The 70,045-nt window shown below is 37.7% G+C and overlaps 9 protein-coding genes across 12 annotated transcripts in view; 6 read left to right on the forward strand and 3 right to left on the reverse strand.

Annotated features, from left to right (window-relative positions):
* Positions 1-834: 834 nt before the first annotated feature.
* Positions 835-5,539, forward strand: LOC147854469 (LRR receptor-like serine/threonine-protein kinase FEI 1). 2 transcript variants are annotated; one of them, XM_087331437.1, is made up of 13 exons: positions 835-1,190; positions 1,468-1,600; positions 1,727-1,798; positions 1,886-1,957; positions 2,082-2,153; positions 2,266-2,337; positions 2,830-2,901; positions 3,105-3,220; positions 3,325-3,489; positions 3,600-3,938; positions 4,340-4,594; positions 4,733-4,861; positions 5,045-5,210. In XM_087331437.1, the coding sequence occupies exons 1-13, from the start codon at positions 1,010-1,012 to the stop codon at positions 5,065-5,067; spliced, it is 1,701 nt and encodes a 566-aa protein (XP_087187563.1). In that variant the 5' UTR covers positions 835-1,009; the 3' UTR covers positions 5,068-5,210. The 2 variants fall into 2 exon arrangements, with proteins under 2 accessions (XP_087187563.1, XP_087187562.1); XM_087331436.1 differs by having other exon boundaries at positions 837-1,190; positions 4,733-4,866; positions 5,045-5,539.
* Positions 5,540-6,273: 734 nt separating this feature from the next.
* Positions 6,274-7,632, reverse strand: LOC147854470 (uncharacterized). Of its 2 annotated transcripts, none has more exons than XM_087330897.1 (2): positions 7,354-7,632; positions 6,274-6,867 (listed from the first exon to the last, which is right to left on the reverse strand). In XM_087330897.1, exons 1-2 carry the CDS (start codon positions 7,630-7,632, stop codon positions 6,472-6,474), a joined length of 675 nt encoding a protein of 224 aa, XP_087187023.1. In that variant the 3' UTR covers positions 6,274-6,471. The 2 variants fall into 2 exon arrangements, with proteins under 2 accessions (XP_087187023.1, XP_087187024.1); XM_087330898.1 differs by having other exon boundaries at positions 6,274-6,856; positions 7,346-7,632.
* Positions 7,633-10,290: 2,658 nt separating this feature from the next.
* LOC147854471 (trafficking protein particle complex subunit-like protein) lies at positions 10,291-18,444 on the reverse strand. The gene is made up of 9 exons (XM_087331084.1): positions 17,954-18,444; positions 15,253-15,317; positions 14,658-14,772; positions 14,452-14,575; positions 14,116-14,196; positions 13,319-13,660; positions 13,024-13,208; positions 12,096-12,949; positions 10,291-11,914 (listed from the first exon to the last, which is right to left on the reverse strand). The coding sequence occupies exons 1-9, from the start codon at positions 18,310-18,312 to the stop codon at positions 10,410-10,412; spliced, it is 3,630 nt and encodes a 1,209-aa protein (XP_087187210.1). The 5' UTR covers positions 18,313-18,444; the 3' UTR covers positions 10,291-10,409.
* A 3,569-nt stretch (positions 18,445-22,013) lies between these two features.
* Positions 22,014-24,113, forward strand: LOC147854472 (homer protein). The gene is made up of 3 exons (XM_087331190.1): positions 22,014-22,568; positions 23,088-23,457; positions 23,711-24,113. Exons 1-3 carry the CDS (start codon positions 22,035-22,037, stop codon positions 23,890-23,892), a joined length of 1,086 nt encoding a protein of 361 aa, XP_087187316.1. The 5' UTR covers positions 22,014-22,034; the 3' UTR covers positions 23,893-24,113.
* Positions 24,114-24,257: 144 nt separating this feature from the next.
* Positions 24,258-27,301, reverse strand: LOC147854473 (uncharacterized). 2 transcript variants are annotated; one of them, XM_087331187.1, is made up of 6 exons: positions 27,073-27,301; positions 26,505-26,739; positions 25,429-26,413; positions 25,248-25,330; positions 25,060-25,170; positions 24,258-24,950 (listed from the first exon to the last, which is right to left on the reverse strand). In XM_087331187.1, exons 1-6 carry the CDS (start codon positions 27,262-27,264, stop codon positions 24,850-24,852), a joined length of 1,707 nt encoding a protein of 568 aa, XP_087187313.1. In that variant the 5' UTR covers positions 27,265-27,301; the 3' UTR covers positions 24,258-24,849. The 2 variants fall into 2 exon arrangements, with proteins under 2 accessions (XP_087187313.1, XP_087187314.1); XM_087331188.1 differs by having other exon boundaries at positions 25,429-26,404; positions 27,073-27,300.
* Positions 27,302-38,718: 11,417 nt separating this feature from the next.
* LOC147854474 (succinate--CoA ligase [ADP-forming] subunit alpha-1, mitochondrial) lies at positions 38,719-44,175 on the forward strand. The gene is made up of 7 exons (XM_087331250.1): positions 38,719-39,020; positions 40,315-40,524; positions 40,606-40,776; positions 40,875-40,998; positions 42,832-42,893; positions 43,267-43,348; positions 43,741-44,175. Exons 1-7 carry the CDS (start codon positions 38,838-38,840, stop codon positions 43,875-43,877), a joined length of 969 nt encoding a protein of 322 aa, XP_087187376.1. The 5' UTR covers positions 38,719-38,837; the 3' UTR covers positions 43,878-44,175.
* Positions 44,176-47,298: 3,123 nt separating this feature from the next.
* Positions 47,299-47,779, forward strand: LOC147854475 (Nucleotide excision repair, TFIIH, subunit TTDA). Its single transcript, XM_087330875.1, has 2 exons — positions 47,299-47,441; positions 47,519-47,779. Exons 1-2 carry the CDS (start codon positions 47,407-47,409, stop codon positions 47,694-47,696), a joined length of 213 nt encoding a protein of 70 aa, XP_087187001.1. The 5' UTR covers positions 47,299-47,406; the 3' UTR covers positions 47,697-47,779.
* A 10,468-nt stretch (positions 47,780-58,247) lies between these two features.
* On the forward strand, positions 58,248-60,519 carry LOC147854476 (uncharacterized). Its single transcript, XM_087331734.1, has 3 exons — positions 58,248-58,920; positions 59,554-59,709; positions 60,179-60,519. Exons 1-3 carry the CDS (start codon positions 58,357-58,359, stop codon positions 60,206-60,208), a joined length of 750 nt encoding a protein of 249 aa, XP_087187860.1. The 5' UTR covers positions 58,248-58,356; the 3' UTR covers positions 60,209-60,519.
* A 2,873-nt stretch (positions 60,520-63,392) lies between these two features.
* LOC147854477 (uncharacterized) overlaps positions 63,393-70,045 on the forward strand; it is a 17,054-nt gene continuing 10,401 nt past the window's right edge. Inside the window, exons 1-6 of the mRNA XM_087331377.1 lie at positions 63,393-63,687; positions 64,467-64,511; positions 64,799-64,899; positions 66,397-66,430; positions 66,716-66,794; positions 66,921-67,012. Of these exons, the coding sequence (XP_087187503.1) occupies positions 63,472-63,687; positions 64,467-64,511; positions 64,799-64,899; positions 66,397-66,430; positions 66,716-66,794; positions 66,921-67,012 (567 nt within the window). The 5' untranslated portion in view covers positions 63,393-63,471. The remainder of the gene's footprint in view (positions 63,688-64,466; positions 64,512-64,798; positions 64,900-66,396; positions 66,431-66,715; positions 66,795-66,920; positions 67,013-70,045) is intronic.

Below are 70,045 nucleotides of genomic sequence, written 5' to 3' on the forward strand. Positions count from 1 at the left end.
TGTGGGCTTTTTCTGCTCTGCTTCTTCTTTCTTTCTGTTCTGTTCTGTTCTTTTCTTTTTTAATCCGATCTCAAGAAAATCCTTTAATTAAATAAATAAATTACATACACATACATATATATATATATATATATATATATATTTCTTCAGATGGGGCAGGGCCTACCTACCGTCGGATCCTCCATTCCTGACCGTCGATTCCGCATTACTCTGTTTCCTATTCATTTATTACTCGGATAGATTCCTTCCCTCTCTCTCTCTCTCTCTCTCTCTCTCTCTCTCTCTCTCTAGTATCTACACACACAGAAGGCACAGAGAGAAAGAGACAGAGAAAGAGAGAGACAGAGAGAGACAGAACAAAAGAAATGATATAAGGGAGCAGAGTAGCTTTGTAGTACTACTGTATGTATTTTTAACCCTTTTTCTCTTCATTAATGATGTAGTAGCCATATCTCTCTCTCTCTCTCTCTCTCTCACTCTCTCTCTCTCTTTCTGTGTCTCTCTGTGTCTCTGCTTTTTTTCCTTCCTTGCAATTTACAACAGGGTCTTTTGCTACAGAGTCATGACTATTCTCTCTCTCTCTCTCTCTCTCTCTGTACACACAACTTTTTGGCCCACATAGTCACTGCATTTTTCTATAGTGGCAGCATTTTTCTGTATTGGTGTTGTTGGTGTTGCCCCCTCTAAAACCAGAAGCCGAAGAGAGCAAAAAGCCTAAACAAAAAGAAGAAGACACTACTACTACTACTATAAGATACATATAGATAGAAGAAGCTTCTTCTATATGTACATATACATATACATAGCTGGGCTAGCTAGCTAGATATGTCTTTATTTATGCCTGTTTTTATGTGCAGAATTTCCCCCAAATTGAGTGATTCCCATCTACTACAACCATGCCACTCCCAAAGAATAAGAAGGAACTAATTGTATCTGTATTATTCATTGCCCTAAAAGAGTAGAATTCTTTCTTCGTCTTCTATCTCCTCTCTGCAGGGCATCATTCCTTATGCTTTGTAATGCACTACTTGGCATGGAAGTCAAGAAGATTAATAGAAGCTCTGCCACGCATAAATTTTGCTTCATGTGCAGTGATATGCCCCATATACCACTTCTCTGTGTCTTCTTCTTCTTATCCATGCATATCCTCACAACATACAAATTGCCTGCTTCTGCCTTAACCCAAGAGGGTAATGAATGTACTTCCTTTGGTTGTGATTTTATGTATCAAAACATATATGTTTAGGACTGGACTCCATTATATATCTATTAGAATGTTATCACTATCATGTCTATATTTAAAGAACTGCAAAGTGTAAGAAAAACAGAGGACCCGATCCAACCAGTTCTGTTTTGCTGTCAATTCTCATGAGAATTGGGTTTTGTTGTGAGGATTTAGTTAGTTTTCCATCGAAAATCAATGAAACATGCACCTACGATTAAATGTGTTTTGTTTTAATCATGTAGGTGAAGCTCTACTTGCTTTTAAAGATGGATTACATGATTCACTTGGCATTCTCAACAATTGGAGGTTTTCTGATGAGGATCCATGTCATTGGAAGGGTGTTTCGTGCAACCCGAAGAAGCATGTCATTGGATTGTAAGGACAGCAGCATCACGTCTTTTCTTTTAAAAAAAGAACTCCTTTTCCCCCATAAACTTCAGCACCAGTAGGGATAAAGAGATGAACTAAAGACATGTGATGATAATTTTCTTTTAATGACAGGAATTTACCGTATAGTAGACTATGGGGCAAAATATCCCCTGTTGTTGGTGAGCTTCATTGGTTACGGCGATTGTAAGCATATCTTCTCTTGCTATAATACTTTTAAACATGTCTATAATGCATTCCTTTTCTTCTAACTCATTTATTTTCCTACCACAGGAGCTTGCATGATAACAATCTATATGGAGCCCTCCCAATTGAGATACACAATTGTAGCAAGTTGAAAGCATTGTAAGCATATGTTCATGACCTCCTTAATGGGGATTGTTGTGTTTCATTCCAATATAGCCCTGGAAACTCTTCTTTTATTTATTATTTTGTCTTAATTTTCTTCCTCCATTTTATCTGATGTCAGATATTTGCAATCTAACTTTCTAAGTGGCCCTATACCTGAAGAGCTTGGATACTTTCCAAATCTCATTATTTTGTAAGTTGCTTCTTCATTTCTGTCAAAACAGTGTGTTAACAGGTGTTATATTTCATGGCAAAAGCTACATGTTCCATATAACATTATATGTGTCGTGTTTATATATCTACAGGGATATCTCCGGAAATACCTTCAGTGGTACAATACCATCATCACTAGGTGGCCTCAACAAGCTAAAATACTTGTATGTTTTGGGGGAAATAAATGATATCTGCTTAAGGTTCTATATGTATGCATACACTTTGTAATTCTCAGGGCACATCTAATACAAGAATTGTGACTGTCAGGTTTATCTTGCAATATATAATGATTCTTCATATATGTATGTTTCAAAATTGCTAATTAAATTATGTCCTAGAGATTCTGAAGTGTATGAACCAATTCCAACTCTATGCATACAAATACAAAGGAATTTTGCTCTGGCTTCTTCTGTCACATTGGATTTTTCACTTTACATGCTCTACCACCCACATAACTCCATGTGAGAGCCCAGAGGTCCATTAAGTGCATACAAAATTGTTGCGGGAAATATCATATCAATTTCTACTACATTCTGATATCGATAATCTTATAGGAAATTGCATCTGAACTGAGGGATACTGAAACGTCATCAGTGTTTGTGTATCTTGACTTTCATGCTTCGACACTTTTCTCATTGAAAATCGACTGTGTGCAGAAATATTTCAACAAATTTGCTTGTTGGAAAGATACCACAGGATGGAGTCCTTAGAAACTTCTCAAGTGCTTCGTAAGTGACATGATAACTTTCATTCATGTTCTTTAATGTGTGTAGGTTTGTAAACCCAAGTGCCAAGTGTGTTTATGTATACAAATGCAAAGTGTATTTATGCTTATACAAGCTCTAAGTTTATGCGTATACGTGTACAAGTGTAGAATGTATACGTATGCATATCTCCATGTGGATGTATAAGACAATGGAAGTCCCTGCAGGTTCCTTGGCAATTTAGATCTATGTGGTGATCAATTAAACACAGTTTGTAAGAGTGAGTTGTCAGATTCTTCTAATTTGAAGGATACAAATACCTCTGTTTCCAAGATAAACTCTGGTAAATTTCTTGTTGCATGTCTCTCTATTATCTAACTTTATGCATTTGTAGATGTCTAACAAGAAAACTAGACTTATATGCAAATTCGAAATGGTATACCACAGATCATAAACAATCAGCGAGCTATGTCAACAGCCTTCTCATTGGTGCAGTAAGCACAATGGGGTTCTCTTTTGCCTTTGTTCTTGTATGTTTTGGGGGCTACTTCTTGTATAATAAGAGAGAGGTTAACAGAGAGGATATTTTAAAACCAGTGGTGGTCTCAACAGGTATATTGTCAAGCAAAAAAACTTTACCATCCTTTTCCAAATGAACAAACCATATGATTTGTCATCTTACATTACATTAATCTGCTCTGTTTGCTCTGTTTGTATTGCAGAATCCAAGCTCAAGTTAAATATTTTTCATGGGGACCTTCCTTTCTCATCCAAGGAAATTATGAGGAAGATTGAGATGCTAGATGACACTAACGTAATTGGTTGTGGAGGTTTTGGCACAGTTTATAAACTGGTCATGGATGACCACAATGTGTTTGCAGTAAAAAAGATAGAGAAGCAGGGGAAATTATGTGAACGCATTTTCGAAAGGGAGTTGGAAATTCTGGGAATACTTAGGCACAGAAATCTTGTTAATTTAAGAGGATATTGCAGTGCTTGTTCTATGAACTTGCTTATTTATGATTTCTTACCAAATGGCAATCTGGAGAACTTACTCCATGGTAAGTCTGGCTATGAAAGATTTTCCCTTGCATTACATTTGTGCTTTAATAATAGCTTAATATATATATTTTTTCTTATATATGGAATGAGATGAATTTGAACATACACAATAGCTTAATACGACATGTATATGAATGAGCACATCAAAGAATGCAATGATCCTTCATTGGCTTAGGCTTACATTCCATGGCTATGAGGATCTATATGCTGTAAAAGCCGTCTCTTGCATTATATTTGCTTATAGAAAGCAATGAATTGAGTAGGCTTAAAACTACAATGTAGATGAACATGACAAAAAGAAAGTGATGATCTTAATACTTTTAAGCATATTGTGGTTAGAAGATGGCCCCCATACCTTCTCATATGGCGTTCTGATTGCATGTGAATGATGGATATATAGATCGAAGGCCAGACATACGTCCTCTCACTTGGGCAGAGCGAGTGGTAATTGCAATTGGGGCAGCTCGTGGGATTTCTTATTTACACCATGACTGCTGCCCAAGAGTAGTCCATAGGGACATAAAATCAAGCAACATTCTTCTTGATGAGCATCTTGAACCACATGTTTCTGACTTTGGACTCGCAAAACTATTGGAAGAGGCTGAAACCCCTGCCACAACAGTCCTCGCTGGTACTTTTGGATACCTCGCTCCTGGTAACCTTCATCATTCCTCTTTCTAAGTAAATTTTCATGTTATGTGATATCTTATTCTTATCCTCTGTCTTGCATTCTGTTAGTTATGATGCATCCCAGAGAGTAACTAACCAACTGACTAACTATGCCATGTTTCAGAGTACATGCAAAGTGGTATAGCAACTGAAAAGACAGATGTATACAGCTATGGTGTACTATTGATTGAGTTGATCTCAGGGAAGAGACCGACAGAATTACCGTATGCAGAGTTAGGCATGAGTTTGGCTGGTTGGGTAAGACCTTTTCTCAGCCAACTTTTACTCTAAATTCTCAACCACATACGTACTCATATCTTGATGCCCCATCTAGCATTAATTTTTAATAACTAATCATATGTAGTTACATCATTGGTATGATGATTTGTGTATGAATGATTCTGATCAACTTCAAGTGGACTACATACATGTGCAGATGGAAAGGCTCATCAGGGCTAACTCTTATGCCGATGTTCTTGACCCTGCATGTGAGGAAGCACCAATGGAGAGCTTGGAAACCTTACTTCTACTTGCAACCTCATGCGTCTCATCATCTCCTGAAGGGAGACCCTCCATGAACAAAGTTGTACAGATTCTTGAAGCTGATTCAATGTCTCCCTACCCTAGTGATTTCTATGACACTAACTCAGATTAAAACCACACAATCTAGTAAAACAATTCTTTTATCCCTCTTAAGTAGATCCTTTTTGCTGTCATTCCATTCATTGCATTGTCAGCTCCCGAGGGAACAGAACACCATAATAGGATAGGAAAAAAACTATTCTTCATAGCTATCTCTCACTTTAAAAATATGGATTAGAAGAGTGTGGACCGTCAAAGAGAGTCCAACTCATGTATGTCTCAAGTATCCTTAAACCCATTTGTCATATATGCCACCCATTATTCCAATAATAATTCATTATTATTCTTTTATTGTGTGTAAACGTTTGCTATTTTTTCATTCATCAATGCTCAACTCCATGTTGCCTAGTGTAGTAATGCATATTAAAGAGACTTGTTCTGTTCACATGATGCATAGATGATGAATATTCACAATGCAGTAATGCAGAATATAGTGTAGTATATAAACCATTAACAGAAAGAATAGAGCTAAACCACACTATGCAGCGTTTCATTTACCACTTTGATAAGCACAGTATTGCTATGTCTGCAAGTCAAATTGCAAGTCCTAAACATAAAGTAACCAGCAATTCTGTCTACGACACATAAGACTCACTATGCAGCATTGAATTACCACTTTGACAAGCATGGTATTGCCATGGCTGCAAGCTAAATTGCAAGCCCTAAATGTTATATAGTAAGCATTTTGTTGGTCTTCATAACTCAAGGTAGAACAAGCATTTATACCTTAATTTCGTAAATTAATACATAATATATCTCTAGCTGATTGCTGCTGGCATGTTTTTTTCTTGTTCCCTCCAATTATTTCTTTCATTGATGCCTCTCAAAAAGTTCAAACAGTATTATCCTGAATAAAGCAGTAGCCATTTTTTTACTGTTTTGGGGCAGATTAAATTATATATTTTGCTTTCACGAAAAGAATAGTCTATATAAGAAAGAGCTTGTATGGTAGCTGTATTATCCTTTTCCATCGATAACACATAGATTGTCTGCATTAATGCAGAATCACAACCAAAACAGACATTTAGCTTACTTACCTTTATATTTTTTGCGTAATATCTGGTTGGAACACATTTTGGAATCTAGGAAAGAAACAAAGAATTACATGCAAAGGCCATTTCTCAATGGGAATCTCCGTAAGTTTCAATAGAAATTTTGGCTATGTAGATTTTTTGAATCTGAGTTTTGAATTTAGGCTTAATTTAAAGACTTTAAGAAAGACTATACAAGTGTTATTTCATTTTCAAGGATGGTATCAAGGATGAGGGCTAGCTTTCCTTCTAGTTTCTCATTCTTGCGAGGTTCGTATGTAACAGCAAAGACATCCGATGCCTTTGCACGTTCGGCAAGGAGCTTCCCAACAACTCTGCATGCATTCGAATCGTTCAAGATCGGCAAAGAATCTCGAAGATCCTTGGAATTGGTGGAGACAACAGAGACGACTTTCGATGTCACGCGGTGCATAACTTTAGCAGAGATATATCTCCTAGAGACGTTGATATCCAACATGAATGGCCGCATATATTTGTCCACCCTCTGTCCCCATGATTTCTTTGTCTTCTTGGGCTGGTTGCTTGATCGTCTCGTCCAGGCAGCTTGGATTCTTGTCTCAATTCGCTGTTACGCATCAGATTCCTTGAAGAAGATTAGGGTTATTGAAATGGAGGAGTTTTAGGTTTACATTCGAAATAAAACACACCCCGAATAAAAACTAGGGCTAAAGAAAGAGAAGAAATGGAAATGTTTAGGGTTAAAAGCAAAGGAAAATGTGCCTTTAGTTAGAGATAGTATATTACTTGATATTTTAGGGGTTTAATACTGCTGGGGAAGCACAAGTCAATACCACTCTTCCACATGAAAGCTAACAAATTTTTCCCAACAAATACACAGGGAAGCATGGAAATAAATTTGGGGACTGTAGCAGGAGCCAGTGATAGGTTTTTAAATACAGGACTGTGAAAATGAGGGTTAGGCACAGCAATAAAATTGGAAATCTAGTGTTAAAAAGGATGGAAAAGGCCAAAATTGTTGGGGGTTAGACAACCAAAAGACCTCGAAAACTTAGGGTTTAAAGGAGAGAGAGAGAGAGAGAGAGGGAATTACCTGATGATGCGAACGCAGAGGATGGATATGGAAGATGGAGGACGGGGAGGAGAGGCTGTGAGGGAGCGGAGGAGGAGCGGCGGTGGTGATGGTGAGGCCACGGGAAGAACTGAACCTTGGCTTACAACACGCAGTAGAATCTCTGCTGCCCAGGGAGGAGGCGATGGAAGCTCGATTCCGGTGCCTCTTCATCTGCAGGCAACCTGTCGAAGAAGAAGAAGAAGAGAGTGGGAGCAGGGGAAGTGAAGCAGCCGCCATAGCCTGAGAAAAGGCCATCATCCTTCACACCTAAAAATGTATATAATATCTTCACACAAAGTTCTTATGAGCTTTTTAATCCTCTTCTTCATATTTTTCTTCTTCTTCTTCATATTTCTCTTCTTCTTCATACTTGTGGGAACTCCTAGGGGCACACATTTTTCCCCTGTAGGCCTCACTTTGACATCTTCTCCTACCCGACCCGCTCGAAAACACGAGCTTCGGACACGCGGGCCTCAGTACGCCCCTATGTATGCCCGCTCCGCTGCCCATTCTCCAATGGTTGGTTTCCAAGCCACGACCCGCCCAACAGGATTGTCATTTGTTTGCTTGCTGCCATTTGATCTGGGTCCTGCTCGTTTGCACTGACATCCGCCCTACATGTTGTGCATATATATCCTTCAAAGTAGCTCCATTGTCGTAAACCAGCTCGGAGGATTTTTCTAGAAGCAACATCCGGGTTTAAATGTCGTTCTCTACCATTGTGTGTGTTCAATCACGACGATTATGTCCTGATCAAGCCCACATCTCTAGAGGATGCCATCTGCTCCTCTCATATGTTAGTTCCATCACATTACTATAAAAGGTTCACATTGTTTTGTGTGTGTGTGTGTGTGTGTGTGTGTGTGTGTGTGTGTGTGTGTGTGTGTGTGTGTGTGTGTTTATGCAAGTGCGCATGTGTTCATTCTTTACTTAATGGAGGAATGTGAGTCCTTCTGTGAAGGCTCAAACCAACATTTGCCCGTTCTGGAACAACATCTATTGCGAACAATGCAGAATTAGGGGCTTCATTGTCTATTCCCATGGGTTCTTCCCCAGAGTTCAACAATGAGAAATGGTTAGCTAGGGCATTGTCTTTCTCTTTCTATATTATATGATTACTGAAAGTCAAACTCAAGTAAAGCTACAATCCATCTAGACATTTGCAAGATTGAACAGACCTTGTGTACAAACGGGCTCCATGATCAACATAGAAGTGAAATAAGACACTAGAAAGTATGCCTAAATTTCTTAACTATGAAGACTATTGTTAGGGCTTTCTTTGTTCTAGTGTAATTCATTCTACCAAGTTGAGTTGGTGACTACAAACATGATGGGGAAATCCATTTTTTTTCATTTCCAGATGCAAAAAGTAAACATGTATGAAGAAGAACCCACTATAGTGACCTAATAATGGAAACTCTAGCAAAGCCACCAAATTGATGTGTATGTGTGCCTATCTAATCTCAATCTGGCAACTTCAGAATGTGAGCCTGACAACAAACTTAGAATGGGAGCTCTAGCAAGACATTGCTTGAATGATTCAAAGTAATATTATGTTCCTCAATCCATTTGAACCCCTTAAGGAGTCCTTTTGGTTACCAAGATTTTTCTACAAACATTTCAATGAGCTAACGAGTCAACGACTTTAGTCCATGTAGCTCATGAACCCTTAAAGTTGATTTCCAAATTTGGGGGGCTGACATGCGTAGTATTGACTTTACTTTAGCCACACCGATTGATAAACCGTCCTTGGACACTGAGTATCCAAGTATAGGGCATTGTTTAAACCAATTTTGGCATTTCATAGGATTCAACTAAAATCGATACTATTTGGCTTCTTTCAAACATATTCCTTAACAAAGTTGATTTGAGTTAGAGTCAGGAAAATATACCTTGAGGGTGATGATGAGTTGGTTGTACCCGGAGAATCCATCCATGAAACAACAAATTACTTTCCTTGAAACTCTTTCCAAAATATGTTAGATATATGGCTCTACATAACTAGACATTGTCTTCATCAACATTACAAATATTAATGCATATAAAATCAGTCCTTCTTCTTTTGGTTTTAGACATTATAGTGATGCAAACTAGTTTGCGATTTTCATTGTAATTTGTCACCTAGGCTAATCTCTTTATCTTGTGCAAAACCATTGAAAGGTGCTTCACTCACATCAAAGACTACTCCATCTTGGATCAGCCCATTGTTGAGATCTTTTGAAGGCCAAAAATTTAATCTTGTCTAAGGTTTAGAATGTTTCAATGCATTAATGACAAGATTCACTAGCACCTTAGGCATTTCCACTATTAAAGACTATTGTTCTCAAAGATGACACATTTTGAGCAATCTCATATGCTTTCTAACATCTTAAAAGACATTAACGTGTCTTTCTTCTATTACTTCTGCATAAAAACGAGATTTTCATGAAAATGTTGTATACTCCATATAAAGGCAAACCACTTCGAATGACCTTGTCTGATTACATCAAATACATTTGTCAAGGCTTACTATTGAACGCTTGATTTGATACATTTCTGCTAAGTAAATGGGACTTTCTTGCGTGCTCTGACACACAATGCAATCTTCTATGTGGTGGTTCAGATCCATGGACCATAACATACATCGTCATGCTACTGTATCTCAGATTATCTCATCTTATTTGCTCTATTAACTCAACTTTGGTGTAAATACAACATGCCTTTTTCCTTGCTTTGATTTGCTTGTATTATTCCACAGCAATCAACTTGTTACATTGGTTTCAATAATGCCCTGAATCCTTACACATATATACAATCCACTCAGTAAAATGCCTTCAAGGTTTGCTATTAACAAAGTACATCTGTTGCACAGCAAAAATTCACATGATGACATGAAAGTGACGAGATACAAAGAATCGGAGCATACTAACGAGAATCTGAATGAAATAAAAATAAAAAATGCTCCCTAACAAAATCAAAATTTTAGTTCTACGTCAGAAATGGAATTCATCATCATTATTCTCAAAATCTTTTAAAGGCCTACTATTACATCAGCACTATTTGACCTCTCTCCCAGGTGGGAAAACGAATATTTGGATGCTTGACAAAGGCTGCTGGAAACCTGCATTATAATGTGTTGCAGTGAGGTTAAATTGAGGAAGCTGCTGCATCCCAGAAGTTATAGAGATAAGTCGGTAGGAAATAACATCCTTTGCATATGGGAGAATATGTACAGTGTCACTGTGAGCTCCTGAGAGTATAAAGGCTGGAGAGTCTAACACTGAAAAACTCACTTCTTGGACTAGTGCCGTGCGATTCTCAATGCATAAAGACACATCAAATGGTACACCAACAGTAGCAGCAGGAGGGCAGTTGAACGTGGTTAATAATGAAGGTTGCTCCACAAGAACTTCAGGTAAGGAAACCGTCTTCATAACGATTGTTTTCAGCTCCTTTGAGTCTTCTACCTCTGTATATAACCTTCTCCACTTCACATTCACAGTACCTATGGATAGAGATGGACTTGCTTCAAATGGCTGTATGTGGAACAGGCTTGCCATGGATTCTCCAGGAGAAATGACCAGATTCTTCTGATGGTGGTCTTGTCCTTCCATACAAGTCGAATCATCATTTTTATGAAGATTCCTTGTAAACGAGTGAACAATTCCTGCACTGGAAGTATTTGCAGGTCTAATGGAACAAACCTTGCCATTAGCCTCATCTACGGTTATGCCTATCAATTCCAGCTTCACAGCACTAGAGTTTTTTAAGGTGACCATGAGAGTACTAGTCTCATTTGCAGCAATGCAGGCTTTCCCGGATGGTTTTCCACATGTCTGTTTCAATCCTCGAAGCAAAGCATCTCTTCGAAATGGAGGCATAAACTGATGTGAAAGTGTAAATGGTTCCTCACATTGCAAAGGTAAAGTTCTTCGTACAAAAAATTGAGGGGCTGTCATTGGATGATCAATAGGTGCCACTACTGTTTCCGACTGATAGCTGAATGACACATACAAATTCACTGATTTGGCCTCTTTCCACCTCATGTATATTTTTGTTGAAAAGCTACTCTCCGATGAGATGGCAGGTATCATTAATACACCTGCCAACATTTTTAATCCGTCATCCTCCCTTTTCAAAGGCACCATCCCAGTAGTGAAAAGCTCCACAAATGATATCTCAACTGGAGAAGGGGTCCGTGGTGAGCTAATAATGGGCAATGGAGAAGACTCTACAATGCTGAATTTCAGCTCCCCTGCATATATAGCATGTCCTTTGGACTTAACATGGAGATCAACGGGATACAACTCGCCCATGAGGGCTGGGCCAACCATTGGTTCCAATGTCAATTCAACTAAAGGATCAGGCTCCTCGACTTGGATTATTTTCTGTCCAAAATATGCAAGGGAGCCATCTTTCATGGGAAACATCTCCAATTGAGATTCAAATTTCCAGAATAAAACATCGACACGGGATGCAGGACTTTCAACTTGACAAAATATAGTGGCAAACCTCCCCAGATGGGCAGTGACAGTCAAACATTCCAGCTTGCCACTTTCACCTGCAAATATTTAATGGAAGCATTAGAGTGTTGATGTAGCTGAAAATAGTTTTAGCTAACGAAAGTGTGAGAGAGTTCCAGGCTTGGTTCAACTCCCCTTCATCTCTGAATCACCATTCAATTTTTCTAAATAAGACATTTACCAAGAATTCCCAAAGAGCCTAGTACACAAAAAGTGTACCTGGAATTATATCAACGGTGAACCTCTTCCATTTATTTGGTTCAAGATGTAAATCATAGTCTTTCTTTGTTTGTGCATTCTCTTGTGTCAGATCATCCAAATTATCTACATCCTTGTTACAGGTCAATACAAAATTGCATGATGATTGATTGAAATGTACCTCCAACTCTTTTAAATCAAGTACTACTGGTAAATGAGTCAGTAATGACAATGTCAATGAGGTTACCGCCCCTGGTTTAATTGTTGTGTCATGGAAAGATGCACAAACTGCAAGCACAGCCCTAAGTGGGCTAGCAAGGTCTATGTTCAAGACCACTGGAGTAGATTCCTTGACTTCTAGACCCATCTCTCCTTCTCTGGGAGGAAGAACCGATTGTGTTCCATGCAATAACTTAAGAAGATCAATAAAGACTTCCTTTCTCTGTGCATGGGATAATGGACCAGCAGGACCAACTTCCCGAGTAAAACCAAGCTTCTTCTCCTGCTCAGTTTCATCATAGTCACCTGTGGTTGGCAAAGAAGCCATCTCTAGTGAATACTCAATGTACTCCTGTAGAAGCCCTAATTGTCTTGCACATTCCCTTAAAAAACCCAGAGTTGCCCAAAGTAATGCCACCCAAGATTCTTGACGATACATCCCTGCAACAGTTTCAAATAGCTGCTTTGCGTTTTTGTATTCTCTTGCATGGAAGTATTCACGGCCCATCTCAGAAGCTATATAATATCCCATTCGGCTAGCTTGTATGCGTTTGTACTGCTCATATGCTCTTTTAAAGTGGGTAATGGCCGTTGCTGAGTGGGGGAATATCCGTTCTTGCCTAATGGCATGATACAAGTATTCTGAGTCAGTAGGACTGCAAAATAGAAAGCATGTTTGAGTCTCCAAACACCATTGAATATTGAGTGATTTAAATTGAAATTTGATTACCACAGTGCCTCAGTCATGTTCCCATGGCCACGGAGCCGAGATGATTGCCCAATATAAAGGGGTGGAATAAGTGCTTCAGGCGGACCTTCGAGCACATCTTCCTGATCTTCATCTTGTTGCCCATCAAAAAAGCTGGAGCTTGACAGGAAAGCGGAACGCCTTTCAATTACGTAATGAGCGGCTACCTGTGACCTTCACAAATACTACATTCAGGCTTGCAGCCAGCATATTGAAACTTTTCCAAAAGGATGCATACTTTTATACCCTTAGCAAGTAACAGAACAAAACGCAACACCTGGTAATAATATCCAGGTTGGAGTTCGTGTTCAGTAACTGGCAAGTCAAGTAAAGCAGATGACGTTGGTTTTATTTGGATAGGAGATGTTGGACTATTCTGTAAAAGATCACCAAAAACAAGAAACTGCTTCTCAATCCATGACCAATGCAAAAAAATGCTCTCTGATGGTCCAACTAGGAGCTTGTAAAAATCGATGTGCTGCCTAAACCACTTCACAGCCTCTGTTACTTTCCCACCATGTAAAAGTAAGGTCGAAATTTTAAAATGCAAGAGCTCTGCAACAGACTTTAATTCAACAAGCCGTTGTATGGATTGCAACTCTGATGGCACTGACACAACCTGAAAGTGATGAAAGTTCATCAAAATGACTAAATTAACTCATTGTTATCTCTCTCAGGTCCATGGAATTCTGGGATTCATTGTTTTTTCCTTGCAGGGAAAAAGATATATAGCAAACTATTAAGGTTAACCTTTGAAATCTTAAATAGGCTGATAAACAACATTGAAGTATATTAAGGTTATATTATGCTTCTCTAGAATTTCCATTGAAGTTGTCTCAAAAGTAAGGATTTGTCACTCTTAAACTTGGCTATAGCTGAACAAATTTGTTTCAGAACTAGATGGGATTCCATTGTAAAGAACATTTAGTTCATAGTAATATTGATGATGAGTTGCGTCCAATGATGCTCAGAGCTTGAAGAAGAATACTCAAACATTTAACATTACAAGGTAGTTGAAATCACCATTCTGCACACGATCATATCCAAGATGAGCAATGGTACACAAAACGTTACCTCTTGCAAAAGTGAATAAGCTGATTCATAGAACTTGAGTACTTCCACCCAATCTCTCCTGAATTCTGCATAAACTGCGACCTGAAAGACAATATCTGCTTTTAGCAAATAATCACTATTCTCACACTGCCCCAGCAGGTAATAACAGGGTAACTCATCATGTTTGTAAATCCTTGAATTTATCAAGGAATGTTTCTAGCGCTAGTTAGTTTCGCTTCATCCATTCTGTAATCCATGGTAATTATTTGGCAAATGCACAACAAAGGAAACAAATTCAAGATGCTCTCATATACATCTTCACTAAATTGCAACATAAGCTGAGAAAAAATCACATGCCTTGAAGTTGTATCGAACACCTAATTCGTTGAAGGTAAATGTCCTCTTCTCAAGACGAGCTTTGATCCTGCGACCTTCTTCTTTGTAAAACACCATGACAAGCTCAGATAAGATGTTACCGAGTCTGCAATACATAGTTCAACAAAAAGAATATGAGGATTTCCCTGATGAGGCTTTACGGAAAAACTTTTCGAACTTAAATCAACCTTGCAAGGGATCGCTTTTGTTCTGTTTGGTCTTGATTGGTAAATGTGATAAAATGTTTGCCATCAACATCAGCACGCTTTCTTAAAGTGATCAAACGATCCTCTGATAAGTCCCCTGTATAATCAGTATTCATAAGACACAAACTAGGACGTGTTCATTAATGACTCAAGGTGTAGCTCTACCTAAAACAAAAATAGACCAATTCTTGGACTAGGGGAGTCACCCCTGTTGATGTGGGTGGAGTAATAATAAAATAACAATACTAATAAGAAGTCAACAAACCCCTCATCAATTTATCAATACAACGATTTCTTCCCAAAACCCACATTTAAAGATAAATTCTTAGCACAGCTACTGACAAATATTACTTCTACACATTTTACGTGCACAGGAACACATGTAACACGCCCAATTCATTAATTCAGCCACATAAAATCAAGTCTTTATATGCAAAAAGTTAGAATTCAAATGTACAGACCCAGAAATTCTGAAATTCTTTATGTAGTTAACGCAATTTTTTAATAACAAAATGGGATGTGTCTAACCATTGTTCCCATTTTTATAGATTAGAGGTAATGAAAAAATGAAGCTCACCACTCAGAAAAGTTGGTTGAACAATAGCAACAATTAGTTTTGTGTTCCGTCCACGTATTACATTCCTAACATATCAAACAGAGAAAATTAGTTATTGATATAAAAATGTGAGAGGTTAATAAAAATCTATATACATCTAAGCTTGTATGAAAATCATTATGCAGTAAGAAATGAAACAACAGTGTCTATAAGCCATGTTATTTTTGAAATGATGTCTCTAATAAAATATTAGAGTACATAGGACAGAAGAATCAAGATAGTCAGAGCAATATTATATCATTTGAGATAAGAAAACACACGTCAAAGACCAACGTACTAATCTGATAAACTATACCTCCTCATATCATAGTAATGTATCTCAATATGCTTAGCAGGCAGATAAAATGAAAAGGGTGTAATTATCACCTAGGAATATCAACATATGCATCAGCTGTTGGAATGCAAAAGACAGATTCCTCATCTAGGAGGAAACAAAATTAGAATAAATGAGAATCATGCGATAGTACTTATGTATCACACCTACCCATGCGGCCAAACCACACACTGTCATGACATTTTTTCAGATGATAACACATCATGCATACTAAATGTGCCCAAACAGCCAGTACCTGTGTTTAAAATAGGAGAGTCAACTTTATTGAATTTGCATTGATCAAGCATTGTACAAGATGATGTAATGCATTTCAGGGATGAGAAAATGCAAAAAAAACTGAAGAGCCATTCCCTGTCATAATCTCAAACAAGAGAACAGGATAGGGAATGCAAAACCAAATGGGTCAGGGATAGGAAGCTGAAATTTTATCATACTTTGTGGCCTAGTGCTGCATGAAAAGATAAGTCCAAGAGAACCAGTAGACTAAAAAATAGCTGTTGCATTGAAAGATTTGTCTACAAGACTGCCCCAGAAGTAACATCTTGCAACTAGGTCTTACGGCCTCTATTATAAACTTGGACTGTAGCCCATTGGACCATCGACCACAGCCAAGTTAGAACCTACAAACTCCATGAGAGCAACATCTTTCAAAAAATAAAGACATTGGCCCATGACAAACAAAGACTCTCTGAGGACTGGAGACCCTGATTATTATAGACCACATTTGGAGTCTTCGGATCACAATTTCTCTGCCTTCCTATTGTGATATTAATAAGGCAGGATCCCACCCCAATTACGCAGAAGTGTTGGAGGGTACCATACCAAGGTATGGCATCATTATCACCACTGTTGACACCATTTCCTGAATTGGTAGAGGATGGGTTGATCAGACAACTTAGATACATGCTGCATATCTGTAGAATATGAAGAAAATCATTGATAAGATGTGGGTATCATCCAACATTCTACGTGAGCTTGACAAGCTAGTGTTTATCAGGGAATGAATCAACCGGAGATACCTTGGATACTATAACGAAATTACATCACCATGTCGTGAAAGGTTATTAAAAAAGAGATACTAATAATGATAATAATCGTGAAGTTCTTCAAAGAAGCCACACAACCCTTCATTTCAAGAAGACTGGTCCCATTGCCAAGATCACTAAAATGTCGCCAGGAGACCATTAATATCTATGAAGTAAGAAATCTAGAGCAGATCAAGGAGACATCAAAGATATATGGAGGGTAACTTCAGATGGAAACTTCCCAATAGAATGCCTAGCTTTCTCTTGAGAGAGTTCCTTACCCCACCTCAGTTCTCCATGTTCTAGATACTATACAATCAATCTACACCTATTGGATTCCAATGGAAATCACGGTGGTACACATATAGGATGATTGTCAACTGCATAAGTAGAATGAGAATGATACAATTTAAGTCACTTTTATCTTTTTTATAATCGTCTGCACATTTACCAGATTATGCATCAAATGCATACCATATCTTAAGTGAGATTCTAGTAGGAAACTCCATCTTATTTGTTGCATATATATGATGAGATGCAACGAAAACCAGTATTGCATTATCAACGGAATTCATCGACTAAATTTTGCTAGAAACTCTCTTTCAACAATGCATTGACAAGCTAAAATTTAGACTAGCTGATATATGAAGAAATAGACGAAGAATAACTCCCTATTCTTGGATTTCTTCCAATTTTCGCATGCAAATCAACATAAAATATTTGGGACTTAATTTTCCCACGTACATAACACCAATGATTACAAAACATAGCCAACGTTTCTACCGGCATGCTTTTTTGTCCGACTAATCGAATAATCATTTGTAATAAACTGGAAAAGGGATTTCAGCTAAATAATTGAACAGTCCTAACCGTGTGCAAAACTTGTGATATCCAGAAAATCCAACATGGCATTTCAATAGTGATATTCTTGAGATGAACCCATTAAACAAAAAACTAGGGACACACAGTAAAACCAATCAATTTCTCTGTGAATCAATAGCCATAAGATGGCCTACCTTTGCTAATACAGCAGGGTTAATTGTAATGGTGTTTTATTGAAGAAATAATCACTGTTTTTCGGATTTTCAGATGGAAAAACTATGAACAAGCATATACATTGTATAGCCTGAAGTCTTCGAATTCTAAAGTTTTTCGATTCAAGACATAACAATTAATCAATCAGAAAATAGTCAGTTAATGTGATAAAGGTGATAACTTGGTGTTTTTATATTTTTTATTTGTAAGAATTATGCTACTCAATGAGAAAATGATTTGATAATGACAACCAAATCAATATGCTTACTTAATAGTATCGAGATTGTTGCAGACTTGCAACCATTGAGAAGGATCTCCGTAGATTTCCTCCCGTGTGAGCAAAACAACAACCACAGCTGGCACTTTGGTTCGATGCTTCCGTAGCCAGTCGATCTTCAGAATACCGAATGGAGGAAGAAGAGGTGGCGGTGCCTTCATATCCACGGACTTCCTCTCTTTCCCACCAATAACGGAGGCTTTCGAGAAGTCAGGGAGAGCAAGAGTATTGATAGGAACGGGCTCCGCGTGCAAGTAAGAGGAGATAACAGAGTGAAGCTCTGTGACACCCACGAGGGCGACTAAAGGGAGAGGAGGTGTGCGGAGCTCCTGGGAGTAGAGCTCTTCCATGGCCTTCTCTTCCTGTGGTCCTTTCAGAGGAGTAGGCGGAACCCTAGATTGCAGGGGCTTGGGAACAGGGGAGATTGAGATCTCTCTGCTTTAACACAGAGAGAGGGTTCCTTGAAGAAGAAGAAGAAGAAGAAGAAGAAGATCCATGGCTAATGAAAGTAAATATGCAGGCAGATCTATGACAGCAAAGTGCCAAGGACTGGCCATCTCTGGGATTGGGATTAACAATCGGTTTAAATGGTTTTATAGTTCGGTTCAGTTTTAAGTTTCAATTTATTTAAACGGTTTGAGTTTGACACTCTCGAACCCAATCGAATTGTTGCTCGATTGCTAATTGGGATGGTGAGGGATACATGCATACATAGATGGGTGGGTTTGGCCATTGGGATCGGCAATAAGCATATCTGTGTTGCACCTCCCTTGTCCATCAGATATGTCCACCACTACGTGTTTCCTCTAGCTAATAACATCGCCCAAAACTTAAAGAGGGCATTTCGTGTTCAAGATCGGGGAAGGTCATCTCGCTCACATCTCTATTCTACAGTCGAGAAGACAACCGAAGGTAATATAATGGCAATCACCAGATGCGACAAGAGAAGATGGTTGGGTCTAAAGCTATGATAACATATATGTGCTTGAGTTTGTGTCCCTCTTGGCGACGTATTATGATGGGTGTCTCTCTTTGCCGTCAAAAATATTTGATCTAACTAAAGAAAGAGAAGTCATACCAATGCGCTCTCACAAAAAATGTTTAAGTGTTCTATCGGAAGATGTATATTTACATAGCATTCATCCCTTGTGACATCCAACGGTTCTATAATTCCATCCATTGAGCATATCATCATATATTTATAAAAACATTCGATCTAACTAAAGAAAGATAAGTCATACCAATGCGCTCTCACAAAAAATGTTATCAAAAGATGTATATTTACATAGCATTCACCCCTCGCGACATCCAACGGTTCTATAATTCCATCCATTGAGCATATCATCATATATTTACAAGCAAACAAATATCAAATTGCTAGCTTTAAAATATGATTAGATGACTTTACGAGTTCAAGACCCACTCAACAACATTTGATGATGTGTCTACCTTCAAAAGTTTTGGTCTTTTATAGTACATTTGAAAGATTTGGTACCGTATGTTGCTTTTTGAGACAAATGGATGTTATATGACAATATATAATACTTCTACCACCTCCAACACATATTATTGCAACATAAAATACGTCCTACCATCTCTCATGAACAACATGTTTTTTAGACCAATAGATATTCCTATATTGACCACATGATATTCCTATATCAACCGCACGATATTCCTTGCCACATTTAGTGAACTCGCCATACTAATGTGCTTTGTGAGATGGGAAGCAAGTTTATGTTATTGATGTGAAGGGAACACAATTTTTATCGTTTAAGTACCCTTACAACCCTTGGCTATACACTTTTATTTTTAGGAGTAGATGTTACCAGTCAAAACCATAATGTAACTGAACTATTACAAATCAAAATACTAATGATAAACAATACTATTTAGATTAATAATTTTATGGTTTAAGGGTGCTTAACTACATGAACCATCCCCAAGCGAAAGACAAGAGATGAGCATAAAAAAATAACATATCATGGAAGTTTAGATGAACAAATATAGTTTTAAGAAAGAGAGTTTTTGTTATAGACATAATCTTATGTGCCAATTCTATAGCTAATTTTAATAGGTTAAGTGTGGTAGTCAAGAATTTGATTATCCTAGGAACTAGCACAAGCCCATAAGGACCGATGAAACGCGAGAACATGTGGTGCTTAGATGTCGAGCTATATAAAGGGGACTAACTAGCCCCTTCATTACAATATATTGCAACTAAAACTACATGGATGAAGTTGGAGGGAATACAGAATATGTCAATGGTAGCTTCAAGAAGCCAATGCACGTCAAAACACCTTTGTTGACTTCAACGAATATAGATTTAGTTATACAAAAATGTAAATTAGTCTTACAATAAGTAGGAAAGGTGGACACTATGTATAATTTCATCCTATATTATACAAGTAGGCAATATAATATTAGAATTAGGAGATGGTTGACACTCAAGTATAAACTTCTTGGCATATCACATATCCAAGGCTTGTATCAACCATTTATAAGATTAACAAGTGCTACATAGATATACGATATATAGTGTCCAAACCCCAAAACGTTACAATGCTAGGGACCTCCAATCAACCTAACTTGAACCAATATCACAACTTGGCACCACCTTACGATGTTCACCTACTTGGTGTTGATCTCATCCTCTTACATTGCAGAGACGATACCTTATGCTTGCCGGAAATGCTAAAGAACTGTTTGTTTGATTGGAGGCATATGCACATTTACTATTTAACCTTGATCTCGTTATTGGACTAGTATGGTGGCTCTCAATAAAAAATGGAAGGATGTATGGACATTATTGGAAAATGATGTGGGATATTGGAAATGTTTAAGGAATATGTAAAGACGAGCAAGTTGCAAGCACTATGAGATCACATAATGTGATATCAAACCTTGGTAAGTCCAATGAACGTCCATAACCTTTTCGATTACACGCAAATGTAATTTGAATCTATCATACCATTTGAAACCAAATGTTTTATCACGTTCCTCACAAGTTGACTCTAGCATACCCAAAGATGTGGTACAATAACAATCTCTTGATTGGCCATTCCCATAGGAATGATATTGCCGAGAATAACATTTTACTTTAGCCCTTTTAACCAATCAATTTGACCCCGAAGAGCAACTTTAGCCGGTAGTCTCTAGAAGACATTGCCTCTAATGAAAAACCTATTATGTTAACACATGGCTATTTGCACTTAATTGTAAAATGAAACATTTTGGGCTAATCACTTATCGAGCTTATATGATATGGTTATTGGAATGATATTGATCAAGGCAAAGTTTGAGGTAGAATGGAAACAACATAGAAACAATCAATTCCATGTTATATCATAATGTACGACCATTATGTTTATACATCATGGTAGATTTATAAAATGTACAAACATTATGGTGTAGCTTTCAGCTATAATGGTTTATGTTGCAAAAGCACAAGTTAGGGTTAAAACCATAACAAGACGGAAACAACTCATGACATTCCCACAACAAAAGCAAGGAGAGTCGAAGTATTTATAATAATGAAATGATGAATGAACTCTTAACTCTTTATATAGCAAACTTTCCCAAGAATGAAAGGAGCAAGAATCAACCTCAGTTAACTTTACTTTACAACGAAATCGTTGGCAACCAAACGACCGAGAAACGAACGAAGAGCAGCTTCGCAGCTTCTTCAATCAAATGGATTATGTGAAAAAGTGAAAGAAGCTCTCGATGAGCTCTCAACGAAATTAAGACCCCAATCATAATTTATAAATGAGCAGGAAGGGATTGGCCAAATGCAGATATGCATAGAGAAGGCCAACCTTCGATAAACAAGCAGGCATGCCTACATGCTTTCGGATAAATTAGAGGTAGTATTCGGATCCAAGCATACTCTTCTTCGGCTGCATTTCCTGAAGAAACAATGCGGCAGATCTCCCGATAGACTTAGACTTAACGCGGCAAATGTCCGGGCAGATTTTTCACGGTAAATTACCATATGTTTTTTTACATTTCACAAGGGAGTGAAAAAAACACACACACAAAGAAAAATAAATTTAACTCTTCTTATCTCTTGATGCAGCAGATCAATGGAACCAAACTCTCTACAGAGTGCAGAGGTACAGAAACAGAGACACAGAGAAAGAGAACTCTAGAGAGAGAGACAGAGAGAGAGAGAGAGATGCTCTCGGTGTCTTCTTCTCCACTCTCACGATGCTCTCCTCCTAGCCCCTGGGCTAACAGATCACCATCTCCTTCATGGTCTCCGCTTAAATCGGAATGTAAACCCTCGTTGAGTCGTGTATGGCTGCGATGTAGTGCCTCTACTACTAGCGATGGCGGCAGCAGCAGAGACGAAGGAAAGAACGATTCTGGAAGTGATCGTGAGAGTGACAAAGAGAAAGAGAGAGAAATTATTAGCCTTGGAGATGGATTGGACCTCGAAGCAGAGGTATCGAGAATGCTAGAGGATATGGAGTCTCAATCTCTTATGCAAGACCTTAATGCTGCTGTGGAACGTGTGGCTAAAGCGAAGAAAGAGCTCGATGCACTGGAGGAGCTAAGGAGGCTTGCCGAAATGAAGGAGAGCAATGAGGCTGCAGATACAATGGTATGAATCCAGATCCTTTTATATTTGTACCATTTAATCTCTCAGTGTTTGTATGTGCATGAGCCTGTGCCTGAACATGCAAACATATTCAAATACATACATTCGTCCACTTTCATAGGTATACACATACAATAAACCCTATACATGCAAGGATTTGTGCACAGCGTAAGTATATTAATGCATGTGTATATGAATGTGGTGGGTTTTTTGCATATGTATATGTATATTCTGAATGCTAGATGGATGTGTTTGGGAGTACTTAATACATTTAAATGTATATGAAGGTGGATGAATGTGTGTGTATATTGTTATGATGGTGGATGATTATGTATGTATAAGAAGGCAGAGCGATATATGCAGATGTTTAATAAATGTAGATGAATGCTAGAGGGATGTGTTCGATGGTTGAGGAATGTATATACATATGTATGGAGCTAGGGGAATGCAAGAGGGATGTGCTCATAGTCAATATTGATGTGTGTATATGTATGTATGTCTGTATGTATGTGTTCGACGAAGGTGGAGAATTGTCAGAGGGATGTTTTTGCTGCTGAAATTGCGATGCGGGATGCCGAGATAGCACTCATTAAAGCACGTGCAGGTGATAGCATCTGGGGGTTAACTTGGGAAAAGCAAGATGGAATGGATGAAGATGCAGAAAGGATCGAATCGGTGAAAGTGGCATCTGTTTCTGCAGTAATAGGTACCATAGCCGGGCTGCCTTTCTTTGCCGCGGCATCCTTAGAAGGTTTTCAGCTCGGTGTCAGTGCAGGTGTTGTGTTTGCTAGTAGTGCTCTTTTTGGTCTTACTTATCGGTATGCGGTAAGGAGAGATTTGAGCAACACACAACTCAAAGCAGGATGCGTCGCAGCTTTTTCTCTCGTGAGAGGTATTATTATGCAACCTGAATCTGCTGTTTTTGCCCCTTTTCTTGTATTGCAACTTGGGGCACGGGGGATTGGAAAGAATTGAAAAAAAACTTCCTTTCTAGTTTGCAAGATTGTGGAACTGTGGATGTATCATAATTCAAAGGGAACTCCACCAGGCTATTAATCTTCAGTTATATATTTATGGATCTTATTTCAGTCGAATAGTGCTTCAATTTTGTTGAATAACTTCTTGATTTGTTTGTGTGGCAACAGGTCTTGGGCAAATCGATGCGTCAGGAGTCCTCTTAGGCCTGCCTGATATCGAAAAGTTAAATTTCTTGAAGGGTGGATTGTTAACAGCTGAGAGTATCTCTATTTTTGGTTTTGCAGCAGTAGCTTTAGAGTACTGTTTTAAGGAAGGGCTTCTTAGACCTTTCCCTCTAAGGGAACAATGATATGGCTGCATAGCTCTCACTTAACAATGTATTCTAAGATGCTTCATATGTATAAATACTCCACACTGTGGCATAACAAATTACATTTGAGTATCCTACCAGCTTCTCTGCTTACATAGATCATTCGAGGAGATAGATACTTTATATGTTGTATGAATTCGGGCAATGTATATGATCACAGGGGATAGTATAATCAATCCGACTCTTGATTAGTATGATAATTATTACATGCATGCTCATAATAACAAATATGATGACAAATTCTTAAGTGCACAAAACTGAAACTGGCTAATGTAGAAAGACCATGGAGTTGAAGCAATAAAGCATTCACCAAATCCCTGATTGGTAGAAGATGCAGAGATCAATTGTAAAAGATTGTTAACCATACCAACTTCTCCACAACATGATGTAAATATACAACATTCTGAATTTAATCAGCATAGTACTTTAACGCATTCAAATGATATATGAAAATTTGTCTACTGGAATGGAGTAACCTTCTTGGCTCAAAATAACTCATTAAGAATCGCAACCTTTGCGTTTAAGCAAAATGCAGATACTACACAAGCTTTTCTAATGTAGTCCAAAATCCCCCAACGCTTCACCAAATTCAGAGATTGAGTAATCATGTGGTTAGGTCTATTCTGATTGGAATATACCACTACTATAAATGGAACATTTGGACTCTGCACAGTTTTATAGCAAAAAGCCCAAGAATTTACTGAATTCTGACAGTAATTAAACAGTTTGTATTCCATGCAGTCCAGAGATTTAACATCCCAGTTAGTCCACATGAAAAATGATGGTAGAAATCATTTAATCAGGAAACCATTCAGAGGTGAACTAACACAATTGTGTGAGAATAGCAGGCAGATTACCCAGGAGACTCCTTCCAATCAAATCAGATTAAAGATCTTCCAAGTAGTTTCTCTGTGACTTTCTGATCAATTAAGCATGTTAAGCACTCATTCGCACCTCTGTTGAGGTATTCTTTGATGCCTGAATACTAGATAACGGTGCTAGCAATGGCATGTTCTCTTTATCTCTTAACTGAGAAGCTGCATAAAAAAAGAAATCCATAGTGGACCTCAGGAACCAGATATAGAGAGATAAAACTAAATTAAGATGTCATAAGACACTTCATGCATCAATGGTATATATTCTTACCAGAGGATCCATGTTTGTGGGAGGTCTTGGAATGGTTTTGCGATGAAGTGGAGTAACTTCTAATTCCCGTTTCCTGCACTCCAATACCTTCAAGCTGAACCTTACAAGTTCCTGTACACAATAATCCTGCCCAATGTTATAAATGAAATTCATAAATATGTGCTTTGATAGGAGTGTTTCGTTCTTACCTAAAAGGTTGCTTTTCTCTGTTAGAACTGATCCCTGAGAAGGGTGCAGTTTAGCAGAACATAACTTCATAGAATTCTCGTCACTGCAAAGCAATGAGAATTAGGGGGTTGACCTCAAATTAATATTTATGACGGAGAAGATATTTGACATAGAAAGTGATAGAAAAAGAATCGTATTTACCCGACTATTAGCTGGGTTGAAGATTCAGATACATCAATGAGACCCCTCATATCTCTGATGGCTTGCAAATCCTCTAGTTGTGAGAGAAGATCTGTATCAAGCTCGACATCGAAAAGATCATCCAAAGAGAGACCATCACAAGAAAATAGATCCGAAGTAGAGGATGGTGTTATATCATGTACTGTGGTGGAGGCGTCCACATCCATTTGTGTTTGGACATCACAGGACTGTGAGCATGATTCTGAAGACATTTGCGGTGGTGATAATGATGAAGAAGACGTTTCTCCGTAAGTAGCTGGAGAGTCTGTCTGGATAGGGTGTTTAAGAGCAATAGAATTGCTCTGATGGAGATTTGGCATTCCTGATTTATCTACAGCACTTCTATTGGAGTTAGGACTGGAAGAGAAATCAAGCAGCCTACATTTCCTGTTATATCCCCCCTTATTGACTTTCCTGTTTGAAGTAGGCTTTGAATCAGGCCCTACAGAAGTTTGACTTTTCAAGTTTAATGAATGAACTTTGTCATTATTGCAGGACGTGACAAAGAACTGATTTTGTGAGTGTGCAGGATCTGGAGGAGGCGATTCAGAAGCATCTTTTAAATTTGAAGGTGTTGTCGGCATCATTGGAGATTGCCGATGAATATGCATGTGCTCAGTTTTTGTTGGAGGTGTCGCGGGCTGAATTACTGTCGCTCTCACAGGGAGATCAGATCTCAAGTTTGGATTGTTCTTAGAAAATGGCACCACTTGCGTGAAAGATGGATTATGAGATGAGGCTTTCGTTGCAGAATTAGAACGACGTGGTTTCTTGGCTGTATCTACAGTAACATAACCATCACCATTCCTCATCTCGTAATAGTTAGGAACTTCTATGCTAGCAATACTGGTCTCATTACTCCTGGCCCGTTTACAGAGAGTGGATGATGATCTTTGATCTTTACTCGCAGGTCCAACAGGTGCAGAAGCCGTGTTAGCTGCATACTCTAATTGTTAGAGGAAATTGTGATATTATGATGCAGATGAAAACAACTTTTCTGTAATAACTTGATTTAAATATTAGATATTTTAACATACCGGTCTGTTCTGATTTAGCAGAAGAATGTGGAATGGCTTCCGGTGAGATAGGAGGAAGAGGAAGAGCTCGATTATGAACAGTCTGGTTTCCTGAGTGATATGCACATAAGACCTCTTGCAATCCCTTGAAAAGAACATCTGCACGAGCTTTCTCTTGATTCAAAGCTATCTGTTGCTCCTTGAGGACGACATATTCATTCAAAACTGCACTTAAACTTCGAGCACCTTTCGGAACCTGCATTATTTTGTGACAGAATTAGAAAAAAGGAAGAAAGAAGGCAGATGACGATGATGATAATGAAATATGGCGAATTGGAGGAACCAATCAAAGAAAGAAAGAACGAAATAAAAGATAGAAGCATAAGTGCCGAAGAAAACAAAGGAGCGAATTGGCGAATTCAACGAAAAAAAGAAAATAGAAGAAGGTCCACCATGGCGAATTCAAAGAAAGGAAGAAAGCAGAAAAACATATGGCAAATTGAAAATGAAAGACACAAAGAAAAAACTGAAAAATAATTAATGAAGAAATTGCCGAGAAAAACCGATGCGCAAGATTAGAATAACATACCGACTTGAGAGACTGCAGAACGGTTTCAGCTTCAGATCGAAACTGGTCAAGCGTCTTAATGAAATTGCTATCTCTGAGGTAACATTCCACCATGAAAGCGACCTGTGTGTCTGTGACCCTGCAAGAACCCTGCTGCACGAATGGGGAAGGAGAAGGCGCCGCCATTGGAGGGAGAGCTTGCTCTGTTGCCATCTTGAACAATTCTGGTGGATGAAACGCAAAAAAAATACCGATTTACAGAGGATCGAAGCGCTCAATGCTGTGTCAGCATCAATGTCGATGCCGTGGAAGGCAAGAAGAATCAGAAATAGACGAAGCGGAGAGGAAGCGAGAAGGGGCAGGGGATCACAAGAAGCAAGAAGAGGATCGAGAAGAAACAGACGAGATCAGTGAAGAATGGAGAAGGGATGAGGGGGGGCTGCTACTTCTGATGAAAACGGGGGATGGAAATTGTGAAGCGAAGGAGAGAAGTAATGGAAGCTCGAGAAATCGGCGATGGCGGGAAGCAGAGATAGAGAGAAGGTTTACGAAAGAAAAGAAAAAACGAGCGAAACAGAAGGCGGGAAGAAAACAAAAACAAAAAGACAGAAGAGAAAGTTCGATAAAGAAAGTTAATTAAAAGTAAGGGCGCGAGAGCTAACAAACTAATTAAGCGATAATGGCCCCCATATTCCATGAATTCACAAAACTAGTCTCCATGAATTAAGCTAACAAACTAAATTAAGCGATAATGGGGCCCTTATTCCATGAATTCACAAAACTAGTCTCCACTCCATTCCAAACCTGGACACAACTTGGTTTGGAGGGTTCTTCTCTGCCTCCTCTGTTCAGGTGGGGTTCCATTAGGGGGGGGGTTCTTCTCATCTCTTCTCTGCCTCCTTTGTTTGGATGGTGTTCCTGCGCATACACGGAATAGCTCGAAACCTACGAGACGTAGTCGCCCGTGTTTTGCATGTGTTGCAATGTTATCACAAATAATGCAAAGCCTACAGTCCAATCAATCAGAACATCGCCCAATGGGTGACCTCTCTCTCTCTCTCTACTTGTCCTAATTATCTTACCCTAGTAGTAAGTTGTTACACTACTAGCATTACAACTTGGGTTTGAAACCTAATTACCTCATCTCTATACATATTTTCTTAATTTACCATATGTCACTATGGAATGTAGGGGTTGAACCCACGACCTCGAGATCTCCGTTGGGCAACAGGGTGCTTCTCTGTTCAGATGGGGTTCCATTAAGGAGGGTTCTTCTCATCTCTTCTCTGCCTCCTTTGTTTGGATGGTGTTCCTGCGCATACACGGAATAGCTCAAAACCTAGGAGACGTAGTCGCCCGTGTTTTGCATGTGTTGCAATGTTATCACAAATAATACAAAGCCTACAGTCCAATCAATCATAACATCGCCCAATGGGTGACCTCTCTCTCTCTCTCTCTACTTGTCCTAATTATCTTACCCTAGTAGTAAGTTGTTACACTACTAGCATTACAACTTGGGTTTGAAACCTAATTACCTCATCTCTATACATATTTTCTTAATTTACCATGTGTCGCTATGGAATGTAGGGGTTGAACCCACAACCTCGAGATCTCCGTTGGGCAACAGGGTGCTTCTCCTCTGTTCAGATGGGGTTCCATTAGGGAGGGTTCTTCTCATCTCTTCTCTGCCTCCTTTGTTTGGATGGTGTTCCTGCGCATACACGGAATAGCTCGAAACCTAGGAGATGTAGTCGCCTGTGTTTTGCATGTGTTGCAATGTTATCACAAATAATACAAAGCCTAGAGTCCAATCAATCATAACATCGCCCAATGGGTGACCTCTCTCTCTCTCTCTCTCTCTCTCTCTCTCTCTCTCTCTCTCTACTTGTCCTAATTATCTTACCCTAGTAGTAAGTTGTTACACTACTAGCATTACAACTTGGGTTTGAAACCTAATTACCTCATCTCTATACATATTTTCTTAATTTACCATGTGTCACTATGGAATGTAGGGGTTGAACCCACGACCTCAAGATCTCCGTTGGGCAACATTACTATTAGAATCTAACTAATTAATTGAGAAAAACATAAGGAATTATAGACCAAAGAAAGGAAAGAGAGGTACCAAAGCACTCAACCACCCCCTACCAACTACATGAGACGAATCTAAACCTCCTCGATGTCTCATACCATCAAAGGTTGATGCGATGACGGCACATGCTTAGTTAACAAGAGCCATAACCCACACTATTATAGTCCCAACATAAGTCAAGCCTCCCCAATAAGAAGGTCGTTAGTCTTTTTATATATGTAGACACCCTATGTCGTAGTGTGTTCACACTTTACTTTACGTGAAGTAGTTATCCCACGTCATAGAATTGAATATTACAATTCATACCCTCATTCCTTTCACAAATTAGGGACTGTCAACTATGAAAAACCTATCTCGTGATCAGTTATGATTATGCACGTAATACTTACCAACTAAGCTATATCCATCTAGGCTCTCTCTACCTCTATCTCCCCCCTCCCCTCTAGAAGTCACTTCTTTTGCTACACACTCATGTCATCCTTGCTTCTCCTTGGCTCAAATAAGTAGTATTTTCCTCGATTGATCCATTTGTTAAAAATAACTTACTTGTCACGACCATATATGCAAAATATTATAATTATCATAAAGATTTAAAACCCATAACTTTGTTGAAGGACACTCCTAACCTTAACCACACAATATTATATTATTTTCATATATAGTTTAGTACAATACACATAATATTACAATATATTGTCACCTTGCACTAGGTAAGGCATGATCACCACATGGCATCCATGATGAGGAGCATACATGTGTCCAAACATGTTATAAAATAAGGTCATCTAGTCATTGATGAACCATTCTAGATGAATATTAGTCTTCGGCATTTCCTTGTAAATATTGTCCCTCTTGTTCATAATATAAAATCATTTTCTTCTTCTTTCTTCTTTCTTCTCTCTTAATCATTTTTCCAATTCAATCTAGTTTAGGCTTTATGGCACTAAGGAGTTCGTTAACAAGCACATGTGCATTCTCTCATAACTCTATTGTCAAGGTTGTATCCAATTACAAGATAGAATGAAAGAAGAAAATGAGGAAATAAAAGAGAAATGAGAGGATAATGTAATTATATTAACAAAAACAAGATTATAAGAATATGCCAAAGAATAATGTTGAATCGAAATGATTCATCAATTACTAAGGTATCTTCTTATATGCATTGTTGGACCCATGCATCCATGCATAAACGCCACTTGGAAGTTGGCATTCATATAAGCATGCCATTTGGTGATCACATGTTATGTTGTATGAGGTGGTGTTATCTCATAATATTATAGCATAGGCTAGATTATCTATGATAAGTTGTAATACTATCTGAGTCTATATCTAAGATGATAATCTTTTGATTAAAGCTTAGATATAATCATATATGTAATGAAGGTTAGAGGTTCAAATGCATCTATGACATCATGGTATGACTTATATTTAAATGTATTTTGTATAGATGCTTGTGGTATTATTCCCTTCCCAATGCATTATTCCCTTCCCTAAGGATCTTGATGATTAAATTCAACAACAAACATTACAATTCTGTATACATTATGACAACATGTTGGTTAAAGCTTAGATATATGTAATAAGGGCAAATAAATGTTTGAATCTTTCTATGGCATGATGATCATGATATTATATCTAAGTTCTTTTTGTATCGATTGCTTATTACACTATCCCTTTCCTTCGATGATGAGTTCCATGAATCATAATGCCCGAACTAAGACTTGGTTTACTAGGATATCTGCAAGCAAGCAGGGAAAGTGCAAATATGCCTAGTACTTAGCCTTCAACCACTACCAACCTCACAAGAATGTCATCAATTCGCAAGGTGAACCGCACATCCGGATATATGTCTAGGACTGAGGGCTCATATTACTTGATTCATCATCCACACTTTTAACAAATATAGGAAACCACAACATAAGGCTAAAGACGGCAATCTAAGCTAGGATATGGAGACACATATGATGAAATTCAACTACAACGTCGAGTTTGATTTTCAATATGCTCTCAAGTTTGATCACTAGGTGTATAATATAATGCGGCACTAGTGAGATTTTCAATAGGTTCTCAAGTTTGACCTCTAGGTGTATAATCTAACAAGTCTACCAAGTATAATATACTTTGTTGCACACAACATTTGAGTCCAAAATGGTTTTCACTTCGTATTCTTGACCATTAACAACTCAATTAGAGGTGGAGGAGAAATAACATGATATGGAATGGAGCTTGAAGCATAAGGATGGTGGTGTAAGGAAGATTGTATGAAGACACGTATAGGGGAGGAGATCAAGATGAAACACAACTTTATCAAATTGGTCAATGATAACATATGGACCAAGGCATTGATAATCCAACTGGTTGCATGATTGAGTGTTCTTTATGTTAATTTTTAAGAGTTATACACAATACCATACTTAAAAACTTAGGTCCTTAAAAGTAACGATGATTAGTGAACTTCGTATGTGTGCCTTGAGCAATATCTTAATTGAGAGAGAGAGAGAGAGAGCAATCTGAACCTCTTGGATTTGAAGTAGATGATTTTCAATAATGGAATTAGTTTTGTAGATATTTGAATGTTCAAGCATTGTCCAACGAGGATGATTAGAAGGTGGGGGATCAATAATGAATTATAAAGTGGTTGTTTTCCATGGACTATCTGAAACTAGGATGGGTTGCAGTAAATCATATGGTTAATGTCGAGGAGTTATTGACTAACAACATGCATCACAACAACGAATGTAGTCCTCAACAAAGATACAAAGTTACGACCACAAATATCTTTAAGAAACTAAATCCAAAGTCTTTATAGTCTCAAAAATGTCCAGCCATTGACAAGTCATATGAGTGTTGTGTGATTTGGAGTTGAGAAAGACCATCATAAACATATAGTAAACTTTTGTGAGAAAGAAAATTCAAGCCAACTAAATTGATTATAGTATTTATAAGAACACTTCCACCTTGAACAAGAAACACAATCATACATAAAATGATTAAAGTTGTATCGTATGAAATAATCTACAATAAGATCATTACAACTTGAGTAAAAAATAATTGAATTTGTTGATGCTCTTACATCAACAGTAGTTACCATCAACCATATGCAATTAGGACCTAATAGGACATGCTTTTGATGGTCAAACGTTAACTCTTCTTGACACAATGCCAAATATGAATGTCAAGATAAAGCGTACGCCCTTCCTTGTTTGCTTCCTTGGCAATACCATGGTCATAAAATTGAAATGTGTAAGAAATTGTGCCCAACAAGTTTGTCCTCGACGCAAGACTCAAACATTTTGGAAATATGTTAGGTCCTTGCCCAAAGAATTGGTGCCAATACTTATAAGAGTTCATGATAGCCAAAAGCTCGTTGTTGTATTCATAATTAATTTCCATAACTTCAAATTTCCATGAATGGAAAGTGAGTGAATATGCCTATTGTATTTGGTTTGTGATGTGACACTTTCGAGTGCAAAATTAGATGCATCACCTTATAGAATAGGGGCTTGCCTAGGTCAACATGGATCAATATAGGGACAAATGTAAATGCACGTTTTAAGCAGCCTTTCAAATGCCACAACTTAGACAAGTAATTATTCACTCCCCATTTTATTTGCATTCTTGAAATTTAGAAGGTCCACTCCGACCCTCCCACGAAGGTTTGAGCAATAAAGGTTGGCTCTCCTTGTGTATATACAATTCCCCCTCCCCCTATCCACGAAGGTCGACTCCACCTTTCCATGCGAACTTGTGAAGGTAAGCTGCACCCTCCCACAAAAGGTTCGAGCAACCCAAAGTAGGCAACATTTTAGTTTGTTTTCAGGCCTTTATTTTTAACTTTGACATAGATGATATGCATGCACATAATGATATAATAGCATATAATGAATTGTATTTCAATCATAGCATGCATTCTTCAATCTTGGAAGGTTGACTCTACCCTTCCCAACAAACTTGTGAAGGTTGATTTCACCCCCCCCCCCCCCCAAACATGTAAATGTTGGTGTGATAATAATAATTAACATTAAGCAATATTAAGAAGGAAGAGGTAGAGGTCTTCACCTCTTTTGGAGAGAGAATAAAGTGGAGATATGCTCCACCAAGATGGTTTTTTCCGCTCCCCATCTTGGAACAACCCTACATGAGGGCTTTTGATACTCAACATGTTGGTTGATGTGGGTATGAGGGTGTCACGGACACACCAACCATGAACTACAACGGAGCATGGATGACCAAGCTACGACCAATAAGTGGTACCGGAAGTGATGAGGCTAGGAACTCTAGAAGTTGTGAGCGATAAGACTATCAACATAGGAAGCTACGATTAACTGGAGAGCACGAAGACAAATATGAAGAGCAAGGAGACAATATGGCATGAAATGAGAATACTAGATTGATGTGTCAATGTTTAGTTTTGAATCCCTTGAAAGGGACCAACGAGGTTACAAGTATTTATATTGTGAGCTGAAGAACATGCATTAGAATATTTTGGAGAATATTGTAGAACCCAAACCTTCTAGTTCTAGAACTTTCTAGATGTATGTGACTAAAGAGTATTTCTAGATCAAGTACATTCTATATAAGTAAATGCTCATATTGAAATGGTTGAGCATGATATCTTCTTGAGTAAGGTTCTAGGTTTAATCCTCATGAACTATGTATTTTATGTCATTGTGTCGTGACATTATCCTCCCCTTTACGACTGCCTTTTCGAAAGCGTGGTGTTGGGGTGAGCAAGAATTGGAGCAATGACGGGCGTGAGCAACCATGTGTAGTCCTCACCGGAGACACGAACACCAACGGACGTGAGCGACCATGTTCGGTCCTCATCGGGAATGGGAACACCGACGGACGTGAGCGACCATGTGCGGTCCTCACCGGAGACTGGAACACCGGCGAGCGTGAGCGACCATGTGCGGTCCTCACCGGAGACTTGAACACAGGCAGGTGTGAGTGACCATGTGCGGTCCTCACCGGTTTGTATACAATCTAGATATGAATGGACACGCGTAAGATTAAAACATAAAGGTGCAAAAGGCAAATACACAAGATAAAACAACAAAGACTTATATTACTCGCCCTTAATCCATACAATTCGGACCTCTTATATGGGCATCCGGTTCTGATACAAAAAGGCATTTATCCAGATTGGTACATATTTCCATATCCGGCACCTCGTAAAATCCATTCTTAATCTATTTCATTAAAACATTTACTAATTACTTTTGATCTATAATGCTATTCGGTTCCTATTTAATTCAGTTCACACTTCATCTTGACTCCGACTCTCCGCCCTTTCATTCCTCTGACTTCGGTTACAGCCCTATTGGAAAATAATAGTACATTTTAGAATTAGAATATTCTAGAAATATTGTACGATATATTCTACACGGGTATATTCAAGAGATATTCAATCTCATAACTTGTATAAATACTTGTAACCTCCTTGGTCCCTTTCAAGGGATTCAACACCTAGTCCAGTCATTGACACGTCAATCTAGTATTCTCATTTCGTCCTATCTTGTCTCTTTGATTTTTATCTCTATCTTCATGCTCTTGTGTCGTTCCCAGCTTCTTAAGTTCCATGCTCTTAGCCCCATCATCCATGCTTCGTCCGAGTCCGCGGTTGGTGTGTCCATGATAGAGGGCTATAATCTACTGTATGAATTCATTGTAGCCTTTGGGCATCTTTCCATTAATACCAAGGTGAATCTTCAAAAAAAAATTTAAGAATAAGAAATAAGAGGCACACGTGTATGAAGCTAGAGATTTGCCACACTATCTTAGTCTCTATCCAATATCTTACAAGTTGTTTGCTACTAGCACCAATCATTTTAGCATTCAATTACCATTATCTTAACTAATATGGTTTATATGACCAACTTATTTCACACATTCACTATTTTATAATCATTCATTTGATTTCCGTAAAAGACACTATGCGAAGATTGGTGTTATTATTGACAAAGTAGTTGTCTTCTCAATTGCTCATACACGAGCTTCAGTTCAAATTTCACTCTTCTTTAGGAAGTAAATAATCATTTACAAATAATCTAAGTGGGTTGTTTAAAAACTTTGATTAACTAAAATTATGCTCTAGATAAAACGTTGCAACATGCATTTAGCCTCTTCATTCTTTATCCATAGTGGTAAACGATATTAAAATTGTAGACATTGTGAGAATGATGTGTAGCAAGTGAGAAGGATTGTTGTAATGATGCCATTGGTGATTAAAATTAGAGAAACAAGGTCACTAGCAATAGAAAAGACGAGCATGAGGAGTGTCCCTCTACGAGGAAATAGACATTACACAATAAGTATAGAACCTTGTATGGGTATTTGTACATTCTACTATAGAAATTTCATGCAACACACACTTGGTTAGTCATTACACTTTATCACTATCCACAACGACAATGCGGTGCCAAAGTTATGCCCTTTATGAAAAGAGTTTGTAACAAGAGACAATGAGTGTAACATCACCATGAGTAATTTGAGTTAAAAATAAATACATAAGGCATTGTAAATTATTGATAGGGGAAGAAGTGTGCTCGTTTTTTATTTACAAGTGAAAGGAAGAAGAGGTTGAGAAGAAAACAAAGGGAAAAAAACTATTTGCAATTGTTGCTATAATAATCAATAATTATTGTTTCTCCTTTTTTTCCAAAAAAAAAAATCTCCCTCAATTAGTTATAAAATATTACAATTGTGAATGTTATATATAAACCCCAAAAGGGACTCAATAGTTCCATCTTATATGGAGGCCCACTGATTCAAGAAAGGGAGAGGAAAACCATTGATAGATGAAGGTTAATCGTTGTCTTTCAGCTCCACCAGATCCACCCATGATGCCATCATATTGGTTGTTTAGCATGGCTACAACTTCACTCCATATCTCTTGCAAAACGTCAACTGGTGCACAATTTGATTTGAGAAGACCCACCTACAACGTTGTTTCTAGAGAGTCCTTAGTGTTATTAGGCTAACCAGTTCCAGAATTACGTGATCTTTGGCATTAATGATGGTGGAAAACGTGTTCTATTGTGCCTTTATCACCAACGTCATTCCCTCCTCTCAATGTTCGTATTTGTCGCACAAAAGATCTCTTGAGGCTTGCATAATTGCAATAGTCCCCCCCCCCCCCCCCCATATTTGATGAGTCTCTAGGTAGTCCCACAATGCTTGTTAGATTGATTCTATTTCATTGGGGCACGTTGCACAATTAGGAGAGTAAAGGATCTCACGTTGCCACACTCCAATCGGCAATGTTCTATATATTAATAACTATTGAAATGTGGTAATTTATGTATTTTGTTGTTGTTTCCATCATTGCAATTGGTTTTGTGTTGGTTTGAGCAAGTAGGATGTGGTGACCCAATTTGGTCATAGATTGGAAGAAAGGGATTGCTTTGCTTCCTTATCCCACATAAGGATCACTTCACATCCATTGCAAAGGGTTCCAATTGACCTTACATAGCCATGTGTTTTCATGAACATATATGTTCCATTTTGGATGTACTTTGATTAGGTCAGAATCTACAAACCACTTACTACCTGTATACGTGAGCATTCAAATCGCCGTGTTCACTATTGTTGGTTCCTGATTGCCTCGTAACTCGTCGCCTCGGATCCTACCCGGTGTTTCCCTACCTCTTGGAATCAAGGAAGCTCCTCCTCGTTGCCTATCCACTTCTCCATTACAAATCAAGTATTGTTTCTCTTTTGAGCAACCAATTATTACTGCAATTTTTTGGGGGGGTTAGTAACATGCAATGATAATCAAATGGATTACTACACTTTGAAGTTAGCTCACGATTATGAATATTATAGGTCTAAATATAGCATTTATTTATATAGTTTACTATGATTAAATATTTTGTGCATTCATCTTCCTGCTAGAATGTTGTTGTCACCAAGAAATGGTCTAGTAGAAAGTGGATGGAAAAATATTTCATGTATCTAAAACATTGAACATCAAAGCAATGATGTGATGGACAAGGAAGTGCCATGGCAACAACTAGAGGAGTGTGAACGAGCTGAATTAGTTTCATCCATTGACAAAAGGTGTTTGTGTCAAAGTTGAAAAACAAGGAAACTTCTAAATAGTCACGAAGAAAATGGCTTGTACTTTCCTGTATTTGTAACTTTCTTTACGAGTTAGTCAACAAGTAGAGATTACAACTTGCAAATACCATAACCCCTTTTCCTATTCATCATTCCTTAATCTTTGTAATATCTCACATTGTTTAGATCTATAATTTGTTGTTTTCATGAGGAGCATGACTTTAACAATGCATGTATAGGTAAGGTGATTTACCCAATTTCACCTAGAAACATATACACAAAGTAGGAGTTTCAAAAGTTTGATGCGAAAGTTTTGAGTCTCAATCTAACTCAAAGTTCTAAATTTGATGCAGAACAAGTGGATAGATATCATGGATCAAACAAATGATGAGTAGAAGAACAAGATACCAAGGAGAATAATAAGCTAAGATTTCTTAACCACATTGACCACCCCAAAGCGAAGATGTAAGACAAACATAAATATATATTTGGTCTCCCATATCACCCAATATTACCTTATAGACCTTGAATGTTGAATAACGGATCCAAAGAAGAGAGCTTAGCCCCTCTAATAGAGTCTCGACAACATCTCAATATGTCATAATGAAGGGGTAGGTAGTCCTCATTATGTAGCTTAATAACTAAGGGTTCTAGATTACCAAATGTTCTCACATGTCAAATGTCCAAATGGTTTTGTCCTACTGTTAGGATAACTAGTTTCATGACTATCCCACCGTAACTTATTAAAATTAGTTATAGAATTTATTCATAATGTTATGCCTACATGCTACAACAATAGATAAAAAGGCCCTTGTCACACACTCTGAAAAAGAAGATAAGACAAAACAAAACCCCATGTTCTGTTCATGCTCCTTAGGATGCTGGGATCAATTCACCACATCCAACAAGAGAAGCTACATCAAAGCGAGGCTACGAAATTTCCGTGGAGCATGATGTATTGATCTCTGTAAGGTGAGTTCATTTATTTATCTTGAGAGCCTACGTGGTTGAAACAAAAGGGGTATTTTGGGAATTAAAGAAAAAAGCAGCAACAAGCTTCATGTTAACTACAACACAAGGGGTATTCTAGGAACTATGGAAAAAAGCAGCAGCTAGCATTATGTTAATTACCACATGAGGGGTATTTTGGGAATTATGGGAAAAACGCAGCAAGTTAGCATTATGTTAATTACCACAAGAGGGGTATTCTTGGAATTATGGAAAGTTAGCAACATTATGTTAAATTACACACGAGGGGTAGTCTGGGAAATATGGAAAAAAGCAGCAGCTAGCATTATGTTAATTACCACACGAGGGGTATTCTGGGAATTATGAAAAATGCAGCAAGCTGGTATAATGTTAATTACCACACGAGGGGTATTCTGGGAATTATGGAAAGTTAGCAGCATTATGTTAAATTACACACGACTCAAGAGGGGCATTTTGGGAATTACCAGAAAAAACAGTACTGTGTTAATTACCTAATAAAATAGACGAAGGAATACTTCATTCCTTTCCTTCCTCTTCGCGAACTGTCTGTCGATCTGCCCTAATCGATCTCTGTCATTTGTCTGAGGAAAAGAAGAATCGATCGATCGATCCATCCGTGCTTCCATCCTACGGGGAAGGAATCATGCGGCGGTTCTCGAGGACCGTGTCAAACTTGAAGAGCTCCATTTCCACAGCTCGTTTCGGCACCTCCGCTTCCCCCCCTGCCGTTTTTGTTGACAAGAATACTCGCGTTATCTGTCAAGGAATCACTGGCAAGAATGGTACCTTCCACACTGAGCAGGCTATCGAATATGGAACAAAAATGGTCAGTCCTTTCATTCCTTTTATTGTCCTTTTTTTATTTGCTCGATACCTTGTTACACTTTGTTGATCTATTGCATATTGTCTTTCGAGATGTTTTTCATTCTATGTTTGATTCGTTTGTGAAGATACACGCGCAGGAGGTCAGTCTTCGGTAGTATCATTTTAGGATATGAAGTTAGAAAGATTTGAAATCGTAATGTGAAAAATTCAGCTTCCAGAAAGAAACGATCACAGGATAGATTCAGCTGTAATAAAAGAATCATACTGGGAAAGGTTCAACATTAGAGTTCAAATTATAATGCTAAAGATTCAGATTTATACTGTATTGTAGAGAAGAATATATCTTTGGACTTTTAGCTTTACCTATACATGCAATGTGCCATCTAGTTTTGTGTTCTCATGTGATTTATTTAATTCTTTCCATTCATTCTAATGACGTGGATGATTTCCTGGGCTGTGTGCTCTCTGGAATGTGAATTAACATTTTAAATTGGCCATAGCTAGAAAATATTTGTGGAGGCAGTATATGTAGGTTCGAGTTGCATTTTCATGTACTGCATTTTGAGTGTAATCTATTTGTAGAGGGTTAACAATTTTCAGTTTTATTTGCACTTTTGAAGTGTCAAGTTTGAACTTGCTTGCAATTTCTAATTTTATTTGCACTTTTTGAAGGGTCAAGTTGAACTTGCCTGCTTACCTAGTATTGATTCTTTAAAAATTTACCAAGACACATCCCATACCTTTATTCATGTAATGTATGTTAAAGTTTAAATATCCTTTGTCCATTGTGTCTGTCCTACGTTAAAATTTGTATTGCGATTCTTTAGAATTCTGGACAAGACCCAAATTTATGCTTTATAGTAATGTTAGAGATCACATCTATAAGCTTCCACAGGCATATGTGAGAAATGTCAATGATACATGTCTTATGCTTACTATACAATGCTTCTGTATGTAGATTTACTGGCATGTTGCGAGTCTGCTGTCTTGATATCTTCAGCTGATTAGATAGAGATATAGAGAGTACGAGTATGAGAGAGATAATAAGTTTCCACAGGCATATGTGAGAAATCTCATTGACACATGTCTTATGCTTAATCTGCAATGCTGCCATGTGTAGAATTATTGGCATCTTGCGAGTCTGCTGTCTTGATATCTTCAGCTGACTAGATAGAGATAGAGAGAGTAAGAGTATGAGAGAGATAATGCATGAATGTTTCAATAGAGGCCAAAGTGGCTAATGAGATCTAAAGTGACGTTTATAATGGACGAGAGAGATGCTATACTTTTTGTAGGTTGGAGGAGTAACCCCTAAGAAAGGTGGATCAGAACACCTGGGGCTGCCTGTGTTTAACACAGTCGCAGAAGCAAAAGCTGAGACAAAGGCTAATGCATCAGTTATTTACGTTCCTCCAAAATTTGCAGCTGCCGCAATATTAGAAGGTGTTGAAGCTGAACTCGATCTGGTTGTATGTATCACAGAAGGAATTCCGCAACAGGATATGGTATGAAGTTTAAAAAAGTTATCTAAGATTCTGGAAGATTTCTTGGTACAACGTCAAGTAAATAATTATTGCATCTTGCAGGTTCGAGTGAAAGCTGCTCTTAACAAACAATCAAAGACGAGATTAATAGGTCCAAATTGCCCTGGAATAATAAAGCCCGGAGAATGTAAGATTGGTATTATGCCAGGGTATATCCATAAACCTGGAAGGGTGGGAATTGTATCTCGATCAGGAACTCTCACCTATGAAGCTGTAGGCCCCATGATTCTTTGATATGTAAAAGCTTGCCTATATTGGCTTTCTTATTATTTGCATTCGAAAAACAATCTCTGGTGGGTTTAATACTGCAGGTTTTCCAGACGACAGCAGTCGGATTGGGCCAATCAACTTGTGTAGGCATAGGGGGCGATCCCTTCAATGGAACGAATTTTGTAAATTGCCTTGAACGGTTTATTAATGATCCTCAAACTGAAGGTGCACTTTTGCAATTTTCATCAATCTGATATCTGCAATCTCTATTTCATTGATCTGATTTCTATTTGAAGATTTGTGTCATAGATATAAGACCTTGCTACCAATGATAAATGTTCAAATACATCCTCCCACTGCATGCAAGTGTTTATGCTCAGAGATATACACAGAAGCTAATATGGTTGTACATCTTAGTTGCCGAAGACTTTACTTAGAATACTGTGAAGGAAACAAAATTTCCACAATCCAGATTTGCAAGTCTTCTGCCTTATTATTAGAACTCATAATTCTTCAGACTAGATAACATGATATCTTTACCAACCAATGTTTTCATATGGATGGGTATACGTGCATATAATAAACAATATTCAGAGTGTATGATAACAATAAGCACATATATATGGTGGGTGTAAATAAACAAATGATCCCTTAGTGATATTCAGATATGAGCACTTGGAATATATTTATATACATTCATACATTAGATATACCTAAGCATGTGGATGCATGCTCACATGTATAATCTGTGCACATACATAATTTCATATGGGTATACGTGCATATAATAAACAATATTCAGAGTGTATGATAACAATAAGCTCATATATATGGTGGGTGTAAATAAACAAATGACCCCTTAGCGATATTCAGATAGGAGCACTTGGAATATATTTATATACATTCATACATTAGATATACCTAAGCATGTGGATGCATGCTCACATGTGTTATCTGTGCACATACATAAACTTTGACATAAATTCACTAGGCCACCTGTGATCAAGAAAAATTATTCCCCTATTTCTATATAAGAACAATACTATGTGATAAGGTTACTTCTTGATCATCTCATGGTGTTTGAGCAAGAGAACGATGTACTTGCCTGAACATTCTGCAATAGCTTTCTTGGGAGTTGCTGCTTGCATGGATAACAAGGTTAAAAGAAAGCTTTGATAGTGCTATTAATGGAGTATCTCAAATCTAATACCAAGCATCAGTTTATTTCAACAATTGGATCGTCCTTCTCCATTTTGGGTTTTGTCAATGTATGTGTGTCCATTTTGTTTTCACTGTTATCTTTCTCTGGGTTTTGTATTAGACACTTTTGATAAATGAGCCATATGTCTCTATGAGATCCTGAAACAGGGACCTAACTCTATTTTAGGGTGTTTTAGAGGACAGCACTCTCTATCCATTTTTGAGTTATCAGCTTTGTTTTCTTCAACTGATTATGATGGCGCAAGAGTTTAGCTAGTAGATATCAGGAGGATTTATAGATTTTAATTTGTATTTAGGTTAATGAATATGACATAGCTTTGCTTCTTGGCTAATAGTTTTATTCTGAAAAGTTGCTACCATTTTGCAATATTCTAATCAAGGTCAGTCAGTGGTAGAAAAGGTTACTATTTAATAGGGTAATGAAAACGCTGCAAGTTCTGTTTAGTGATATCACACAAATAGTTTTGTTCAATACCATGCTTTGATTCCATGTACAAGTACTTTTAGACTTATATATGAAGTCATCCTTCTGTTAAAATTTCTCCTCTCTTTCTCTCTTTCTCTCTCTCTCTCTCTCTCTCTCTCTCTCCCCCCCCCCCCCCCCCCCCCCCTTTTTGTTATATACAAATCTTTTAACTCACGCAATGTGTTTCCTTTATTCCTATTGTTTTTAGACATATCAGATCTCACCGGAGTGTAGCTTCCTTGTTTTCATAGTTCATTTTGGCCTTTTAATTTCGTATTGTATAAATTGCGTGTCTTTGAAATTGTAAGCCTAGAATATTTGTATATGCCTATTTATTTCATGTATAACATCTTTACTTCCTTTGGTTATAGGTATTGTCTTGATAGGAGAAATTGGTGGTTCTGCAGAAGAGGATGCTGCACAATTCATAAAGGTAAAATTTCACATAAATCTTGAACTAAAAATCACGTTATAGTCCTTCATTTGTCTCATTAATCAGTTAAATATCATGGATGGACACAATTTGTTTTTTATTGAGCTGATAAATGAAGTGAAGAGGATCAATCAGTTCTTTTGAATGGCGTTGTTTTTTTAAAGAAGTAAAACCCATTAGCCAGGCCGTGATTTGTTTGATAACTGCTCACACAATGTCATAAATGTTTAGTTAGGGGCATGTGAAGGATAGAGGGTATCCAGTGACATGTGATTGATTGAAACCACTTGTAATGAATGTACCCATCTCATGGAAGCCTTTGTTCTATTTACTGGTGAGAGTGTGTGTGTAATTGATCGTTGCCATTTGACAGGATTCTGGAACAACCAAGCCTGTAGTTTCCTTTATTGCTGGGCTTACTGCACCACCAGGGCGGCGAATGGGTCATGCAGGAGGTAAGCCTTTTGCACATCTGATGTTTACAGTTTTTCTAAAGAAATTAAACCGTTATATTATTTTGAGTTGTTACAATTTAAAACAAGCTTTGTCCACATTCAGCTTATCTTAGTCTTATAAAAAGTTAGAAGATCCTAATAAACCTTGTGTGGTGCGGTGCTGCATGACTCCTGATTGGAGATGATTAACCAACTTGCTCTAAAAAACAAAATCAAGTTAAATTTGTTTCTAGATCATTTTGCCTATGCTCTCATGTTCTGCTTACCATGGAAAGTCGGAAATATTAACATTTAGTGTTGACTGATATTGGAAATAAGGAGAAACGGTTGTTCTCAAGTTTAACACAATGTTCAGACTTCATGTATATAACTTTCTCTCTTGCAATTCGCAGCTATAATAGCAGGGGGGAAAGGAACTGCACAAGACAAAATACGTGCATTGAAGGATGCTGGTGTCACTGTGGTGGAATCTCCTGCAAAGATTGGTGCGGCAATATATGACGTCTTCAAAGAGAGGGGTTTGGTGTAAAGTTCTGGTTCCTGATAAAAGTGACATTATAACTTTTTGTTGAGGTCTTTGACCTAAATATAAGTTGTTCAATACAGTTATAGATGCTCTCATATAAGGGCTGCAACTGTAATTGGCAATAATCATGATGGCTGGGTGATATATGCATATATCAGGATGTATATGGCCTGCATTTTTCTCTTACAAATACTGATCACATGCACAATGGCAGATGAATTAAACAAAAGATGTAGGACTTCGATTTCTATGCAGCAGATGCTGCCTTCTTGATGTTTTATTGAATGGTCTCATTTTTCAAGCTGGAATGTTTGATAAGTACTCATGTTTAAGTACTCATGTTAGACACGTGCATGTATGTGTGTGTTTGAGAGAGACCGCGATGAGCCAACATGACCGGCGAAACCAATAATTGTTACTAAGCACACTACCCAGCTGTATAAGTGTAGACTTTAAATATGGTAGAAGAAGGAAAAACTAAACTAAATCTGTATTAAAAACCTATGCTTGTTTCCAAAGTAACGAGTTGATGCAATATAGGTCGATTCTCTTTTTATGCTTCATATTCAGCCAACACTTGGTTTTGATTTTTAATGAGTGGCATGTGTGTGCATTAGTGATGGCATGTCTTGCCATCGTGGCATGGGTGTTCAAAGAAAATGAAACAAATGAGGTATGTCTCTCTCATTGCGACATCACTTGGTTTGGTGATACTCCAAAAACTCTTTGACAATAACCATCGTGGGCTTATACAACACTTATCGATGTAAGGTACTACATTTACATGATTGCCCTATTTTGATCAGGTATAGATAGGTCAAATGTTCTAGAATGATATGGGGGAGGTGCCAATATATTAACATTCAAAGTGTGCCAATATGGGATCAACATCATTGTCTCTCGTTGTGGGGATTTTAAAGTTGTAGAACGAAAAGGTGTAAAAGCTTAAATGAAAACCTAAGCTAGTTGTTGACTTTTGCCTTTTTAATTACTCTAGGAATTCTTGAAAACATGCCTAATATCCTAGAGTGACTTGATTTTGAAGCAACTTATAGGTCACATATTCCTTTTTTCCAAATACTAGCCAATCTTCAAATCCTATTCTTTATACATGTGAGGGTGTGCACAACAAAATGTCTCAATTAGTTGGGAATAGGTGTTTGAATGTGAGATTGGCCATTGGCCAACAATCCTCGATGATTTTCCAATTAGAGAGCATTTAATGTGATTGCAAGTGGGATGAAGTAAACTTGCTTGCTTTTGTAGGTTTATGTGGTAATCATCGAGTTTTCCATATGGCCTTAGAGATGGCACACCACTTAGTTGGGCTTCTTCTAAGAAATGAATTGTGCTCTTAATCCCTTAATGGCATCATATACAATTTCATATGTATTTTACATTTCATTTCATAAGTTTGAAACATTATCTTTCAGACCCTCAATTCCTGTAACGAGAAGAGGAGGCAAGAGTGGTTGTAATGCAGCGGAAGATGAGTGTGTGTGTGTGAGACGAGAGAGAGAGAGAGAGAGAGAGAGAGAGAGAGAGTGAGAGCTCTGAGGACTGAGGTAGACAAACTGTATATTGCAAAGATACATCAATGCGTAAAACATCCAACAACAACTAAGTTACAATGCGTTGGATTATATACCAATTCCAACAATTCCATATAGTAGAGTTTCCACCACGCATTCCTCCAATATCCTATCTCTGGACTTTGCTCTATATGGCACACGTTTTGAAATTTGCAGTTTCGGGCTCCAATGATTTCCATTCTCCTGGTTATGTCAATTTCGAGTTATTTCAAATTGTGAGCCACTTCGATTTCCTTTGTCTTCATAGAACGTTACCTCATTACTTTCAAAATTTGAGAGTGTCTCTACCATGGCTTTAGTAAAATATATCTCTAGTCCATGATAGAGATAAGAAGCATAGAAAAGTAAAATCTGAGAAGTAGTGTGTGTATTTGAGAAAGAAGCATAGAGAAGTAAATATGAGAAGTAGTATTCGAGAATAAGAAGCCTAGTTTTGTAATTCTTTGCTCCTCCAAAACCTTTGCTTCCTCTCCTTTCTCTGTTCTGTTCTCCGGCGATTCTACCCCTGTCTACAGACGCTTCTCCTTCCTGTCTGTCTGTCTATCTGATGAATACGAGTCTCAGGTAAAAGCTTTAAACATCCTCACCTATGCCCCCTCCTTTTCCTCACTTTTTTTTCTTCATTCATTCTTTGCTTCCACCACCGAGAAATCTCGGATTCTGTGTTAACGCTGAACCCTAAACAACGAAAACTTTATGTAGGAAAACTGGTGAACGCATTTTGGCCATATTTTTAATCTGCAAAACACTTCCTGACATGTTATTTGATCTGTTGTTTACCAATCTGGTAAAAAATAGGCAAACGAAAAGAAACGATTGATAATGGGAAAATAAATGATGAATGATACTAAAACGTATAACTCAATAGGAGTAGATAACGAGACTGTGAAGTAAGATTGTAATTGATTGTTAGGATGTGGCGAGAGAATCAAATGCATTCCTATAGTCATATACATACGGAGATATGAGAATGCATATTTCGCAAGTCCTTAGGAGGATTTATCCAAATAGGTGTATGTGCTGGTGCAAAAGAGCCCCTTTGATTTTATTCCAGAGGCTTGAGTGGATGTCCAACATCCGATGTTCTTGTATAATGGTTATAGGAACATTATCTCTCGTTGGTAGAAACATGATCATGTAGTTGATACACACACGTGTGTGTGTATATATATATATATATATATTAAGTATGTAAATACATACATACATACATACATATATATCTGGATGCTCTTATCAGTGATACAGCTTTCTATTTGTAATTGAAAGTGGCAACCTTCGTTATTACAAATGTGTTGTATGTGCACCCTAAATTTGATGAGAACATCTGCATGGATTGTTTAATGCCTCCCTAATCCTTATGAGACTCGGGATGATTAAACTATGGGGCCGAGTCTCTTCTAGGTATGAATAGATGCTTCTTTATGAGTTTCTTCATCTGTGTTGGTTTGCACAATGTTATGAATTGCTTACCAAGGTTTGTTTGTACCAATTATCTGAGACTGGAGCCTCTCCAGGAATGTCTTGTGCAGTGAAAGCAAGTTTTCCTATTATCTGAGGACATGTCATGTTCTACATCTCCTTAGTATGCAGTGCTTAAATATTGTGATAGTCTAGCAGCGCGTGGACTAATTTTACCCAAAAGTTTAATTCTTCAAATACTTATGGTGCTTTAAAATTCTAATGAAATCTTACAACCATCCATCTGCAACTTAAAAAAGGCTGTTTAGAAAAGCTTTGGCATTTTAGAAAGCCTGAGAAGAATGTGATCAGATAAACATACAGATTTAATGAAAGACAAGACACCAAGGCATCAACTATGGTTTTCACAGGTCTTTTCTGTGTAGGTGCTTATGTCTGCCACAGAACACATTTTTCTTCGCCCCTTGTTAGATCTGACAAGGATCTTGCTCTCTTGAAACGTGCACAATACATTGAAGATGGTGAATGCAATCAAAGGTTGCTTGATAGAATGGTAAGAACAGATTCAATAGTGAAGGTAGTCTATGAAGGCAAGGGTCACTCTCTGATTATGTTTGTTGCAAATCACAGTGATATTCCCATGGCCCAATTCATTATCAACTTCAACAATTCCATGCCAAATGCACACAAGTTTATCATTCATATCCTTGACGATACTCATCTCTTTGTTCAAGAGAATGTTGTAGAAATGATCCGCAAGAAGGTCCAGGATTTCCGCGACCAAAACACTTTTGAGAAGCCTACCTAATCCCTAAGTATGTTTCTTAAGCCTTTCTTTTTAACCATGTTTGGAGATTATAATGATCTGAAATTCAAGTTTTGATTCAATTATACTGATCATTTTCTCTCGTTGTATTAATCATTCCCTATTTGTTGATGCATTGTGGCAAATAATTTCGACCATTCATAGATAATGGCATATCCTCTGCTGTTTTACTCATACACTCCACTTCTTGTTCATCTTTCAAAAGACCGAGGGCTGTCACACTATGTCATTTTGTTCTCATCAACTTTTTCTTTTGGAAGCAAGCTTGGAAAAACTTATCCCCAGATTTTCATGCTCCTTTTCAAGAAATACTTTCAATGTGGTTTTGCAAGCTTTTTTAAATGGTAATTCTATTTGTGGGTGTACTTCCTCAACTCGTTTCACCTTGCAAAGGTTAAGATGTGTCTTATGTTGCTTCTTTTCTCTACATTTGCTCGTTTCACGTCATGCCTCCACTAAGTTGTACTCATGTATTTTGTGACGTATACATCTAAATGCTTTACCACCATTATTATATGGGATTCTTTGTGTAATCGATATTATCCTGTGTGATTGCTGTCACATGCATGCCAATGGAGTCAGGGCTCAGCCAAATCTAAAGTTACATTCACCGGTGCACGACTGGAATTTGTTTTTCAAATTGGAGAAATGAAGCATAAAGTTCTAGCTTTTCTATTAGGACTTGATATACATTTTTCCTTATTTGTACCAACAGCTAATAATAGGTTCACGACTCTGAATGTGTGAGTGCTGAGATAATATCCCAGTCCACCACTTCTATCTTTATCACAAACACCACAAAACTTCTACTTAGGTCATCTATTTGAAGATTTTGCCAAAAGAAAGGATGTATATGGCGGCCCACTATCTGAAAGTGATAGAATAAATATTAATGAGAAGACATCATTAGATCTACCGTCATATGAGAATGATGTATTCAATATCCAAATATATGCCTCTTTCAATCTTGTTTTGTAAATGAACCTATGGAATAGATATTAGGTCCTGGCCTGTTGTACAAAAAGCATTCTCGAAATCATCTTTCTGTTTGTTTCTAATGTTATCTAAATAGAGTGTCTGAATGATGCTATCCAGTTTCGGCTTGTTGCAGATGTTATTGCACCTGCAAGAGAGCTGTATATAATGGTGGTAACTATAACAAAGAGGAAGTATTGTATGGTTGTCGATTGTGATGCCATGCCACATGCCTCGGTGCACAAAGTTCTGGCCTCTCTGAAATCTTTTTCAATGGGTTCAATGACCCACCTTACATAGCCTTCTAGGCTAACATTCTCTTTTCTATGCCCAATACCTCATCCAGTCCGAATTCTCAAGCTTCCCCTACTTCCCTACTTCCATGGAGGAGGTTCTTCATGATGAGCATTGTGTAGAAATTCTATCACACACTTACTCAAGCTTTTCTCTAAACGTTATTATGGTTGCTATTGTATATCTATTTGTGTGTGTGTGTGTATTTATCTCGAAGGACTGTCTTCCTGTTGCCCACAATGATGCTATAGACTTTGAATGGCAGTCTCAAGCGTTACTTATGCATCACTTATCCTTCGATTATATATATATATAAACCGTAAAGTCTATATATTGAAGGATTGTCTTTTAACAAATCTTTAATGTTCCTTGAAAGGGTCTCTAAGCTGTATAAATGGTTGAGCAGAATCTATGATACAGTTGATGAGTGAAGCAGATGATGCCAGAAATCTCTACTTTTTGTAAGAGTGAAAAGTTTCACTATGCACTCGAATTAATCAATCACTGAGGGCCTAGAAAGTATGATTAAAGAGAACAAGCCCTCTAGTCTTCTAACCATCAATGCTCAAAAGTGTATATTTGTTTGGATTGTTTTTCTATCACTGTCCTCCTAAAAAAGAGTTAATTAGAGATCTCTCATTTTTAAGTAAATAGAAAATTTACGTGAAATATACCACAAAAAGTTCTGTTTATTGGTAGAGTATGCTTGTTTATATTGAATTTCCACTCATTTGAAAAATTTCTCAGGACATTAAAATAATTAATGAAAATTTTAGCCAAAGATTGGACTTGAAAAGTTGAATTGCTACAGGTTTGTAGTGATGGACCTTCCCTATATATAGAACTCCTAGTTTTCTGTGTGCTTGCCTCGTGGGTATTTGTTTGTGCATGTTCACCATTTGGCTATCTTTGCAATATGCTACAGTAATTATCTTGACAAATGCTATATTTCGTTACAATAATTATCGTGTGGAATATTACAATGCTGCACACAAAATGTTACAATAATTATTGTGCCAGGGCACACATCAAGGTGGTCACAAGGTCAATCTCCCGAAGTGTTGTGTGGCATTTTGTATAATCATGATGTTAACAATAAATTATCTTGAGTTATATTATGGTGCAAATTATGTAAGAGATAAAGCCAATAAGAAACACTAAGAGGTTCAATGTTGTTATATCTAAAGTATATCAAAACTTAGGGCTTTTTGAAAAGTAGGTTGTGCAAAATTTGAAAACAATGAATGGAGGTTGTTGTAGATTAGCATTATAATTTTTATTGTCCATAAAGAGGCCAATTTTGACCTATGAGACTAGAGTATACATGTGTTCTTGATATGTGTCTCCTTCTTGAAAAGGGGTATTCATACCTTGAAGCACAATGTCTCTATGCGTGAATAAGGCATGCACATATGAACTTAACCTTCTAGGTGGTGTCTTAAGTACCTTCTATGACACTTAAGTTATCACTACCTGTTAATTTGTCATCATATCTTAAGCGAATTGTTCTATATGTTGAGCATGTGAAACGCAAGTGACATTCATCCTCTACCATGCCTTCATTCATACTTTACATGCCCTCACATTTGTTACATTTTGATACCAGGATGCAACTTCAATACCTAACTTGTGAGATCAAGTACGTAGTAGTTTGAGGGCTTTACGAGCATTACTACTCATATTGGTAATGAGATAAGGTTGGATATGATCCATAGGCATTCTTGACTTATATTGAGACCAACATTCAGGGTTGACATTTCCAATGTAATATTCTAGGTTCTTCTCATTTCATACTTAATGATTCCACCAACCTTTCCTCAATCATTACATGATGCATAGCATCGATCGGAAGCTCTACACACAACTCTAAAAGATCATCCATACTCCATCTTTTCAACAATTTCAATGTCAACAACCCAACCGGATGAAAGAATTTTACTCTTATGATTCTTTTTTAGCTTACATTCACCATTCCAAGCAAGATGTGGTAATTGATGATTCGGCATATTCTTGACTTTTGTAATGCATCTATATACTCTTTGGAGTGTCAATATCTATATGGGCCGAACTCCTATTTCCAAGAGCATAACTTGGTAAGAGGTAATGCATTTAACTCTTAATTGCTTCCTTAAAAACAACTTTTGAATTTTCTTGATCTCATTCTATGCATTAAAAGAGATTGTGCCACCCCATATTTCTACTCCATAAAGCAATACTTGAGTTACCATGACATTGAACAACGTTAGTTTTACTTCCCATCCACAAGTATCACTTTGGTTGCATTGGTTCTCCAACCGGCTTGAAGGCTGAAGCCTAGAATCAAAGCATGTACTCCATTTGTTTGTGGTGGGTACATCAATACCAAGATATTTAAAGCTTTGAACAAATTGTATATGTTCACCTCTATATGTGAGCATAGGGTAATGATGGGGTTGGATGGTTTAAACTGCCATCATTTTTGTTTTCTCCGCATCCACTGTTAGTCCATTATTATGGCAAAATTCTTCTAATACCCCAAGTAAATGTTGCATACTATCAACATCATATGAGAAGAGTACCACATCATCTGCATATAAAAGCAATAAGATAACCTTATTCACAACTTGCAATTTGAAGGCATTCAATCCTTCTTCTCTTGCAACCTTATTCACAACTTCTTCTAATTTATCAATACATAACCCAAAGAGTGTGGGTGATAATGGACATCCTTGCTTGACCCACATGTTACTTAAAAAGTGCTTTGAGAATCCACTATCCATTTTTAGTTGTCATTTAACTTGTTCATATAAGCGTGCAACAACAAATTGGTACTCTAATGGCATGTCAATCTTTAGCATTCTATTCCAAAGCTCACTTTATTGTACAGGGTCAAACGCTTTCTTGAAATCAACAAAACAACAATAAAGTGTTTTTCCTTGTAGTTGACTCTCTTCCATGATTACTCTCAATGTGACAAAATGGTCCACGGTGGAGTGTTTTGGTCTAAATCTTGCTTGCCCAAGTGCTCTTTTGCTTGTACTTTCAACCCATGTGCTTATCTTTTGCTCCATAATAATGCTATATAATTTAGCGATAGTTGAGCTCGCCATTATTGTATGATAATTTGATACTTGATTCTTATCTCCAACTTTAAAGATTGGTTTAATCCAATTCGTAAGATAATCATTTAGAAAACATTGTTTTATAGCTTGCTCTATAATTGTCATTATCCAATGACGAGTATATGGCCTTGTTCATTTTAGAAGCTCACTTGAAACATTGTCACTTATCTCCTCAACTTGCGAATCAGCTTGGGTGAGACCACAAGGGTCTCGGATCAAGAAGCTTAGTGATAGGTGTCGATTAATGTTCATTGTGACCTAACTAAACTTGTATCTGGCTTCCGGGTAATGAGCACATGGGCTCGTAGACGCACGCCGGCAAGCACGAGATGAAATGAGAAAGGAAACAACCAAGACAGAGAGCACACGGTTCACAACTCACACCCAAATATTGAAGCTAATGAATTGATTAATAACAAACGAAATAAATACAAGAATGGCCCTAGGCCAAGTAACGAAGATTAAAGCTCGACAAATACACAATGGTGAGCCTTTAGTCGAGATCATATGGGCTCACTATGCGAGCAGAGGCCTCACTCAAACCTAACCGATAGAATAGAACAGATTTGATCAAAGCCAAAACCCTTCCCTCCTAAGTCGACTGTGCTCAATCCAACAACACTTCGACCTCCTAAAAATTATCCCCCAAAACAGTTTTCCTCCCCTCCTTTTATAGCTCAAGGAGGGCCGGTTACATAAGTAGTTATTATGATAGTCGTTTCTGTCAGATATTTCCCATGATTCCCTTGAATTCCTCCCATCACGTCTTGTTATTCCTCCCCTCTTTTCGAGGGCCCGTAGGTACTAATAAAATAGGTCTTGTCTCGTACTTATTAATACTTCGTTATTTACAATTGTTTGTACATAAGCCCTAGTTCATGTGCATACATGCACACCCTTGTTCCTACGCATTCGGCGAGTTTTCTCCTTGTGGCCGGAATCCTCCACAACAATGTAGATTACATGTGTTGCTTTCCCACTCACCATCTTCTTTATTCCCTTATTGACATCATGAATATCGATACATGTATTGCATGGTGTTTCAATGTTCTCAACCGTAGGAGCCACACCTTCATGCATATATAACCTTTGTACAAATTCTAGCATGTCTTCATTTGTAAAGTGACCTTTCACATCTTCTTTCTTACCCTTGAGTTGTCCTCGTGCTAATTTTGGTTTTAGCTTAAACAAGTTTATCTTTCTCATCTCTTGCATTTGGAATTCTTTTCTTTTCTTTCTCCTCACTACCTTCTTATATGCGCCATGCAACAATCCTTTCATTTTTCCTTACTACAGACTTCAACCATTTGAGACACATCATACATTCATCATTGAACCAAGAATTACAAGGAAAACTAGACATCTTATACCCACCAACATGCCTCTTAAAGTATCGATATCCAACCTTAAGGATGATATCCTTGAAATGTTGCCAATTTTCTTTAACATCATTGCTTAGAGAAAAATTTAACAAATGGTTCTCTACTTCATTTGCATACATCTTAGCACTTCATTGATATCCAACCTTAAGGATGAAGTGAGTGTGGGGAGGAATGTAACAGTGAATGGAGGTGTGAATGCATGTGACACTTGAACGTATATAAAGACCTCTTGGCTTTGCATTGAGAATGATAAATATTCTATGATAGATATAGTAAGGTACTTACTTGATAAAGAATATATCTTTCTATCAGCTAAGAAAATATAGCCAACAATAACTTGATCTTGTTGATTCGAGAACACATAAGTGTCCCTCAGGTTTGTCCAATGAAATCATTGGGAAAAAACCCATTAACATCCTCTTTGACCATACCATTGGCTCATTCACAAATTACCTTGAACCACTTTGTCACAACCTTGTGTGACTAGCTACATGCGTACATTGAGGCATATCCCGACATATTCTTTTGCACTCTATAATAATAGTATATTTGTATCCATTTGACAGAGATACTAATTTATGTACATGCATTATTCGTGAACCAAGTACCCCTCAATCATAATTGCTTATAGACAAAACTTTTATCTTACAAATATTTTTAACATCTTCAGAATTTGCTCAAAATAGAGCTCTCATGTAATATGCACTATCCATTCAAGCCTTACCTCATCCATGAGATGCACCATCAAATTACTTCAGATGTTCTATATGTTGGTTGGGAAATATTTCTCCATGATTGAAAAACACTCAAATGCATATTTTCTTGTGTTCGCAATTGGTGCACATTCAATCTTATTTTCACGCCGTTTCTAAACAAACATAGACAAGTTTACCAATTTTGGTTTTTCCAAAATGTTGAGAACTTTGTTAGGTAAAGAAAAAAATTGCTCAGGTAAAGACATGCTTGAAATTTTGACATTTAAAAAAAGAAGTCAAGATTCACCTTGGTATTAATGATGAAATTTTGACATTTCCGTGGAATGGGTAAAAATTACAATTTGGTACATGAATTCCAAAGTTAGTGGTGCTATCACATAACGTGAATTTTGGGGGTTTCCAATAGTTATTTTCCTTGTGTATCGTTTTAAAATTGCTAGACGCAACCCATTCTATAGTAGTGACCCCCACCTATTCATGAATATGCTAATAAATTCTAGCATTTGTAAAGGCCCACAGTTTTGAAATGGTCTAGACAAAGACTTTCTTGAAACATGTTCAATTGGACTCCATTATATTCTATTTCTACCTCTACTTAGTGGATTGTAGTTGTTGGTCATTTATTGATGGTAGTGTCTATTGTTTTGGATGCATACTGGCCAAATTGACTTATTGCAATAGGTTGATGCATTGTTTTCTTTGTCTTCTACACAACAAATATATCAATGTCCATTACAATCTCGATAGGTCTCATCGTCATCGTCATCAATCATCTTCTACACTACAGTTTTCCTAATTACGTTTCTTGCAAGACCTTTGACAAGGTCATGATATATTCCAAGCATAAAGGAAAAGCTTTTATAATAAATGCTACAAAATGAATGTGAGTGATGTGAGTAACAAGGACTATTTTATTTTGTTAGTTACACATTGTCCAATGTTGGTAATTAGCTTTAACCTTCAATGTTTAGGATCACATCATGTTAAACTTCAATGTAAATTGAAAAACATGAAATTATATGACTCACATTTAAACTTCACTTATGAATTGTGAATAGCCTTGTTTCGACCCAAATGTTCAATTCCTTCATCCATACCCAATTAGAACATGCTTACCTTATTAAAATAGAAGAAGATGCTTACCTTATTAAATTGAAATTAACTTATTAAAATATGTTCAATTCCTTCGTCCACACCCAATTACACCACACGTTTGAAGGAATTTCTTCCCTCGATGAGGTGTTCTATTATGGGCTATGGAATGTATATGAATGTGTATGTAAGTTCCATACAAATTTGAGGGAACCCACGTGTTAGATCATATTGTCGTAGAAGCATTTATTGATGCAATTACCAACTTTGAAAAAGTTTAACTTCACTTTTCATATAAAAGCATTGGCGTGAAAAAATGTATTAGAGAGCCAACGTGGCATTCTTGTGAGATTGTAATGTCAAAAAAGTTGCACAAATGATGGGGGAGAAAGAGGTTTGACTCAAATAGAGGTTTAACTTGTCTTCATGTACATTAGTACTACTAACTTCAAAATACACTGGGACACAAAATCAAACATGATGAAGTAATGTATGCAAGACAATCCACCCACTAAATTTATCTGAACTAGTCATATATTTTGATGGAGTACATGTGAAATGCGTCCATAACCAATAATAAGCATGTTCCAAATCAAGTGCATGTTGAAAGACATGAACACCATGGCATGTATATGTATAAGATCATTGACATCAACGATGGATAGATATTCATATTATTCGTGTTGATGAATGATTCCAACGGTTGGTAGTTCTTATGATCATTTTAATCGTTGACCTTATATTGCAAGTTGCAACTAATTCACAACCTTTTAGTCGAAGGACTTTGACAAAACCAATGACTGAATAATGTGAGTATAATTAGCACAACAACATCCTTGACTTATAATCTTGTGGGCTCTCCTCCATGAAGTTGATATATTAATGGAGTAATAGCCAATGTAATAAGATATATTATTATTCAAAAGGCATGTCTACAATAGCAAATGTTGAGTCTCATTCTTGACTTATAAGCTTATGGGCCCTCCCTCCTCCATGAAGTAGATATATTGATGGGGCAATGAATGTTGATATATTGATGGAGTAATATTCAATGTAGTAAGATATATTATTATTGGAAAGGCATGTTGTCTATAGTAGCAAGTGTTGACTCACTACAAGAATAATGGTGGCATCAATTGGCTTCTTAAATGCAAAGCTTTAAAGTAAGGACTATTCAAATTGCACATTTTCAAATAATGTTTGGAATTTGAATGTATTATTTGAGGTGTCACCAAATTTGTAGGTGGGAAGGGGGGGGGGGAGGTCCCTGTTTATAAAGAGATTACTAGTGTGGTGCCATGTGACCTTCCAAAGTCAATCGTCTACGAACCATAAATGATAAGCCAATGGTTGCATGTCAAGACAAAAATATAAGAGTATAAAGGAAGAGGATTAGATGAAAGAGTAGGATAGGAGAGCAAGAGAGGAGAGGAGAGAATTATATGTGATTAACATGTCAACCAGTGAAGGATCAGACGTTGAATTAGGCCCTAATGCAGATCTCGGCTACGTCATCATCGAAGAAATGGAAGAACATCCATTTTGCGATGATAAACATTCCATGCCATGTCGACCATCTCACAATGACCAACATTTTATGTCGTGCCGACCATCTCATGGTGACCAACATTCTATGCCATGCCGACCATCTTGTGATGATCATCTGCAATTGTCTGAGTACAAGTACTACCCCGAAGGCAATCAAGGAATGCCCCAAGGCGGCAGAGACAATGCTCTTGTGGTTGCAACAAATTACACCACACAAGATTTGGTAGAAGTCACCACAATGATGCATCACAATGGCATTACCAACAACAATATATCATTTGTCAATGGAACACAAACGAATTATGTTTATAACATCAATTTCATGAATCCGGGGATTCATAGTCTTGAGGGGTTGGGCATTGACCTTGACAAGTCGGGCCGGCCTAGCTTGGCAGCTCCATCCTTGCAAGCCGGGCCGGCCTTGGAGATAGTCTCGTCCATGTCGGCTCCTACCTCGACAACTCTAGTGTCCTCGCAAGCTACCCGACCCACACCAATTCTGAACCCCTCAATACCCTTGCCATCGACTATAATGACCAATGACAACAATGTGGTCCATAGTCTTGAGGGGTTGAGCATTGACCTTGACAAGTCGGGTCGGCCCAGCTTGGCACCTCCATCCTTGCAAGCCGGGCCGGCCTTGGAGATAGTCTCGTCCATGTCAGCTCCTACCTCGACAACTCTAGTGTCCTCGCAAGCTACCCGACCCACACCAATTCCGGACCCCTCAATACCCTTGCCATCGACTATAATGACCAATGACAACAATGTGATTCATAGTCTTGAGGGGTTGGGCATTGACCTTGACAAGCTGGGCCGGCCCAGCTTGGTAGCTCCATCCTTGCAAGCCGGGCCAGCCTTGGAGACAGTCCCGTCCATGGCGGCTCCTGCCTCGACAACTCTAGTGTCCTCGCAAGCTACCCGACCCACACCAATTCTGGACCCCTCAATACCTTTGCCATCGACTATAATGACCAATGACAACAATGTGATTCATAGTCTTGAGGGGTTGGGCATTGACCTTGACAAGCTGAGCCGGCCCAGCTTGGTAGCTCCATCCTTGCAAGCCGGGCCGGCCTTGGAGACAGTCCCGTCCATGTCGGCTCCTGCCTCGACAACTCTAGTGTCCTCACAAGCTACCCGACCCACACCAATTCTGGACCCCCCAATACCCTTGCCATCGACTATAATGACCAATGACAACAATGTGATTCATAGTCTTGAGGGGTTGGGCATTGACCTTGACAAGCCAGGCCGACCCAGCTTGGTAGCTCCATCCTTTCAAGCCGGGCTGGCCTTGGAGACAGTCCCGTCCATGGCGGCTCCTACCTCAACAACTCTAGTGTCCTCGCAAGCTACCCGACCCACACCAATTCCGGACCCCTCAATACCTTTGCCATCGACTGTAATGACCAATGACAATAATGTGATTCATAGTCTTGAGGGGTTGGGCATTGACCTTGACAAGCCGGGCCGGCCCAGCTTGGCACCTCCATCCTTGCAAGCCGGCCCGGCCTTGGAGACAGTCCCGTCCATGTCGGCTCCTGCCTCGACAACTCTAGTGTCCTCGCAAGCTACCCGACCCACACCAATTCCGGACCCCTCGATACCCTTGCCATCGACTATAATGACCAATGACAACAATGTGAACAACAATAGCAACAATAACAACATGAACAACAACAGAACCAACAATAACAACATGGCCAACAATAACAACCACATGAACAACAACAAGACCAACAATAACAACAATATTTTGCTCCTCGAGCCGAGGTTTACCTCAGCTTGGAGATGTAATAAGGTCATCGATTTCGGACCTGGCATGGTGGCTCGAAGGCAGTATAGGGTCATGAAGAAGCCTGACACCGACCCATATAATCTCATCTCTTATGTCCAGGACTATGGCCGTGCCCAGAAAACTGCCCACATGGCCACTTTTGGCCTCTCCACCCACCGAGTTTACCACCTCATGTTCCTCTTCGATACTTCTGACATTCTACAGTTCGCCGACGAGCTTTGGCCATGTGACACCAGGCTCAAAAACATGCCTTCCCTCTTCCAAATGCTGAAAAATCAGGAGTTTGCTAGGGATAAGGTAATGTGTCTGAACCGATCCATACCCCAACTTATGGTATAATTACACTCCAAACTGCATGGAACTTAAGAAAATACAACTAATCCTAAGAAAACACCACTAAAGTATGCCAGTTACTTAATACCATAGGCTCTCACAATATGTTGCTCTAACATTACTGTTGAATGATTTCCGAATGTGCCGATATAATACTATACACAAGCTGATTGAATGCCCTTGATCTCCCCACTTAACTATCTTAACAATCGCTGAAATGTCAATTGATTCAATTAACCAAGGTTAATTAGATCTTTTAAATTACTAAAATTTAGTGTTAATGGAAGTAATGTGGTAATTAGTTCTTGGCTCAAGTTTAAATGTGCGATTGATATCTAGACATACATTCATCAGAGGGTTCGCCATTCAAGATTTATAAACTAATTAAGTATGTGAGAGAGGGATACATTGTTTGTACAATTTCAAGATCAAAATGCCAAATTTGGCAGACTCACAATTAGTTTGTGAGTGTATGTGTTCTTCACATTAATAGTGTGTGATTGAATGGGAAATGTCACAACTCTAATCTTTGTTTTATGTTTCTTAACTTAATTTTAAATAGAGATCTTGTTTGTCTTCGCTGTTTTTTTTCTCTAGATTGACAAAGAATCAATCTCGATTTACATCTTTCTAATCAAGGAATCAAAGAAGAGACCATCAGAGGAAACACTATTTACATGGGCTCTCCTCTCTCATTGGGCTCACAATTTGGAAGAAAACGAGTCAGCAAACTCACTAACAGAAAAATTTAAGGTAGGAACATCATCATGGGCACTAAAAAACTGTACCTTGCATTAGTTTATACCTGTGTGTGTCTGTGTAAACATGTGTCCATTGTCTGCAAACATTTGAAAAGCATATTCCATCATAGAAAATGTGGTACCTTAATATGAGAGCATCATGAGTATTTGAAGATGCACATACACACAGACACATGGAATTTGCATGCATATATGTGTGGATCTATCTATGCATATATAACAGCATATACAACCCCATTAAAATGTGTATGATCCATATATATACATAACATTTCATATCGTGCTCGATGCTGACATAATGTGTGCCACCATTGTTCTTTTATCACACATGCACATGCACCTACAGGACAATCAATACAAAAGCATGCATTTCACTCGTTTGCATCAATTTCTATCTGATCCTGCAGCATGTGCACGAATATCTGTTGATTTGATCGGGCACAATGTTGAACTTTTCGCAGGTTTTTGCTTCGAGTTTTGGAACGCATTAGTGACATTGGGAATGCAGATTATATAGAGCTACAAATTGTCTGCAAACTACATAAATTTATGATTGCAAGAGATGTGATGTGGTTCATGTATGTTATTAGGGATGATAATACATATAATGGTGTGATCTTCGTAGTTATTTTGTAACAGTAAAAGCAGTTTAAATTCATTGTAATGTATGTAGATTGGATTACCACTAATGAAAATAATGCCTACTATAAACATGAACATGCCTAAATACATCCCCACTAAGTCATAAATCTAAATGTATATTCTCTTCATATGTATGTTAAAAATCATAATTATGGTTTAATTGGATGTATATCTTACGCTTGATGGCCTTAAACATTTATATCCAGTCATTGCAATGGAAATTAACTCACTCTTACTGTTCTCTTCTCCTCAAATTCGTGGCTCACATACCGGTCAAATTAACCAACACTTCTTTTTTGAATGGATCGTTTTACGAATCCAGTTTTCGCAAACCCAAGAATTTCTGCAACGATTTTGATTTCTGACGAGCCACGTTTCCCACATTTGCAACCCAAAAAACAAACATTTTGTTGGATTATATAATGTTTACTCGCTTGTCTTGATTAAATGCAGCCAAATATGGCGCTAATGTACAAATGGAATGCTAGCAACATGATCACCATGAAAATTTAAAAATTTGTATTCTTTCAGTTTGCAAATCAATAATAACAAGACAATATGGCGTGCATTCACGAAATGTGTAAAAGATTACAACAAGACAACGCATGCCAAAGCACCAAAAAATCAAAGAATTAACCTCAATGTTTGTATTTTGGAGTCATTTACACACAAAATCTAAGTTTCTGGGTTTGATTCTAAATCAATAGGCTTCCTGTTGCATTCCTTATAAAACTTTTGTGTTTGGGAGCACAACGCACGCTAGTGATTTGCTTCTAAAAAGATTGGCTTTACATGTTGCTGAATACATAAGTAAATTTATTAGTCAAAATTGCAACATTGATTATAGGTAGCATGTTGCCGAATAATCAATACATGGGCATTAATAAAATTCTAAGTGCAAATCAACAATGTATGATGTAATTCAAACAATTCATGATCATATCAATCAAGTAATTTTGACAATTGCAAAAACATAGGGTTGATTCAACCAAATGCTATGAATGTAAGGAAAATCTGTTGCCTAAGGACATTTTGAGATTAAAAAAGTCTAAAGTGTTGCATTGATCTTGGTGCCTTGAGTATGCTCCACGAGGCATACAACTTATTGTGCTCGGTCAAATTTTCTGGGGTGTTAAATGTGTTGGCCCTAAGAATGCATAAAGTTGGCAAGGAGAGCCATGTTACTATGCACATTAGTCCAAAAATTTCTCTCATGGTCGAAGATGTTTGTATGTTAGTGCATCTTCGAAAACCTACTTTCAGTGTTTGGGAGATCTCTTATTGGGAGTATGTGTTTCACACGATCTCTTATTGGGAGTATGTGTTTCACACGTTCGATGGTCGTATAAGGGGATCCATCTCAACACCAAACCAACTGAAGATTGGAGGTTAGTTCCACAACACCTTAGTTGGAAAATTACGAGCATGCATGTTGGCAACTCCATGAAACATGAGAGTTTCCATTGGAGTACCCTTTTAATAATCTCGTTAGGTTATGTGGAACCACATCAAGCATTCTTCTTAGCTGAATGGAGTCTTAATTGTAAATTTTGACATGCTTGATGAGGATGGGCATGCTTTGGGTCCACATCGCAAATACGTTGGTCTAGATCAATACTTTAGCAACTATGCCCATTTGCTTGTTGCTACCACTAGATGCATCGCATATGCTCTTTGATTGGCAAATAAAGAACATTTAAAACACAAGTATCCCTTTGAGTGCATAATCAACTCAAAGTTTTTATTCCATAAAGATGGTGGAAATGTTGGGCATTGTCACACTCTTGGAAATAAGATTTGTTGGTTACACATTAGTTATGGACATACTCATAAGCAATAACTTTTATTCATACACTTAACGACAATTCTAAAGTTAGGTTTCCAAACACATAGTTTGGAATAAATATTTTGGTTGCATTATTAGTTGCAAGAGGATGCCAAAATTTTCCACTGGCTAAGATATTGGTCACTCTGAAGTTTGGACCATTTGGGTAACCCAAAAGTGTGTCATATACTTTTGGTTTTTGAAGTCCTCTTTTCAAACAATATTTTTATGAAAGTTTTTAATTTGGGGAAATCTTTGTATGAGTATTTATTCTTTATTTTGATCAAAAAAACTTTGTAGATTTTTAATTTTACGGAGGTTTCCCCACTAAAAATATAGGGTTTGCTAGAAGGAAATTGAAAATAAGGCAAATCTAATAAGAACTAATAACTCTCCAATAGTTAAGGTTATGATTTCCTTTTTCATTAATTATTTCCATGTGTTGGTCATTTTGGAAACAAAAAGAAACATTGGAACACCCCGGACGTTGCTTTGTTTCCCCAAACACGCCTCACAAAGTTTTCCATGGGAGAAAAATCTACGGTCAATTCGATTCGTCCCATGCTTTGCAGGGAGGGAGTAAGACTTGAGACGTGGAGCTACCTTCTCTAGCAGGGATCGAGCCAGTGCATTTAACAAGCAATCACATTCCTAATCCTTCAACAATTACGATTGAGCATGAATGTGCAACTTTCCTTATCCATTCGCAGGAAGAGCACCCCTTTCTCTTGAGAGGTTACATTTTGGTCGTCTTTGACTCGCATTCTTGGGATGCAGCCAATGCATTTAACAAGCAACCGCATTCCTAATCCTTTAGCAATTACGATCGAGCATGTGCATGCAACTTTCCTAATCCTTTCTCAGGAAGAGCACCCCTTTCTCTTGAGGGGTTACATTTTAGTCGTCTTTGACTCACATTCATGGGATTGAGCCAATGAATTTAAGAAGCACGCCACTCTCTTAATCCTTCAACAATTGTGATCAGGCAGGTTACATGCGGCTTTCCTAATCCTGTCACAGGAAGAGCACCCACGCCTTTCTCCCGAGAAAATGGAATGAAAAGGAAGCTTTCAGGGGCATTTCGGGAATTTGGAGAAAATGGATCGCAGGGGCATTCTCGTAAATTTCCCAAAACCCTCCCAAAATTTCCCGCCCTTTTCTTTCTTTCATTCGTCTGCTTCGTTTCGTCGTCGTCGTCGTCTCCTTCTTCTTCTTCTTCTTCTTCTTCTTCTTCTGTTGCAGAGAAACGCAGCCGGATATCCCGAGCTCTCTCTGTGTTTCGGCGACATGGATCGGTACGTTATCATTCAAAAGAGAGATTCTTCTTCTACATCATCACCTGAGGAAGAGCGGTTTCCCAACAAGGAGGTTAAGACGCCGATATTCAGTTCTCGTTTCTGCAACAATGTCACATGGAGACACGCCATAGCTGAATTACAGGGAAGAGTGGAACCTTCTCACAAACAAGCTGTCCTTCAATCTATGCTTCGATCCTTTTCCGAGGTATTTTTCTCCTTCGTTCCATTTTAAGCTTGACAATAGGTTTTAAATTTCCACTGCGGTCATAAGATTTTCTGCACTTATGCTTCAATACTTCTCTGAGGTATTTTCTTTTGCTTTCCATTTAAATCTTAAAATTAACTTTTAGTTTCCCCCGCCATTTAAGATTTAATGATGTTGTTTCGTCACTGCAATATTTTTTCTGCATCTACACTCACAAATTCGATGTCTCGAAAAAGATTATATTAGTTTTACTGGTGAGCTTCATTAGAATTTGTTGAATTCATTCTTTAACAGACACATCTCAATGTTTGAACGTTTTATAACTCTGGATTTCTCTTTGAACCACATGTTGTCATCTAAAATTTGTCTCTAATGGATATATCCCCATAGTTGAAGTTTTTTAGGACCTTACATTTCTCTTTCAATGGTGAACCATCATCTAAGTTTTATTGCTAAGCAGATATGTCTCCATATTTGAAATTGTCTATGAATTTGGAGTTTTTGTCACCAATAAAACATTGACTAAATCTGTTGGAATTATAATTAACATGCATATTAAAAAATCAGTTTTTTAGCCTTATGACATGTGAAGAATTTGAAGATTTTTTATACTGAAGAGGCCTAAAGTTTTTGAAAGTATTTATTCTTAGATATCTGCAAAATTGGAGTCATCTTCTACCTTCAATTTGAATATTTAGTGGCCATTTCCAAATATTGTTGTGCAAATTATGCTAAACCGAGTTTTTTTGTTTTCAAACATTGCTTTGAATCATTTGCAGATAGGGAAGTTCTCACAAGTAGATCAAAACTTCTACCCCAATACGGTACTAAATCATTAACACGTTTTCTTGTTTCAATGTCTAGATTTTGTTCTTTTCTCATCCCACTGCACAGAATTTGACTTGGAGGTCTCTTTTGTCTATTTGGCATATTAAATGGAGTAACTTATGTAAAGCAGTATTTCAATACATACTAATGCTTTGGTGAACATACAAAGGGATGTAGAACTCATTGCATCTAGTGCTCCTCTGGACATATATTTTCATCATAGCTCACTAGATTTGAATGAAGCCAATTTTCGGTGTTAAAAAATTGTATTTTTCTCTGGCAGCAACATATGCAGTCTACCCACTCGGATCAAGGTCTTAGTGCATATCTACATCATCCCAGTCAAATTGAAAGGGATTTCTTTGCCATGTCACACATCTCAAGGTTGTTACTTGCAACCTCAAATGTAATAGACTTAACATGAGTTACGGGGTGCTGAAAAATGAAATTGAGTTAAATTACAATCTGCTTGGCCATCGAATGGCTCTTTATGCATTGTATGATGTTCTTCTTTGTGATGGTTAAATTGGACGCCTATTCTTTTTGGGTATGGCATTTCAAACAAGTAATGCACAGGCATAATGCAAGTGCATGTGCCAACTCAATTATTTGACTAGCCTTAAAAGTTGTTCATTTGTATATGATTGAATTAAGGCAGGCTTTAGGAGAGTGGCCTTATACAACAAGCGATCAAAGTTGTATGGAGCCTACATAAATCTAATATCTTGGGAAAACACATTATTAAGAACTTGGAAACAACATGTGAACATGTAATAAATACCATGTAGCGAATGCAACGTTGGCGCAGATGCATAGAATTTATTCTTGACTCAAACACTTGTAACAAAAGTGATTCTAGATGATGCATATTTAAGAAAAAATGCAGGTTGCATCTTCCGGTTTAGAATTCTATTTGATTGTATAGTTGGACATGTCTTGGGCAATTCAACAATGCAAACTTCTATTGTTAGCAAAAAATATTGTGCAGTTACTTTAAAGTATGGTTGAATAGAAGGTATAGGTTGTGACTTCTGGTATAACACTGTATTTGATTGCATATTTAATACTGTCTGCAAGCAAAAAATGGTGTATGGATATCAGAAGATGCAGCATTCCTCTTGAATTTCAGTCTAATTTCTAGCATTGTCTTGCATTCCCTCTACTTAGTAATGAACTTTTGTGTGGGAGAACTATGTCTACTCCCCTGGCCTCTAATTACACCTCTAATATTCGAGGAGAACTCAACTTTGTTGAAATGATCAGCGAAAAGGAGTGAAGCGGTTGGGTGATATTGCAGCCAAGATATCCACGTTGAAAGAAAGAATAGTAAAGCATATCTAACACGTGATTTCTGTGCCTGGTTAAGTAACAATATTGATGACATTAATGTCAGAGGCCTCTCATTTAATCTTATTGCAAGCCTCAATAGGATAACAATGGGGAGGAGATATTTGACATTATAAACATGGCACAGAGTACCATTATCTGGATTATGTAGGAAACAAGGCTTGTGGATATGAGAGACAGAGAAAATGGGGCATTACCTTTCACTACATATCTGCAAAACACAAAAAATTTCAACCCATGCAACCCCAAATTTGAATATTTAGATTGGATATTGAACTTGCAGATCTAATATACTTCTTAATAGCAAGGTTATATACTCCTTATTTGGCCAAGTTTATAGTAATTATGAAGCTGCACTATTAGATTTGCTTTACAGCATTTCATTACATAGTTATGATTGACCTAGACAAGGGAATATTCTGGCATTTGGATTATTATCACCTCGAAAGGTGACAGCGGTAATCTATAGCAATAGAAACTATATGATTCACAAAAGAATAGACAGGAAATTAATTGCAGATATCTGTTTTGCAGGCCTCACATAACTGGGCTTGAGTTTGACTCAAAGGTGTGTATTATATGTATACTGGTAAATTTGTGGCCAATCAAATCGCATAATTCTAATAGATGTTCGTGATGAACTTTTTTAATGTGTCTTCATAGTCAGACATAATATCGAACGGTATTATTCGTTATTGGATTGAAGCCTGTTAGATTGTATTCTGGGACTTCTTTTTTTAAGTCAATCAGTGATTTACGAGATGGACTCCAACGGCATCACATTAATTGAAGTTTAGGGCAATATGGTCTTGGATTAATATCAGTTTCTGATATGCCTGGCAATTCATTCCAGGGTGTATATTTGGCATCAGTCAACAGCACTGGTTCTCTTGCTATTCATGACTTTGAATCATTGTATTATCATGCTCAAGGTTTGCTACTGTTTATCTTAAAAATGTTCAAAATTCTACTATGATGGCCCTAGTCATTCCAATTATGTATTGCCATTTATAGCTTGCAAAAGTGAAGTTTTATTCCTGTTATCCTCATGCCACCAGGTTCAATTAAGGACACAACGATGCCTGTGATGCAGTTGTCATTGTGCCGAAAACTGGAGGCTGTGAGTTGGAATCCCAAAAATCAGGATGAGGTAGATTATTCTTGCTTCTTCACATATCGTGCTCCATGTAGCTTGGTGTGAAAACACCACAATTCTTTCTTGCTTTCCTATTCTCTCATAATCTGTTCCCATAAAGTTGCTTTCATCTCCAACCTTCAGCTACTTTACTTTGCCAAAAAGTGTATCTTATAATAAAGCGTATTTTTCTTCAAGTTATTTATTTCTCAATTATTTGGTTCTGTCATAGTCTGGGTGGTTTTCCTATAGAATTTCTCTCCGGAAATCTTCTTGTACATTTACCATGTCAAAAAGTATGTTCTAAGAATAGAAAAAGCAAGCTAGAGATTTGAATGTGCTAAATGTTCACATGGTTTATTTTTTGTTGGGTTATATAAAAGTCAGTTTCATGAAGATGCATGTTTAATAACTCTGTTTTGTTTAAATATCATGTTTATGAACTTATATATGGATATAGATATATGTTTACACTGCATGGTTTTCTGTAGTCCTTTGGAAGACTTTGTTGCTGTAGTGATACACTTGTTTTCTACAAGTTGTCTCTAAGTAAATGACAAACTTATTCCATTGGTTCCCGTTAACATATACTTCTTCTATCGTCTAATTCTGTGGGAAAATCCAAAGAGGGGTGAAAGCCCCGTGATGATGTAAAAAGTAATGTGCTTGCTGTTTTTCAACTCGAAAAAGATTGTGAGAAAAGCAGTTAATAGCAGCAGCGGAACAGTTGTTAGAACAAAATAGACACAGCCAAGCTGTGAGAAGGCTGTGAGACAGCAGTAGCAAAAATGGTTGCAAAGAGTAGAGACACAGCCAAAGAGTAGAGGTTGTTTTTAAGTAGCAACAGAAAATAATCTAGGAAGAGAGAATTTAGAACAGAGATAATAAAGATGAAAGAGAGTGCAGGTCTGGCTGCCACCCTCCAACACCTTCTCTCAGCTCCAGAACGGCGGTCCAACATTGAGTCGACTGAGGAGCTGATGAATGGCTTCCCTTGGAAGTGGCTTAGTAAATAAATTAGCCACATTTTCTTGAGTAGGGCAATATGCCAAATTAATGACTTGCGATTTCACCAATTTACGAACAAAATGGTAGTGAGCTTCGACATGTTTTGTTCTACCATGAAATGTTGAGCTATGTGCCAAGGCATGGGTACTTTGGCTGTCGGTGAAAACTGCAATAGGAGAGAGTCTTGCAAAAAACCATTGCATTAACCATAGCAACTCACAACAAGTATCCAAGTTGGCGCGATATTCAGCTTCCGTCGATGAAGTAGAAACTGAGTTTTGCCTTTTCGATTTCCAAGAAATCAAGCTTGAACTTAACATGAAACAATAGCCAGATGTGGACCTTCTAGAATCAATATCACCTGCCCAATCAGCATCTGAGTAGCCAACAAGCTCAATGCCGCCTCCAAAAGACAGACCTCCTCTATAGGGTTGGGAGGGAGGGATAAAAGAAGATAGGTTTGTGTGCTCTTTGGCAAAAAAATCAGACCGAGGATATGGAGACTTCACTGCTCTGATACCATGTGAGAAAAAGCTGTTAATAGCAGCAGCGGAACAGTTGTTGGAACAAAATAGACACAGCCAAGCTGTGAGAAGGCTGTTAGACAGCAGTAGAAAAAATGGTTGCAAAGAGTAGAGACACAGCCAAAGAGTAGAGCTTGTTTTTAAGTAGCAACAGAAAATAATCTAGGAAGAGAGAGAATTTGGAACAGAGATAATAAAGATGAAAGTGCAGGTCTGGAGCTGCCACCCTCCAACAAAGATGACCGAGGGAATCTGTATGTCGAATACCTTGTCTGGTGCATGTTGATTAGATGTTGGTGCTGTTGTCTCTGATAACCTAGTTCTCTTAAAAGACATATATCTTTTTCTTGACCAGCTGCTCTGTCATCACTATTGTTAACCGATGTGGGCTCAAGCTATTTCTATTTCAAGAATGAGGCTGTATGGAGCTTGATTATAGTAATGCTTCAATTAAAGTTTCATATCAGCAAAGCTAGATCTGTCTGGTCATTCCCGCACAACCTTAGAAACTTGGGAATACTAGTTGATTTACAAATAAGAATCAGCATCTATGCTACTTCGACAAGAAGATGGCCAATGCTCATTTGTAATATAACTTGTGTTAGATGATGAATGGTGATAATGCTGAAGTGAGCTCTGTAATGCTCCAATGAATATTACCATCAGCAAGCTAGGTACATGACCTCATTTTTTTCATACCTAAACTCTCTGGAATAATGAACTTGATTTAGGAGTCAGGATTCCAAGCCAGTGTGAACTGCAGACAAAGTGCCATGACATGTACCTCTTATCTAAAAACTCATTGTTGTAGACTTGCTTAAACTAAGGTAGTTCCTAGTTGTATTTGTACTTCATCTATGCGTTGGTACTCTGAGAGCTTTTTTCTTTGTATGAATGAGATACCCACTGAAATCACACTATAAGTTTTATTGAGTATCATAGGCCATGCCTCTTTCGAGATGACAAAATGTAGTCTTATGTTTTTTTGTTTACATTTACGTGTCAAAGGTCACACACATGATTGCGTAACTCTTGGCTGTTGGGACAGGGTTAGAAGGAACTACTCATGGTTTCAAGTTTTTCCATTGGAGTTCTGGAAAGTATGAACGATTTTTCAAATTAACAAATAAAGATGTGTATAGAGAGGGGGAGAGCAGATACGAACGAAACTACACCCTAGAAGAATTGCACTTAGATACAATTATTCTTGCCCTAGGGCTTGATAGTTTCATCAATGGGTGCTAACAAATGCCTTGGGAAATCTGGATTGATGAGAAACGCATTGGCATAGAAAAGTAGTCTTTATTAACAACAAAGTAGTTCTATATTTCATAGCATGTTTTCTCAATTGTGCATGTTTTCATGATTTTTGTACTTCCAAGGATTCCTAGTTCTTTCTATTCAAAATGAGAAGGCAGATGGAGAGGTCTTTGCTTCTCTGATTGAGCCATAGTTTTTATGTAGAAGAAGGCTGATGAGTTGTCATATTTTATTTCTTAATAATATAAAAATGTTA

This window comes from Azolla caroliniana, unplaced genomic scaffold, assembly GCF_043228905.1.
Source record: "Azolla caroliniana isolate FFs.n. ecotype wild unplaced genomic scaffold, voAzoCaro1.0.p SCAF_15, whole genome shotgun sequence".
NCBI classification, from domain to species: Eukaryota; Viridiplantae; Streptophyta; class Polypodiopsida; order Salviniales; family Salviniaceae; genus Azolla; species Azolla caroliniana.

Bases quoted from the DNA above. Each gene is read 5' to 3' on its own strand.
- LOC147854469 (XM_087331436.1), top strand. From the start codon at position 1,010: ATGCTTTGTAATGCACTACTTGGCATGGAAGTCAAGAAGATTAATAGA. The intron at 2,902-3,104 runs GTAAGTGACATG...AAGTCCCTGCAG, and splicing joins AGAAACTTCTCAAGTGCTTC to GTTCCTTGGCAATTTAGATC. The intron at 4,867-5,044 runs GTAAGACCTTTT...ATACATGTGCAG, and splicing joins GCATGAGTTTGGCTGGTTGG to ATGGAAAGGCTCATCAGGGC.
- LOC147854470 (XM_087330897.1), bottom strand. From the start codon at position 7,632: ATGATGGCCTTTTCTCAGGCTATGGCGGCTGCTTCACTTCCCCTGCTC. The intron at 6,868-7,353 runs GTAATTCCCTCT...GATGCGTAACAG, and splicing joins CTCTGCGTTCGCATCATCAG to CGAATTGAGACAAGAATCCA.
- LOC147854471 (XM_087331084.1), bottom strand. From the start codon at position 18,312: ATGGAAGAGCTCTACTCCCAGGAGCTCCGCACACCTCCTCTCCCTTTA. The intron at 14,576-14,657 runs GTTGATTTAAGT...TATGTATTGCAG, and splicing joins CAAAAGCGATCCCTTGCAAG to ACTCGGTAACATCTTATCTG. The intron at 11,915-12,095 runs GTACACTTTTTG...AAATATTTGCAG, and splicing joins CACCGTTGATATAATTCCAG to GTGAAAGTGGCAAGCTGGAA.
- LOC147854472 (XM_087331190.1), top strand. From the start codon at position 22,035: ATGCAGCAGATCAATGGAACCAAACTCTCTACAGAGTGCAGAGGTACA. The intron at 22,569-23,087 runs GTATGAATCCAG...TGTTCGACGAAG, and splicing joins ATGAGGCTGCAGATACAATG to GTGGAGAATTGTCAGAGGGA. The intron at 23,458-23,710 runs GTATTATTATGC...GTGTGGCAACAG, and splicing joins AGCTTTTTCTCTCGTGAGAG to GTCTTGGGCAAATCGATGCG.
- LOC147854473 (XM_087331187.1), bottom strand. From the start codon at position 27,264: ATGGCAACAGAGCAAGCTCTCCCTCCAATGGCGGCGCCTTCTCCTTCC. The intron at 26,740-27,072 runs GTATGTTATTCT...AAAATAATGCAG, and splicing joins TTCTGCAGTCTCTCAAGTCG to GTTCCGAAAGGTGCTCGAAG. The intron at 25,171-25,247 runs GTAAGAACGAAA...TATTGTGTACAG, and splicing joins AGAGAAAAGCAACCTTTTAG to GAACTTGTAAGGTTCAGCTT.
- LOC147854474 (XM_087331250.1), top strand. From the start codon at position 38,838: ATGCGGCGGTTCTCGAGGACCGTGTCAAACTTGAAGAGCTCCATTTCC. The intron at 40,777-40,874 runs GTAGGCCCCATG...TTAATACTGCAG, and splicing joins GAACTCTCACCTATGAAGCT to GTTTTCCAGACGACAGCAGT. The intron at 40,999-42,831 runs GTGCACTTTTGC...CTTTGGTTATAG, and splicing joins TAATGATCCTCAAACTGAAG to GTATTGTCTTGATAGGAGAA.
- LOC147854475 (XM_087330875.1), top strand. From the start codon at position 47,407: ATGGTGAATGCAATCAAAGGTTGCTTGATAGAATG. The intron at 47,442-47,518 runs GTAAGAACAGAT...TGCAAATCACAG, and splicing joins AAAGGTTGCTTGATAGAATG to TGATATTCCCATGGCCCAAT.
- LOC147854476 (XM_087331734.1), top strand. From the start codon at position 58,357: ATGTCGGCTCCTGCCTCGACAACTCTAGTGTCCTCGCAAGCTACCCGA. The intron at 58,921-59,553 runs GTAATGTGTCTG...TTTTTTCTCTAG, and splicing joins AGGAGTTTGCTAGGGATAAG to ATTGACAAAGAATCAATCTC. The intron at 59,710-60,178 runs GTAGGAACATCA...AACTTTTCGCAG, and splicing joins CACTAACAGAAAAATTTAAG to GTTTTTGCTTCGAGTTTTGG.